Source organism: Alligator mississippiensis, chromosome 5, assembly GCF_030867095.1.
Source record: "Alligator mississippiensis isolate rAllMis1 chromosome 5, rAllMis1, whole genome shotgun sequence".
NCBI classification, from domain to species: Eukaryota; Metazoa; Chordata; order Crocodylia; family Alligatoridae; genus Alligator; species Alligator mississippiensis.
Window position 1 is genome coordinate 75,066,876 of NC_081828.1, and position 62,047 is coordinate 75,128,922.

Genomic DNA, 62,047 nt, shown 5'->3' on the forward strand with positions numbered 1-62,047 from the left:
TCTTTAGGTGACGGCTTCCATGAGGGCACTACCTGGCTCAGAGGGTGGGGAATGGGGTTAGGAGCCTTCTCTTCCAGGGAGAGTTGGCCCTTATCCAGCCTGGGGGAGATGGATGGACAAAGGCTGCTTAAGGGATGGGGGTAGGGCAGGGCCTGTCCCCTCTAGCCACATTGCTCCAGCTGGTCAGTTTCCTTTGGAGATGTCAGGCCAGGAGCCTTCTGACCCTGACCACAGTAGCCACAGCCCTTTTCCCAGTGAGGCCTCTTGAGTTTCCTGCCCTTCTACTGCCTGTTTTTCCAGCAGCACCAACAGCCTTGGTTGTCTGCTAGGTGGAGAGCACCAACCCCTGCAGGGAGCAGTGGTTCTTGTGTTTGCTGACCTGTCCGCACCCCCCAACCCAGGATCTCTCCCTACACCCTGCCTGGCCCCACTCCAGGGGCATTGTATTTAACTCCCTCTTCTCCTTGACTGGGCATGACCCCCCCCCCTTCCCCCAACAGCAGCGTAGAGCTGCCAAGTGTGTGCGTGTGCACATGTGTGCGTGTGCAAGGAGGTGTGTGAAGCCGCTTGGCAGACCACCCCTTTTTACTTGGTGTAACAGACTCTTTTCCACTGTGCCTGTTATTTCATGCCCTCTCTCTATGTTTAAAAAAAAGAAAGGAAAAAAACACTACAAAAATAATCAATTTATTAATAGAATTTAAATTAAAAAAATTTGGAATAAGCAAGGCTGAAGTCCCAATTCATTCCCAAAACAAAAGCCACAGCTGCGTCTGGGATGGGGTGTGTGAGCCAATTTGTATGGGAGCCCTTTGCTTGACCCTGAGATGGACCTGCTTCTGGGGTGAGGTGTGTTAGGGAATGGCTATACAAAGACCTCTCAACCAGCACTGAGATGCACCCTTTTCTGGTAGCTCCCACTGTCATCCCTTCCTACCCTCTCTTTGGATTGCCTATGTATTTCTACTTCCTCCCTTAATTTTTTTTCTGTCTTGAGAAAGTCAATGGCTGCAAGTCTTCCCTGTCCCATCTTAACTGTTAGACTTGACACACTGGGGGAGCCAGGGCTCCTGTGTTGTGTCTCAGTTTTGGGAGGGGAGTGGGATCAGTGTGGCTGGGAGTCGAGGCTCAGTAAGCTAAGCAGTAATGCGCACACAGCTGTCATTGCAGAGCCAGGCATGGCTCTCACCCTCATTCTCTGCAGATTATCCACCCAACAGTCCACATGAAAGCCCACCTTGCAGCCCCATCCCACTCTTGCTTAAGGCTTTGTGCATCATGCTTTATCAGCACGCAGGTGTAGTCAGAGGTGGACCCCTCGTGCTGTGTGTAGCACACCTTTGTTTTGGGTGGGCATGTATGTGCATGCACAGAGCCATTCCCTCATGCTACAACCATCGCGTGCTTACATGGGCGCAGTCCTCCCTGCCCCTGTAATGTACATATCCCAACATGAACACACGCTCCCTTACACTACAGCTACCCATGTGCTGCTGTTTCTGACAGAGGATGCACTACTGGCATTAGAAGGACATTCGAATCAAGACATGCTTAATCCTGAATTACACCCAGCCTCTCTACCTTGTGTTGCAAGTGGGTTCCATGTGTATATACAGCATATCCAGGAGCCATCAGCCACTGTATGGGGATCTGCATGTTTCTTGGATGATGGGTATGCACTTGGTGCTGGACAAACTCATATAAAAACATGACTGATGTCCCCTTCAGTAAAAGAAAAGTGGGGATTTGCTACCCCATGAAAAACGAAAGCTTAAGTGGGATAATGCAATACCTTTCATTGCAGGCAAAGCCACTGTGTATTACCTCCCACTTGCCATGGGCTAAGAGTGGAGGCAGGGGGCAGTGCTTCCTGGCCAAGCCCCAACCCACAACCACCTTCTATGCCTAAGGCCCCATGCTCCCTCTCCAGTGCCAGCAGGAAGAATTATTGCCTGTCAAGGGCAAGTATTATCCTAGCAGAGCAGACCATTCAGCAGCCAGCAGAAAAAGCTGTGGGAGTTGGAGCTAGACAAATCCTGAGGAAAGAGAGGCAATGATGTTGATGAGTCACCAGGGAAACCCACTGAGGGAAAGAAGCAGTGAATCACCCTGGGAACCAATCATGGGGAAGAGGTGGATTCTTCAAACCTTGCTGACTTTGCACCCATCTAGGAAAGGCTCAGCCAGGCACAAGACACTGGGCTCAGAGCATGGGATGTTGAATACTCAGGCCAGGGCCTCCATGAACCTGAAGCCTTTACCCCTCTCACCTCAGCAAAACCTCTCTCATCCCTAAGACAGTTGACTACACCCCACAGCATCCTCCTCACCTGCTTCAGTTGCTATGGATGTGTGGATCTTGCTAACCTGCAAGGGTTCAGAGGGCCCTTAGGTCACATGGTTACCCCATCAATGTCTGGCATTGCTGTTTGGGAAACAGGACAGACTTGCCCCCTACCCCATTGCTGACATGTTCTTCCCCTGCCCCACCATCGCATGTCTGGCCTTGGGGATGGCTGTTGCTCATGCAACTACAGCCCTCCAGGGATGGGGGAAAAAAGGAGATAGCAACTTGGTTTTAGGCCTGGCAGGTTTTAGGCCCAGATCTTCCTATCACTGACAACTGCATCCTGCAAACCTGGGCATAAACCCATCAGACCCTACCCAAAAGCTAGCTTTGTTTCCCTCCTGTTGTGAAGCTGCATCCGTTTGTTAGCAATCTTCTCCTGACGTTGCCTTCAGTTATCCATGGCCATCCCTCTTTTCTGTGCCAGTAGACTCCTGTATGTTAATCAGCTGTCCTCTGAGTATTTTGGCCCCATGTTGTATTTGCAGAACACCATTCAATACCTGCAATGCAATCCATGAGGGCTCTTGCACAGGACACAGACAAATGGAAGGGGGGGCATGAGGCAGGATAAGTGTGTCACCCTGGGGATCAGGAAACCTTCTTGAGGTGACTGATAAAGGGCCCTTGAGACAAAATTGTGTGTCATTATTGGAAGGGAGCTGCTGTTTCCAGGTCTTGTGGTTTGGGGAGAACAGCTACGGAGCTGGGTCCTCTGGCACATCCAGGCAGATATGCACCAAGAAAAGCACATTAAAAAATCTGATTTTTAAAATGGATTGGGTGATATGAAGAAAGTAGGGTGGCTTGTTGATTCTGGAGGTGCTGTGGCCAACCCCCCTGCCACGCTTCCTTGTTCTGCTGGCTGAGATTTGGGCTTGGTGATTTTTAGCACATTTTTCAGCAGAGAAGAGCAGTACTGTGGGGAAGGCCCCGCACTTCACTGGTGCTGCCACCTCCCCGCAGCGGGGAGCCTGCCCTGTGGCAGTAACAAGCCCTGCTGCTTTCCGCGCAGGACAGATCACAGCTGAGCCACGCGTCCCGCGGCCAAGAGCGGGTTCCCCCCCGTGCCAGGCAGGGACTGATTTACATGAGCGGCCGTGGCGGTCCGGGAGCCGGCGGGGCGGATAGGCCCCGGCACACGACAGCCTACAGGGCGGGTGCTGTTTCCCTGCCGCGCTGGGCCAGGCCTGGGCGGGCGCCCTTCGGAGGGCTATGGGTGCAGGGTGCCGGCGCGGACTAGCGGCTGGCGAACACGAGGACCGGGGCTGGAGCGGCTCCAGGCCCCAGCAACGGCCTATAGCGTAGTACGTCACCGCGGGGCGGTAGGCTGTCCCGCCCCCCGACCCGGAAGTGGTTTCTCTTGAGCCAGCCACCGCCCCTGCTCCGCGTTGCTTTCATTCTCCTCGCGCGAGGCGCGAGCGGGGGCGGAAGGGGCCGAGCGCTGCCGGGGAGGTTCCGGAAAGTGCCGAGGCTGCGCCGGGCCGGCTGGGAGCCGAGCGGGTTTCCGGGAGGAGCCGAAGCGGGGCCGGAAATCGCCGAGCGTTGCCCGAGGGCGCCCGAGCGGAGCCGGGGGCAGCCGAGCGCGCGGCGGAGGTTGCCGAGCCAGAGGGGAAGGCGCCGCCGCGGCCTGCAGGACGAGCTGGGCCAAGCGAGCGGAGCGGGCCGAGTCGGAGCACACCGCGCCGGGGCCGAGCGTAGCGGAGCACACTTGGGGCCGGGCCGGGCCGCCATGTCCGACTTCGACGAGTTCGAGCGGCAGCTCAACGAGAACAAGCAAGGTGCGGCCGCCGCGCAGGGCCGGGCCGGAACCCTGCTCCCCCTGGCCGCGGGCTGCCCCACTCCCTCGCGCTCCCAGCCCGAGGCCTCGTTACGCAGGATCCCCCTCCCCCGCTGCGCGGGGCCGCCCCCCGAGGCCGGGCCGGAGCGGGGCGCACGTGGCCGGGCCGCGGCAGCCGCTGGGGCGCGGGGCGGCTTTGTTTCCCACCCGTGCTGCGCGGTCCCGGGCACCGGGCCTGGCCGCGTGGAGCCCGCGCTCCGGCCCCGTTGCGCCTGCGGGCCCTGGGGCGGCCCCACGCGGCAGCGGCCGGACGGCGGGCTCGGCGCCTCGCGGCCCCGCGCTGTCAGCGCCGGGGAGCGGCGTGCGGCCCGACCCCTGCCGTGCCGCCACGCGGGGTGCGAAGCTGCCTGGCTCGCTAGGCCGCGGCCCTCAAGTTTTCCCCTGGGGAGGACAAGGCAGTAAAGATAAATGCTCACCCCTTGCCAGGTGAGGCTGGGAAGGCAGCAGGTGACCCGGGCTCCCTCCCAGCTCTGCGGGGGAGCGGAGTCATGTCCGTCTCCTCCCCTCCCCTCCCCAGTACTAGATCCCTGGGTGGGCTCTTAAAATCCTAGATAAAAGTGACTGGAAGGGATCTGCTGAGGCTGCCTTGTACCCCCCACCCCCCATGTGGCCTAGCCATTGCAGGGTGGGCGGCAGGGGCAACCTTTGTACCCAGGCACTACCTGTGGCGCATCCTGACCCGCTGAGCTATGTGCAGATCTGTGCTGAGGCAGGGCTGCTTGTAGGGGCTTCCTTCTACCACCGAGGACTGTATTGATCCAGAGCTGGGCTACTTTCTGTGCTAGAGGAGGTAGTGTTGTGTTGGAAGCCCCAGGCAGCCAGCTGCTTGTATCCAAGCCACGGGTCCTGCTGGGATGGGTTGTGTTGGGCATCTTTCCCCAGATCTCTCAGACCAGTTCTCAAGAAGCAGTGGCAGGACAGCCCTTGTGTAGCAGCACAGGCTGGGGGGCACAGCTGCCACACTGGGTCTCCCTCTGTCTGCCTGGGTAGAAGTGCAAGCATGAGAGGGAGCCAGGACTCCTGGGTCCTGTCCCTGGTTCTGAGTTGTGAAGTTTAGACTTCCCATGCCCCAGGACAGTGTTCATGCACACATCATGCTGCCTCCCGAGCATATGCAGTGTTGCTCTTGGTGGTGCAGATGGCTGTTGCCTGGCTGCCTCAGCACAGGAAGGACTTTACATGGTTACACCAGAGGAGTAGAGTAGGGGTGTGAGCAGCAACAGAGGATAGCAGCTGAGGGAGGGGCTGCCAGGGTGGGAGGCGAGATGAAGGTTTTGCCTTCAGGTGAAGGGAGGAGAAGGCTTTCCCAGTTGTGCCCTGGCACAGTTGGAGGGGTCTTGATTTCACCCCATCCCTCCTAGCCTGCTGTCCTAAACTAAGATTAGCAGCTGTAACACATGGAGGACCAGTTCCTAGCCTGCACTGCTCCTTCATGTGGAGTTCTACATACTGGGAGCTGGAGACCTTACCAGTGGTGTGGACCATAGTACACTAGGAGACATGGCCCCTCACAGGTTGTGCTATATATGTAGGTTGGCTTGAGGGCAGTGATTGTGTGTTGCTGTGTGGTCCCTAACTCCACTCCCTGTTCCGAAACCCCTGTGCTAACCCTACCTCTTTCCCCACAGAACGTGACAAAGAGAACCGCCACCGTAAGCGCAGTCATAGCCGCTCCCGGAGCCGTGACCGCAAGCGCCGCAGCCGCAGCAGAGACAGGCGCAACAGAGACCAACGCAGCGTCTCACGGGACCGTCGGCGACGCAGGTACATGTGGGTGGGGGCTGTATGGTCCCTTCCTGGGAGACCCCTCCCTGCCCTGGACAGGTCTCCCTCCTACACTAGCCTGCAGACCTCACCTATGGCTCATTTGGGCATAACTCGCTCCACCCTGAGGGGTTGCTGCATGCTGGGGCTGCCTTGGAAGAGCTGTGTCTCTGAGCAAGGCCTTATGGTTAAAGCAGAGGCTAGGGGCTAGGATTCCTGGGTCCTATCCCTTGCTATGTGAAAGGAGTATGACAAAAGATGTGGAAGTGTGTGTGTGGGTGGGGTAGGAGGGTGGGGGACCCATAGGGGCTAGTCTTGCTTGTGCTGCTTATAAAGCAAGTCCTTCCACCTCTGTGCTTCAATTTCCTTCCCTGTAAAACGGGGTTCTTTTGCCCTCTGGAGAGTCAGGTGATTGTGCCTTTGCTGCTGGTTTGCCCTAGGACCTGCTGTCAGTGGGCAGGGAGAGGATAAGCCACTTTACCTCTCTGCAAAGGTAGGAGGATGTGATTTAGCCAGTCTCTCCCTAGCCCCCAGGAATATAGGTGTTGGGCTCCTCACTGCAGCACCACTGAAACAGTCTGGGAGATGTTGGCACTGTCTCTGTGTGTTACTGGGCATGGGGCAGTACCTCCGTGCCATCCTTTTTAGTGTTGGTGGGGGATTCTGAGAACCAGCTCTTCCTTAATTCATCTGGAGGAATGAATTAGTGGGGGAAAGGGAAATGGAAATGGATCTTGGACCCCAGTTCAAAGGGACAGCTCAGATTGTTATCATAGAGCAGAGTGCATCTTCCAAAGTTGTGCCAAGCTGAGTCAAAACCTGGATCAGCCAGACTGGTCTGGTTAAAAGTCGCTTTGCTTGGTGATGAATTGAGTATTGCTGTTTTGGTGCCTACCTTGTCCCATTGGCCCATGGAGTCTCTCTGGGTAGACAGGGCCAGGGACCCAGATGTCAAAACTGAATCCCTAAAAACAGGGAAGCAGAGAAGGGCACAAACTGGATTTTTTTTTCCATTGCAGGTCGCCACTAAGCCTCTCGGGTCCCTTGAGGTAAATATTCTTAACCTCTTTGCTGGGGGAGGAATTGAGGTAGAGTGGGAGGGAGGTGAGGAGAGATTCACACTGGGAACAGAGGTTGGATACTCGCAGTCCTCTTCTGGTCTGAGTGCCCAGAACTATGCGGCCTTTGTCAGACATGCTGTGATAGTAAGAAAGGGTGGCTTGCAAGAACTTGTGGGTTAGCAGCAAAAACAAGCTGCAGTGTGGCCCCTGAACTGCATCCAAGCTGCAAGCCAAGTGCATGAACCTTGTAGTGCAGAGCCAGGTTTAGTAGCCCTGCCCTGATTTCACTTTGCATTCTCTTTTGGCAGCCGCTCCCCCAGGCATGAGAAGAAGAAGAAGATCCGCAAGTACTGGGATGTGCCACCACCTGGCTTCGAGCACATTACCCCCATGCAGTACAAAGCCATGCAAGGTACCTGTCCTGCCTTGGCACCATACAGTTCCTGTCTGCGTGCATCTGTCTGAGCAGGGAGGGGGCCCCATGCACTGCACAACCCTGGCCCCCAGCTCTAGGCATCCATGTGCTCTCCCTCCGTGCTATGTCCCTGCTCGCTGTCCCCTCTTGCCCAAGTCCCATCAGCATGGGGGGGGAATCGGCTTTTGAATGTGTGGATTGGTGTTTCTCTCTCCTTAGCCGCGGGTCAGATTCCAGCTACAGCTCTCCTCCCGACCATGACACCTGATGGACTGGCTGTGACCCCTACCCCGGTCCCGGTTGTTGGCAGCCAGATGACCAGGCAAGCCCGGCGCCTCTACGTGGGAAATATCCCCTTCGGCATCACTGAGGTACTGGCGGATTCAGCAGCGTGCTGCGTCTTTACGTCTCTCCGGCTCGTTCGCTCTCTGCCTGGGACCTGCTGAAGACTGCCAGATGATATAACCTTTCTCTCCAAAACAGGGCGCCCCGGCACCAACCTTGGGGAGCTGTCTCCAGGAGCACCAGGCAGGGCTATAGGCAGGTGGGGTGTGCAGGCTACTTGGGGATTTAATGTCTCCTTTGGAAGCAGTATCCAGGCCTCTCTCCTCCTGAAAGGGGAGCAGTGTTTAGCATCCCCTCAGGAATACCACTCGCTGATCAGAAATGTTGGGTGCAGCAGGGAGGGTTCTGCAGGCTGGTTGTGTCCAGGATGTAGCAAGGGCTTCAGGGTTGCTCTTCATTCTGGTGTTGAACACTGCTATGGTCTTGCAGCTGCCCTTATACCCCTGTACTGAGCTGGTCTGTGTATGAGCATCCTGGCTGTGTGGTGAATGTAAATGGGTTTCATTCTTTCTCCTGCGTAATGGGTGCTGTTTGGGTCTGGGTATTTCCTCTTTTTGCTCTTGGAATTGGTCATGATATCATTGATGTGTTAATTTCCCTGAAAAGTAAGACTTTGAAGCCCTTTGGCATTTGTTCTCCCAACTCCAAAAAGGACCAGGTGTCAGACAGGCCTTGGGGGAAGGCCAGTCCCTGCCCCTGCATAGCGTTAGTGAATGGAAGTTATCTCTCGTTCTTTTTTTTATTTGAATTTGACTCACTCAAACAAAAAAACAAGATCAAAGAGTTGTTTCCATTTCTTTTTAAAGTGAAAATTGTGGGGCTGAAATCCCTCGTAGCACAAAAGTTTGCTACCATCATTCAAGGCAAGTAGGCTGTTCCAGCTTTCCAACCTGCTCTTTGCTATCTATTTGAAATTCTGGACCAGGGTGCTAGGCTGTCCTACATCATGTCCTTTCCCCTTCTCTCTTTCTAGGAGGCCATGATGGATTTCTTCAATGCACAAATGCGCCTTGGAGGTCTGACCCAAGCACCAGGCAACCCTGTCCTGGCTGTACAGATCAACCAGGACAAGAACTTTGCATTCTTGGAGGTGAGTGAAGGAACACTGTCCTGAGGGTCAGGCTGCATCATAACCAGGGAAAACGTTCTGTGAGGTATGGAAAGAAAGGTGAGAGTGTGAGTGTGGCAGTGCTGGGTATGGGTATTGTGTCTGTTTGGGGCGGGGGGAGGGCTGCTCAGGCCTCTTGATAGAGATGGAGCCAAATGGGAAGGTGTCACAAGGATCCTTCAAAGAAGACCTGTCTTCCACTGAATTGCTAAGCAGAGTATTTTTCATGTATCTGAGAGAGGTCCTTTTGTCTCTTTGCCTGCTTGGTGGTTGAGCAGGAGGAGGGAGCGTGGATCCTGGGACCTGTTAGCTTCAAGCTTAGTGGGCAAAAGGGCAGACTCATTTAGTGGCCACCTAGCAACACAGCGGATTCTCTGTCCAGTGAAGGCTTTGTATCGAGGCTGGGGGGTATGGTCTGGGAGCTGTGGGTGGAGCTTAGAGCTGACAATAGGAGTAGTTCCTCTCTGGACTTAAACATTTCCAGAAGCGAATCTCAGGCTCTGGACTGGTGGGGTTAGCAGGGCATGGTGCTGTTGGCTCCAGATACATCATGGATAGGTTCCTTCTTCTTTTGAAGTGATTCACAGTGGTATCTGCTGCTGGTGGGGCATTGTAGGGGATGTGATTATAGTGGAGCACTCAGCTTGGAGAGGTAAATGGGGTCTGCAGTCCTGATGAGGTGTTGTTGAGAAATAGGTTTGCAAAACAGGGAGCTGGTTGCTGGTGTTTTGGGGAAGTGCTGGCTTGGGGCTGGAATCTGACCATCTCCCAGGGTGCTTGGCATTTGAGTGAAGTCTTTAGGGTAGGAATCAACAGCTTGTGGCCTGTGGGCCATATCCAACCAAGGAATAGACTGGATGTGGCCTGTGTCAGCCTGGCATGCTTGAGTCACAGCAGCAGAGGACATGTCCCCAGGATGCCTGCCTTTATCTGTACCAGTGATGCTCAAGGTTTTGGCCCTGTGGGCTGGATGAGTGGAGCGGGGCCAGATTTAGGTCCCATGTGCCTGAATAGGGCCCTGTGTGGGCTCAGCTGGCCTCTAGCTGCTGGGATTGGGTCTCAGGCCAGCCCCTGGGGTGGGGTCTACACTGTCAATGCTAGGCCCTGCACTCTGGGTTTGGGTTCTCTGCTGCCCTGTGCACTCAATCTAATGTAGACCCTGAGGCTCCTTACAGATGTGGAAATTTGGCAGCAGGGGTGTGGTGGCACCACTCCCCCACTGCCAGATTTTCAGACCTGTAGGGAGCCCTGTGAGCTGGATGGCGTAGTGCCAGGGGCTGGATCTGGCCTTCAGGCTGGGGTTTGAGCACCCCAATCTGTATTCTTTACAGCATCTGATGATTGCGAGGGTGTATGCCCCTGAAGGGGCCTGGGTTTCAAGCAGTAGCTTGCAGTAGCAAAAAGTTGACAGCGCCTCCTTCAGTGAGGAAAAGATGACACTTGAGGATCTGATATGGCCTGGCACCCTCTTGTTTGGATTAAAGTTCCTGTCCTTGTCCCTCACTGTTTTCTTGACTTCCTGTAGTTCCGATCAGTGGATGAAACCACTCAGGCCATGGCGTTCGACGGCATCATCTTCCAGGGCCAGTCACTGAAGATCCGTCGTCCCCACGACTACCAGCCTCTGCCTGGCATGTCGGAGAACCCCTCAGTCTACGTGCCTGGTGAGCATCTGGGGAGAGTGTATACCCCTATGATTGGGCACCCCTGCTTAGTATACACCCTGCCCCTGTGTGTGCCTTATAACTCCAGTGAGGGTTGGCTCTCTACGAGTGGCCTCAGTTCCACAGTTGCTAGCAGAGCTAGCTCCAGTCCATGCTGTGTTAGTCTGATATGGGCTGATGCTCACTTGGGACTTGGGGTGTTTCAATGGTCCCAGTGCTTTACCTCAGAGGTGGCTACACCTTGGCACAGAATGAGTGGTCTCTGTACAAGGAGTTGTCCTGTCTTGTACCGAGTGAGCATTCCTTGTTTATAGCTGGCTGTTGCACTGAGTGCAGCATTTCTGAGATGTTGCTTCTGTCCTGGGGCCTGTCCTCATTCATTTGTGGACAGGGAACACTGGGGACACCTGTACATCCCCCTGATCTCTATGACTAACCCAGTTGAGTGTCCTGGCTCCTGATGCTGGCCAGCTGACCCAGCACAGGAGTCTCCACTTCTTTGTATGGTACTGGACTCTGCTGCGTAGCCAGACACCCTTTCCTCTTGCTTTGCAAAGCTGCTTTGCTGGGTGATCCGACCTAGCTCGGACTGGTGCCCAATGAGAAAATGGAGGGAGTGTTTTCACCTCTGGGCCCATCTGCAGGGAGGCGGGTGCAGGGTCAGGGCAGTACAGCAAAGTCCAGGGGTTGCTGAAAGGGAAAGGAGCAGGCATCCTCTGGGTAGGGGTGACCCTTACTAGCCATGTCTGGCATTGTTGTGGCCCTCAGTGGCACAGCTGGACCCATGGTGGTTTCATGCTGCTGTTGGAATCTGGTGTGAGTTGGTTTCCAGAGTTCTTTCACTGAACACAAGGATTTCAGGATACAGCTGAGTCTCTCCCACCATTTTGGATTATGCAGCCCTGCAGCCCATCCTCCTACTGGTAGGGAGACCCTTCCCTCCCCACAAGAAGTTCTGTGCCAGGTTGCTTGGTGTATGCTGACTCTAGTGTGGGATATAGTACTGGCATGTAGGCATGTCACTGCACCTGACCTAGTTAGCTCTCCATTAGCATTGTGCTGACCCAGCTCAACTGTGGCACAGGAAGTGGCAGGTGTTGGCAGAGCAGCCTGGTCTAGAGGATATTTGGATAACGGAAGGGTTAACTCTATCTCCCCTTCCCTGAAAACGAACGTTTCTTCACTGCCTCTTGGCTGACAGCCGCAGAGGCAGCCTGAAGAAACAGCCACATCTGAGACCCCCATCAGGGCCAGGGGTTTCATGCTGCCCTTCTTTTTTTTGGGCGCTGCTACTCAGACTCACTCAGGCATCCCCGCGTCTGCTGGGGAGCTCTCACCCCTTTCTCTGCCTCTCCGCTCGCAGGCGTGGTGTCAACGGTGGTCCCAGACTCTGCTCACAAGCTGTTCATCGGAGGCTTGCCCAACTATCTTAATGATGATCAGGTATGCCCAGTGCCCCTCCAAACAGCTCCACTCTTGTTCTGCTGCCGTATTCACAACAGACATTCCATGGTTGAGACTTCTTCCCAGGGTTCTTTGCTGGGGTCTCCTTGTTGATCCATGAGCTATAGGGCTGGTGATGTGCTAATCCAAGACCTCAGGGTGGGCAGGGCTGTACAGGCAGTGGTTCTTGCCCTGGGGAGCCTCTGCTCACAATGAACTTGGGGGCAGTGAGGGAATTTATACCTTCCCCTGGTAGTAAGCTGCACCCAGTGTCACCTGGGTGTGCTTTTGGCCTGCCCACCTCTTGGCATTCTCTGGTACAGGCCAGCTCCTGTTCTTGTTAAAGAAGCTTTTTCCCTACCTGAGGCCTGCTCTAGCTTGGACTAACCCCTGCTGACCCCAGCTAGCTGTTCCTCACAGTCATAGCACCGTCCTGCCACTCCACAAGCAGCCTTGTCCTCTGTGCAATACAGCAGTGTGTGGGGCCCTCTCTCCCCATGGCCAGGCACCGGGTCCCTGAGCAGCATGGGGTATTATGCTGGATATGGCAGGGCTGTTGTGAAGTGGGGTCCTTCCATGTTGGATGCTGCCCAGGTCCTCGTGATCGTTGCCTCACTGAGGTTTCTTGAAAGGGGAAACTGAGGCATGGACCACAGATAGGTCAACAGCAGGGCTGGGGATTCACCACCTCAGCCTCATGGCAATCATTGTAGCCCTAGGTCCCCACTTCCTTGCTTGCTCCTGACCCCCGGCTTCCTCTCCATAGGTGAAGGAGCTGCTCACGTCCTTTGGGCCCCTGAAGGCTTTCAATCTGGTGAAGGATAGTGCCACCGGGCTGTCAAAGGGCTATGCTTTCTGCGAGTATGTGGACATCAACGTCACTGACCAGGTATGCTGGCCTGCCCCTGTCTCCCCTGATCCCCTCTCCTCGCAGCTCTGCCGCCCTCAGAGGGCCCGCCGTCTGTCCGTCCATCCATCTGTGGGGGTGTGTGTGTGGTGTTTTTTTTTTTCCCTCCCATCCTTGAGCAGGTGATTTTTTTTTTCCCCCCCCACCCCACCCCAACCCTTCCTAGGAGGCTCCTGTCTCTGTCTTTCTCTCTTCGTCTCTTTCTCTCTCTCTCCTTACAGCTCGGTGTGCCAGCCACCCGGGCTGTTCCTGCCCGTCCTCCCCCCCTAGGTTGTGTGTCCTCGCCGTGACTGCCTCTGCTCCCTGTGCCCCTGACCCATCCCCCATGTCTTCCCCCACCCTCCCCAGTCAGTCTGACCAGCTGAAAAATAAACCACGTGAAGCCACAGCTTCAGCTGTGCCTTGCCAGCCGGTAAGACCTTCCTTCCACCCTTCCTGGCCCTGAGCAGCACAGAGGATTTGCATCGGCGCTGGCTGCAGTTTGGCGCTGCCATGATGCCCCTTCTGCCTCCCCCCTCGCCCTCCCTCTGCTCCACTGCATTGGCGTCGGTTGTGGCCTGTAGCCATCTCTCAAGACTCTAGATAACGGTGTTTTCTCTTCTCCCGCTGTGCTTTTTGTTATAGCGGGAGGAGGAGGAAGAGAACTGTTCCCTCAGGGGCCCTCAGTGCGCTGCATTCCCAGCGATAGTTGTTCAAATGCAAGTATATATATATATATTTTTTTTTAATGTATTTTTTTGGATTTAAAAAATCCCACCTCTCCCCGCCCCCTTTTTAAAATGCCCCTTGCAAAAAAAAAACAAAAACTCCCCCACACAGCACTGCTGGGAGAGAAGGGGCCCACTGCAGAGAGGAATCCTTAGGTGCGCGTAACTTCATAACCCTTCTTTTCCCCCTCCCCCCTCCTCCCCTCCCCTTCGCCCCAATCTCGGAGGGCTTTTAAAGAGCTGGTGGTGCATGCTGGACCTTTGGTGCTTGACTGAGCTGCGAGAGGGGCGCGCGTGTGTGCGGCTGTCTGTCTTCCACCCCCCACTTCCTGTCCCAAGCCACCCTCACCCCGTTCTGCTGTCATGTTGGCCAAGGCAAACCTCTGCTGTATGGGGTGTGCAGCAAGGGTGGCCTGTGGTGTCGAGCCATTCTTTTCCTGGACTGGTGAGGCTGTGTTCGTGTCTGGCTGTGGTGCTCCCTTATGCCCGGGAGGGCGACCAGGACGACTCCTGGGATGCAGGTAACAACTGGTGCCCCAGTCTGGGGTTGTTTGCCCAGCTGGAGACCACCATGGTTTGGGCTGTCTCTGTTGCACCTGCCCTCTTGGGCTCTGAACACTGTTCCTCCCTGTTCAGGACAGGCTCCCCTGCCATCAGGCCCAATCTAGCCCAGCCCTGAGCTCTGAGGCAGTAGAGCTGTGTGTGTGTGTGTGTGTGTGTGTGTGTGTGTGTGTGTGTGTGTGTGTGTGTGTGTGTGTGTGTGTGTGTGTGTGTGTGTGTGTGTGTGTGTGTGTCTGTCTCCCTGGGGGATGTGGGGGATGACCCACTTAGGTGTGTGGGGCACCAGAGTTCATTTGCCCTCTGCTTTACAGGCCATCGCTGGACTAAATGGCATGCAGCTGGGCGACAAGAAGCTCTTGGTCCAGAGGGCCAGTGTGGGAGCTAAGAACGCCACGCTGGTGAGTGGGCTTTCCTGGGCACTTGAAGCCTGGACTTCTGAGATAAATCTTGGAGAGGGTAGTGGGTTCTGACATGAACAATGTATGTCCCCAGCAGCTGGGGGGGCATGGCTGCGCCGACAGGGAGGGGTGGTGAGCGCCTACAGGCGCTGTCGGCAGCAGCCAGCAGGGTTTGTGGACTGCCTGCAGATGCCAGTGCAGCCTTGTCCCACCAAGGGGTGGAGCACCACACTCCGGTACACGTACACCCGTGTGCACCCCCTACGCATCACCCCTGGGTTCTGGTGGGTTAGAATGTGTGTGTACAGGGGATGGAAGCTAGAACACCCAAGTTCAATCTGCTCTCTAGGTCTGAGACACATTGAGGATGGGTTGATGGTGAGGTGTCTGTAGTGCTCCCTGACCCTGGATCAGTGGTGTGGAGGTTCTTTTATTACTTGCCCCAGTGCATATTGCTGCCACCTGCTCTGTGAACACATGGGTTGCAGCATGCTAGTCCTACTGGATTGTCTTATACTGGAGGTGGTGAATCCCACGAACCTGTCAGATGTTCTCCTGAGCTGAGGTTGAGTGCCATACCAGGAGTGAGGGAGAGCTGGTGTCAGTCCTTCAGGCAGTGAGTTTGCTTTTGCATCTGAGAGAACAGGAAACTAAGTGACAGATCAGATTTACCAGGGGGCACAAAAGTGAGTTGTTTCTGAATTGCTGGTGCTCTTCTCTGCCTGGCTGGGGCTTCAGACACTGGCAGAAGCTAGGAACATGAGCCTCTGTCACAAGGACCAACTGGGTGGGCATTGGCAACAGGTGAGGAAGTGGAATCAGAAAGAAGGGTGGTTATGGCTTTGGGGGAGAGTGGGGAGGGAGGCTGGGCCTGCAGAGAGGAAGATGACTGGGCAAAGCATGCCAGGGACCAGCACCACAGTTCCTCTGGTCAGGGCTTTCTTGTGTGGGTGTTAGTGCTGGGCACCCTATAACCATCCTGCCATGTTCCTGCAGAGCACAATAAACCAGACCCCAGTGACGCTGCAGGTGCCTGGGCTGATGAGCTCGCAGGTGCAAATGGGTGGGCACCCCACTGAGGTGCTTTGCCTCATGAACATGGTGCTGCCTGAGGAGCTGTTGGATGATGAAGAGTATGAGGAGATTGTAGAGGACGTGCGTGACGAATGTAGCAAGTACGGCGTAGTCAAGTCCATTGAGATCCCCCGGCCTGTCGACGGTGTTGAGGTCCCCGGTTGTGGCAAGGTACGGCTGGCTGCAAGGGTCCAGGCCCCACTTTAAGTTGGGGGAAGGGAGTTGCAGATTCTGGTGGGATAACATGGGTGGATATGTCGGGTGCTGGAATGTCTAGCTTCTCTCCCAGCTCTGGCAAGACAGTGGGATCTGGAAGGTTGGAGTCAGGGGCTGGGAGCTGAGATTTCTGAGTAGTGCTGGTTGGAAAGTATGTATTTCTACAAAAACTTGTAGTTTCAGCCCAGACCCTTCCATGGACAGTCAGACTGGGCACTTCTGTTTCGGAATAGCCTGTCGCACCTTGTGTACTGTGTTCCACAGGGCTGGCTGTTTGCACATGCTACCTTTCCCACGATGCTGTTGCTCTTGCTGCCAGAGTGGGGAGGTGGGACCCTGTGGGAACTTTGGTTGTGGTGCCCCTTAGACTCAACGAGAAGTAGTGTTGGAATGGACCTCCAGAGGTCATTTAGTTCAACCCCCTGCCTCAGGCAGGATCCATCCCTATCCAATCCATCCTATATAAACCATAATCCAAACTTTTATAGAAGAGTACTGTCAATGCTGATCCAACATATACCTAACATCCTAACCTGCAACTAGTAAAGCAGGGGGACCATTGCAGCCAATGTTCTGCTTCTATGAAATGTTGTCAATATATGTTTAAGAGGTCTATGTAGGAGGTCACACCCCTGCTACAGAGGAAGTAAAAAACCCCCAGCAGTCCATACCAGTCTGATCCTTGTGAGATGCCATCTAAGCCTGGCCTCTGGTGGGGAGGGGGCTAAGAAACTGCAGAACCACTGCTCCCACAAGGCACACAGTCCTGTTCTTAAGGGAAGCATTCCCCCCCTGGCCTTGGATGCCTTTGCCTCAAGGCAGCCTTTTCAGTGACCTGCTGGCCTTCCTTGCTATGGGTCCATGAGGCAGCCATGGGCAGTGGTGGCCATTAACTCTTTGCACTCTCCCTTCCCTTGCAGATCTTTGTGGAGTTCACGTCTGTCTTTGACTGCCAGAAGGCCATGCAGGGCCTCACCGGTCGCAAGTTCGCCAACAGAGTGGTGGTCACAAAGTACTGTGACCCGGACTCCTACCACCGCCGTGACTTCTGGTAGCCCAGCGAGTGGGTGGGCGGGGGGCTCCGACGCTCCTTTAGCAGCGTAGCGTGTTTATATTTTATGGCCAAAACCATTTTTTTCAACTTTTTTTGGGGGGGGGGGGGGGTGTTTGTTTTTTTGTTTTTCCTTCTCCCCATCCCCTCAAAGAAGAGATATTTCTGCCCTGCCTTCTCCCAGGCTCCGTGGCCGCCCTTCTGCGATGGTTACTCTGTAGTAGAGATGGTGTCTCTCTTCCCTTCTTTCTCTGCTCTCTCTCTTTCTTTCTCTTTCTGTGGCGTTTTCATATTTGCTAAGGAAGAATGTCCTCATTTGAGTCCCCTCCGGCCTTTTTGTTGCATCTCTCTCCCTTCGGTGTGTGTACGGATTCTTGGTTTTTTTCCCCTCCCATTTATTCCCCTGCCCTCTCATCGTAATTAAACAGTTTTTCCAATCTCTTGGCATTGTTCCACAACTTCTTTGGTTCCGGCAAGGGGAGTGCTGTCAAATCTGTTGTATGCAGCTCTTATTGACATGATTTGTGGGGGGTGCTATTGTCTTGTGGTGAGGAGGGAAGGTCCTGGCAGAGGAGGTCTGCACCCCCTGGTCCCCTAGGGTCAGAGTCTCAGGTGGGAGCCACCCCATCAGTTGAGCCCATGGGGAGACTCTAATCCCTGGGCTCTGATTGGGACTAGGAACAGTAGAATCTAGAATGGAGTTCAGGTGAAAACAAAAGGTGCGGGGAAATGATGACCTCATGGGCTGGGCCCTCTGTCGTCTTGGCATTGCTCAGCAGACCAAAACACTTCCTGCTGTTAATACCCAATGGGAGGTGAGTGAGGGGGCTGAGCCCCAGGGGCTTTGAGACTCAAACTCTTGAATTGCTTAAGTGCCAACCCAGCTGCCAGTTGTTTTCAGAGGTGTGGCTGGTCACTAGACACCAGGAAGGATTTTTCCCCCTCCTGACCACTGCCTAGAAGTCAGTGGGGGTTTGCCTTCCTCCAAGGTTCTGGGATGTTGGTCCCAGCTCAGGCTGATTTAGAGGAGAGGCAGGGGGACTGTTGAATGAGCGTTGATGCTCTTCCTGAAAAGCAGAGGGACCTGGCTGGTGGGGGGTCTTTGTTTGTTTTTTACTTGCGGTCAGACCCACTGGCTCATGGAGTTGGGAAAGTGTCCTTCCCCTTGATAAGGTTGGTATGGGGTGGGGAGGGAGGGTGGGGGGAAGGGAGCAGGGGTTGCCTCCATCTAACATGGGGCTGTGCATGTGAGCATCTATTGACCAACTCCTGCCCTGTTGCTGCAGTGGCAGCTCCCCCTTCCCTGCTTCTACCTTCCACTGCTCTGTGCCCTGTTGCTGTGGGTTATGGTTTGCAGTGATGATCTTGGGCAGTCCTTCAGTTCACAGTGGCCAGTGACTGCAGGACCTGGACTGCAGGGCTGGTGACTACTGCCCCAGGGTGCTGCCCCCCCCAGTATTCCTTTGCCTCTACCCTTAGTCATTCCTGTGCCTGCTGGGCTGGAGGGAGCCATTACAAAGGCGGTGCTGCCCTGTAGCAGGACATGAGGCAGATATGAGTTGGGGACACATGAAGCTGTGCTGTTTACTCGTGGCAGTGGGGTTGCTGCCTTGGGGTCTGCAACAGAAAGCTCCAATCCTGATCGCAGAGCACTTGGTTGAAGGCTGGGGTGGCTCCCCCCTGGTTCCCTTGTGGCCTCTGCAGGGTGGTTGTGGAAACATGGGCTGCTTGTAGAGGTGGATTAACACACCCCACAATGTTTTATTTTCAGCGTGGTGTGCCCCTGCATCAAACGCAGCCTGTGCCCCAAAGAGCCATCCTGTTGGCTTGACCTAGCTTGCCCAACATTTCTTTAGTGTGGCTTCTGGCCTCTTTGTGTAATAGTTCGGGGTAGTCAACTGGGGGCATACCTACCCCCAGGGGTACTTGGGAAGGCCCTGGGGGGTATGCACGGGCAGGCAGGCAGGGCTGGAGCGCTGCCACCCATCACCCTGTGCCACTACCTTCCAGGAGCAGAGCCAGGGGGGGCGAGGGCAGCGGCGCCCTTCTGTAGGCTGCATAGGTGCTGGCCAGATGTGGGTGGGGAGAAAGCTCACACCCTGTGCTACCCCCCTCACCCTGCCTTCTGTGTCCTGCAGTCAGGGATACACTTATTAAAAACAGTTGGAAAAACACTGTATAGTTGAGTGAATCTGCTTTAGATAAAAGTGCCAAAAAGCCCCACTGAAGTGCCAGATATATACAGATACTGGCTTGAACTATCACACTTCCTTTTCCAGTAAAGTGTTTTTTTTTCCTGTTTTTCTCAAGTCCGTCAGTGCCCATTGAGGCCTCTGTTGTCCTCCATTTGAGAGCTGGGCCTTGGTAGATGCTGAGCTCTAGTCTCTTGTTCCCTAAGCCCTGATCTGCTGCAGGAGCCTTGTGCTATGTGTGGGGTATGCCCCTGTGTGTGGGCCCTGCATTGCAAGTGTTCCCCACCCCCTCAGGCTTTCTCTGCCTGGGGCCTGACAACCCAGTACTTCCTCCCAGACCTAAGTGAGCATGCATGTCCCATTCTGTGGCCAGAGCAGTAACTGCATGCTAGGGGCTGGCACGGTATGCAAGTGCCTGGCCTCCTAGGAAAGCCCTGAGTCTGTGGCCTGTGCTGCAGTGATACTGGGGAGCACAGTGGCTTCACCTGCTGTTGGGTAAGGAACTGAGCCGGTTGCAAGATGGCCAAATGCTTTCCCCAGGGAATCTTGTCTGTGGTGCTGCTAGGGCAAGGGCCTAGCCCTGCCCCCACTGTTCTGGTGTTCCCAGCTCCAGACCCCACATCTCCCAGTGAGGCTGTGGGAATGGAGATGAAGGTCTGGGCACTGCACTTCAATGAAGATGTGGAAAAACTTGAGAGTCCAGAGAAGAGCCACCCATATGGGCAGGGACCTGCAAGACAAGTCATATGAGGAGAGGCTGAGGGACTTGGGCCTCTTCAGCCTACAAAAGAAGGTGGAGAGGGGACTTGGTAGTGGCTTCCTGCTACATCAAGGGAGTACAGCAAGGGCTTGGTGAACAGCTGTTCACCAGGGCACCTCTGGGGAATAATGGATACAAATTTCTGGAAGGCTGCTTCAGGCTCAATTCCAGGAAAAACTCCTTCACAGGGTGTCCTAACTCGTATAAACTCCCTCCAGTGGTGGTACAGTCACCTATCCTAGAAATCTGGAAAAGGAGACTGGACAGTCACCTTGCTGGGATCACTTGACCCCAATTATCTTTTCCTGCCTAGTGCAGGGGGACTGGACCAGATGATCTACAAGGTTCTTTCCAGTTGCTAACAATCTATGAGTTCCCCTATGCTGTGTCAGCTGCCTGGCACATGCTGCCTCTTGATAAGATACCTGCTGTATTGTAGGTCTTCCCCCCCCCCCTCCTTCCAGCTGTGAAGGGAGCTGCTGTGGGGATCTAGGCTGGAGATACTTGCTAATATTAGTGCTGGGGGGTAGGATTGCCCTGATCAGGGTATCTAGCGCAACCTCCCCTCAGTCCTCTTTCAGCTGTGCCCCAGGATTGCTTAGCTGTGGCTGGCACAGGCCAGGCTTGGGCAGCAGGAAGCCCTGTCCCCTTCAGGCTGGAGTTTCACTTGAGCCTGCTATTGGCCAAACTGCTCCCTACCTGTCTAAGCACACCCTGCTAGGCCTGCCCCTGCTCCCCACGATGCCCTGCCAGGGGCCCTGGGCCTGGATCCCAGTACCACCCCATTGCCCGGGGCCTGGCCATGAGCTTCCCCTCGGAGCTTCCTCTACTGTGCAGCGCCTGTGAGGGCAGGTGGGGTCCCGTGGCGCCAGGTGCTGCCCCAACCTCAATGAGAGGCGAGCGAGACCCCGGAGGCCTGGATGCTAGGGAGTGTCACCCCGCAGCCGTGTTCAGGCAGCAGAAGCGATGCCCTCCCCACCCCCGCAACACCGCCAGGCCCTGCAAGCCTGGCGGAAAGGAAACCGAGCGTCCGGCGCCTGGAATCGAAACTCAAGTGGCGGCAGCCGAGAACAGGGGCGGGGCGGGGCGGGGCGGGGTGGCCGGGCGTATTAAGGCGGCGGCAGGAGGGGCGGGCATCCCCCCGTGGTGGAGTTGCGTGTTTCGTGGCTGTGGCCGCACGACAGGTTGTGGGGTGGGGTTCTCGCCCCGCCGGGGATCTGGCTGCGGCGGGCAGCCGGGACTCCTGGGCTCTGCCCCCGCTCGGGGGGTGGGATCCGCTACTTTGAGCGAGGGCAGCCCGGACGCCTGGGCTGTCTCCGTGGTCGCGTCCATCAGGCTGCGTGGCTCCCCGTGCCTCAGTTTCCCTCCATGTCCGCCCGGCTCTGCAGCAGCTTGCGGGAGCCCCATCGCTAGCTGGGCTGGTCTTGCCCCCTCTCTCGTGGGTCTGGCTGGGGGCTCAGGCACAGGTGGGGCTTTCATGGACTTTTGTCCTTTTTCTACAGCTTTCGCCATGGCACCAGGACAGCCGCAGAGGTGAGGGGCTGGGGTGGTGGGTGAGGTCAGGCGAGGTGAGGGGGGGTTGGTGTCTGTGGGGGGGCAGGGGTGAGGCGGGGAGCTCAGCAGCCATATGGGGAGGGAGATGGTGAAAGGGGCCCTGGTGTAGGTGAGAGGGGCTGCGGCTTGGCATTTCAAGTGGCAGGTGAGGGCACCTTCTGTGGGGTGAGAGTGAGGGGGGCTGGGGTGTGGGGCAGGGGTGAGGAGGGCACTTGTTAAGTGGGAGAGCTTGTTTTAATTCCCCCCCACCCCCACCCCCCTCCAGGCTTGCAATCTTTCCCAGCACTTGGCAAAGGCACTGTTACAGCTTGCCCAGAGGGGGAGGTCTAGATCCTCTAGTTCCCCTGTTCCTCCCAGATATCCATGAGGTCAGGGACCTAGTTGTGTCACAGCAATTGGTGGAAAGGGCTCATTGCAGCTCACCCTGGGCCCTAATAGTCTCTTCTACTGGGACAGACAGGCCAGCAAGGGCTGCTGGAGCAGGGGCAGTGGATAGTGAAATAAATGCGATCTGGGGCTGGGAGGGAGCAGCACACCTGGGCTAGATGGGCCTGTGGATATGACTGAGAAAGCAACGCACAGGGCAACCATCTCTTGCTCCCTGCAGGAGGGGCTTCCGGCAGCGGTCTCCACCCTTCCTCAAATACCTGCAGAGCATCCTGCGCAAGTACCCAGATGGGGGTCAGATCCTGAAGGTGAGTTATGGGACCAGGGAGAACCCTGTCCCTCCCTCCCTCCCCCCTTCAGCCACTGATCCCATTTGCCTCCTTGAACTGGGCAAAAACCCAGCCCAGCCCCCTCCTTTGCTGACCCAGGGCTAGTACCCAGGGGTCTGGGCCCTGTGGGGTGGTGCTGGGGCAGTTCTGATGTCTCTGTGCTTCTACAACAGGAGCTGGTGCAAAATGCAGATGATGCGCATGCCAGCAAGGTGGTGTTCCTGTACGATGAGCACAGCTATGGGACTTGCACCTTGGCTACCGAGGGGCTGAAACTAGCACAGGGTATGGTGGGGTACAGGCCAGGGGCTTGGAGAGGGGGGCAGGGGAGCCAAGGAAGAGGGTTGGAGTGGTAAGATTACAGAGGGGGCTGGCAGGGTTCTGTTGCAATGGAGTCCAGGGGTGGGTGGCTTTTGTCCTGTCTGTTGCTTGTGGCCCAGTCTATGGGAGTAGGGCTGGGGGCAGATCTTGTGAGGCCTTTGCTCCTAGCTAGGCTGGGAGGCTGGTTCAGGGGTGTGGCTTGTCATGCTTGCAGGGGCAGGGGAGTTTTTTGTTTGTTTGTTTTGTTTGTTTGTTTTGTTTTTTTTTCTTCTCATGGCAGTGCTGGGGACTAGTTGAGGGAGTGCCTTGTCTGTGCCATGGAGGGATCTTTGGGTCCCTGCACTCATGGCCTTGCCTCCCCAGGCCCTGCGCTACTGGCGTACAATGATGGGGTGTTCAGTGAAGAGGACTGGGATGGCATCCAGAACACGGGTGACAGCCACAAGCTGCGTGACCCCAGCACTGTGGGACGCTTTGGCCTGGGATTCAACTCTGTCTACCACATCACTGGTGAGGCTTGTTGCGCTACACTGCCAGGAGCAGTGGGGGCTGGGTTTGGGGTGGGATGATGTATACCTGGCAAGAGGGATGGTGACTTCCTGCTGCTGGAGAGGATGGGGGAAGGGCAGGGGGTGCAGACCTCTGGGCACAAGGGTTGGGGGAAGCTTTGGGTATGATCCTGTCACAGTCATGTAGGGTGGGGAGGTTTGGGGGAGAGTGAGCCTCCCTGCTGGTGGCTGGGGTTGTGTGTGTGGGGCAGGGGGTTGCTTCAAGGCAAGGATCAGGGAAGATGGAGGGTCAGGGGTTTCTAGTACAGTCTGGACCCCTTTTGGGGTGGGGGTGGCTTAGGAGGCTTCTGGAGTCTGGGTCGCTGCCAGGGAGAGTAAGGGGTCAGGTTTTTAGGCAGTCCTGGGCCCCTAGTAGGGCAATTTCTGAGGCTGTCATTACCAAATTGCCTGGCCCATCCCTACTTGCTGGCTCCTTTCCCCTCAGACCTGCCAGCTGTGTTGAGTGGCTCCTTGATGGGCATGCTAGACCCACAGCAGGCAGTACTGGAGGATGGCGGTATGCTGTTGGGGCTGGAGGATGCTGTGGAGCTGGCTGACCAGTTCCAGCCCTTCTGGAAGGCACTGGAGGTGCTAGGGCATGGCGAGGAGGCTGCCCCACCAGCCAAGTACTTCCCTGGTACCCTCTTTCGCTTCCCACTGCGCTGTGAGACCTCAGCCATCTCGGACAACCTATACAGCTCGGAGCGCATACGCCAGCTCTTCCAGGCCTTCCTTGCTGATGCCCCCATCTGTCTTCTTTTCCTTCGCCATGTGCGATGCGTGGCCCTCAAGATCGTGGCCAGTGATGGGACTGTCGTGGAGTTGTTGGAGGCTGTCGCTGCACCACACCCCCTCAATGGCCCCTCAAACAACCAGGATACTGCAGCTGCTGCTAAGCTGGTCTCCGTGGCCTGCCGCATGGCTGTGTCTCTGCATGGCACTGCCACTGGGAAGGAGCCTGGGCAGGACTGGTTGGTGGTCTCAGTGGCCACGAAGGCAGGTTCCTTCCCAGAGCTGGAGGAGCTGGCAGGCCAGCTGGGCAGTGCGGCAGAGATGGCGCTGGCCTATCCACTACGTGATGCCTGTATTGGACGCCTCTGCTGTTTCCTGCCCTTGCCGGCTACAGAGGAGAATGTCACACGGTTGCCACTTCATGTTAACGCTCCCTTCCACCTGACAGATGATCGGCGCCATGTTAAGTGGGCTGAGGAGGACCAGGAGCGGGATGGCTCAGCCCGTTGGAACCAGATGCTGGCTGAGGAGGTGCTGCCTCTGGCTTATCGCCACGCTGTGGCATCAGTGGCCCATTTCTCTGTTGACCCTTATGGTATCTGGCCAGACCCCAAGCTGAGCCAGCACCAGCAGCGCTATCAGAGCCTGGTGACTCGGATATGCCGAGAACTGACTGCCATGGAAGTGCTGGTGTCAGCTGACAGCTCTAGCTTGCGCAGGCTCCAGGCTGCTGATGCCATCTTCCTCCCAGAGCAGGAGGCTACAGGGCCTTTAGGGGAGGCCCTGGAGAGGGTCCTGTTGCAGGCATGTGAGCCTTTGGCCAGGATCCCACCCCATGTGCGCCGGGCACTGGTGGTCGGTGCTGAGGACAGTTCAGTTGTGAGGGAGGCCACGCGGGCCTATGTGCGGGGGGTCCTGAAGCATGTTGGCACCCCTCTGTCCCCTACTGACAAGCGGCTCTTGTTGGAGTATGTGGCAAGCGATAAGCAGTACCAGGAGCTGGAGGGGCTGCCGTTGCTGCCATGTGCTGATGGTGGATTCGTCCAGTTTGGTGATGATGGCAACTTGGTGTATGCTGACAGCCAGGCCTTCCCCAGGTGAGAGCCTGTCCCTTGGTGATCTCCCAGCCTGGGTTACAGCTGGGGACAGAAGGCCTTGGTTATGGCCAGGGTTACCTAATAGAGCCCTGGCCCCAGGTATACGGGTAGAGGCACTTGGTGGTTTTGCTATTGGCAGTGTGACTGAGCCCCACAAGCTTCGTTCACACCTGGACTAGACATTAACCCATGGAACAAGGGAGGGGGAGGTTCAGGTGCCAATGACCATAGGAGCCTGCAGCCTTTAGAGTGGAGGTCATAGGCCCTCTCTCACCCTGGTTCCCTAAGCCAGCCTTACCATATTCCTCTGCCTTGCTGTGTTCCAGAACTCTTCTGCCTGGACTGGCTCAGAGCTTTTTGCCCCAGGACCTGACAGCCACCCTGATGCAGCATTTACATTGGATCGCAGAAAAAAGTAAGAGAGTCCTGCTGGGACTGTCCCTACTATTCCCTGCCTGTCTGGATGAGGCAGACTCTGTCTTTTTTATGACAGTTCTTGTACTGTTACACAGTCCCCTGTAACATATCCCATCCTAGGAAGTGCTGTTTCTCAGTGCTGGGCAAGGGGCTCCTGGACAACTAGTCCCTGATGGACCCACCTCAGCATGAGGTCCCTGCATAACTAGTCCCTAATGCTGTTTCCACATCCCCTTCCCCATGAGCCTATATGCAAAGTGACTACATTCTCCTGGCCTTGGGGTGAGAGCATAGTCTGAGGTTGACTCTATTTTTGATATAGGGTGTCTTTCCCTTCTGCCCTTTCACAGAGCTTTTCAGAAATCTTGTACTTCTGGACCCGCGACTTGTTGTGCAGAGCCTGAAGGAATCCCTCCCTGCACACTGGTACAACCAAGATGGTTCCTCCTGTGTTACCTGGCACCCAGATCGTTCCCCCAGGCAGCCTCCCCGGCAGTGGCTCCAAGCCTTCTGGGGCTTCTTGGAGCACCATGTTCCCTTCCTGACACAACTGGAGGGCCACCCACTCATCCCTCTGAGCCCTGTGGGCCAGGGCGACTGCATCCGGCTAGCGCGGCTGACTCCAAAAAGTACACTTTTGTTCCAGAGCCGTGATGAACACAGCCTGCCGGTGGAGGTGGTCAAGGTGCTGGGCAGGCTGGGCTGCACGGTGATTCCCAGCTGGGATTTGGCATTCTGTCACCGCCAGTTGACAACCTACATCCTGGTGCCCACACCGGGCAATGTCCTCAGAGCCTTTGCCAACCTGGGTGTGGACAGCGTGGTAGACAGCATGGCCCTCCTCTCCTCAGACCAGGTCTGCACTCTCCGCCTTTTCCTCTCACAGGCACCAGCTTCTTCCCTCTCTCACCAGGAGGCTGAGGTTCTTGGCAGCCTGCCCATCTTCAAGATGCGCTCCCTCCAATCCCCACACCCTGCTGACCTGGTGCCGGCCAGGAACTACCCGGCTTTAGAGCGGAACACCATGCCAATGGTGCCTAAGGGCCTGGTGCTGCCAAAGCCAGTGCTGTATTGCCAGGATGAGGCAGACCGCCGACTGTTGCTGCAGACCCGGGGTGGCCTGCTGGGGGCAGCAGAGCTGGCACTGCAGGCGGTGCAGGCCATTGAGGCTGGTGCATATGCCAGATGGGCAAAGGACGCCAGACAGCTGCTGTTGTGGGTGCTACGGAACGGAGACTTACTCTGGAGGCAGAGTCCCAAGCTGCGGGTGCTGTGCCAGAATCTGGCATTCCTGAACTGCGGTGGGAGCTTGGCAAGGGCCAGTGACCTCTTCGACCCCACCAACAAAACCTTCCTGTCCCTGCTACCTCCCAAGCGGTTCCCACCCGCTGCCTTCCAAGAGCGGGCTGTGCTCAATTCCCTCCGTGCACTGGGGCTGAGGGTGAATGAAACGGGCATTGACCCCAGTGACATGCTAGAGGCTGCCCAGGCTGTGAGCACCCTCCAGAGGGCTGGGGAGTTGGAAAGTGCCAGGAAGAAATCTCAGGCACTGATCCAGCTGTGCAACCAGGCCCCAGTGCTGGATCGCTTCAGTTGGAAGGAGTTGCAGCAGTTGCAGAACCTGGCCTGGGTCCTTGCCACTGACCCAACCCAGCCCCAGGTGACCACGGTGTTCTTTCCCCCCAAGAAGCTGCGATCAGCTGTGTACGTTCACCTGGTGGGGCTGGCAATGGCACTGACGGATGCCTTTGGGCTGCAGGCAGAGGAGAGGCTGGGCCTGAGCCGACTGCCCCCATCGGATAAAGTAAAGGAGAACCTGATGTGCATGGTACGGGCCTTCCAGCCCAGGGATACCCAGACAGTTGTGTCCAAGCTGCATGGCATCTATCAGCACATGCAGCAATACTTGGATGACTTCTGGGTGGCACCAGTGGGTGCCACAGTGTGGAATGGTGTGGGCTTCTCCCTCCCAGAGGATGTGGTGTTGTCTTTCCCTGAAGGTCTGGACCTGAGCCACTTGATCCAGAGGGTCCCCCAGGACTTCTTGCCCTACCGCAGGCTCTTCCTGGCTTGGGGTGTCCCAGAGGCAGTAGCTGAGACAGATGTGAGCCAGGCCCTGTGCCAGTTGGCAGAGGAGATTGATGCCCGACTGAAGGGTAGTGGCACGGGTGCCGAGCTGAGGCTAGTGATTGCCATCCTGGACTGGCTGAAAAGCAGAGGATATCATGGCAATGGGGAACTGATGGTCCCAGTGCAGGGCCCACAGGGGGATGGCTTCACTCTGCGTCCGGCTTCCTCGGCCTTGTACTGTGACATTGACTGGGCTAGTCTGGGCAACCTGGGAGGGGAGGAGGCTGACCTGGCCATAGTGCATGAAGCGGTGTCCCCCACCACTGCCACTTTCCTGGGCGTGGAGCTGCTGAGCACACGGGTGCTGCAGCCAGAGCTGTTTGAGGCTTGGGGTCCCTCAGAACCCATCACCCTGCGCATCCGCAACATCCTGCGGGAGTACAGTGAGGAGGCTGACCTCTTCAAGGAATTGCTCCAGAATGCTGAGGATGCTGGGGCCCGAGCCTGCCGCTTCCTGCTAGATCTGCGGCAACCCAGAAATGGGGGCAGCACTGCCAGGCTACTGGACCCTGGCATGGCTGCCTGCCATGGTCCTGCTCTCTGGGCCTACAACAATGCCCTCTTCACCAAAGAGGACCTGGTCAACATCACCCGGGTGGGCAGTGCCTCCAAGGAGCGGCAGGAGGGCAAGATTGGCAAGTTCGGCCTTGGCTTCAACACCGTGTACCATGTGACTGATGTGCCATCAATCCTTAGTGGCTCTGTTCTCCTGATCTTTGACCCAAATGTCACCCACCTGCGCAAGCACATCCCCAACCCAGCCTGCCCTGGCATCCGCCTGGACCTGCACCAACGCCCCGTGGTGCTCAGCACCTTTGCCGAGCAGTTCCAGCCCTACTGGGGGGTGTTCGGGTGCCAGGTGCAGGAGCCCTTTGATTTCCCAGGGACACTGTTCCGCCTGCCTTTCCGGACTGAGGAAGAGGCCCGGGAGTCAAGGATATGCCAGGAGGCTTTCCGCATGGACCAGGTAGAGCAGCTCCAGTGCAGTTTCCAAGACTCATGCCACCTCCTGCTACTTTTCTTGAGGCGGGTGCAGGAGGTGTCACTGGGGCGTCTTCTTAATGGGGCCCCTTCACCAGAAGCTGCTCAGCCCCTGGCCTTGCTACAGAAGGAGGAGATCCAGAACTTCTGTGCCAAAGAGGTTTCTGGCAGCTGCATTATGGGCCCGGCCAGCATTGAGAAGCTTATGGTGCGATGGGAATTGGACTGCACTGACAGCCACTATCTGGTGCACACCTGTGTAGGCACAGGCGAGTCCTTGGCAATGTTCCAGCAGGGTGCAAGTGATGGCATCCAGCCTTCACCTCCTGCTGCTGGCGTGGCCCTGCCTCTTACCCCCTGTTCAGCAGGGAAGTGGGCTCCAGACCTGACCAACTTTGAAGGGCGTGTTTTCTGTTTTCTGCCCCTGCCCATTGTCTCTGGGCTCCCCCTGCACATCCATGGGACTTTTGCTGTCCAATCCAACCGCAAAGGTCTCTGGGACACTACAGCCAAGGGGGAATGGAATCATGTGCTGCTGCGTGATGCAGTGCTGGCTGCTTGGTTCCATGCCCTGGCTTTCCTTCGAGAGATGGACCAGGAGGGTGTGCTGAAGGGCTATGAGTATCACACCTTCTGGCCTGACACCAGCAAAGCCAGGTACCCATTCACCAAGACTGCCACTACCTTCTACCGCACCATGGCTGATGGTATGTCTAAGGAGGACCTGGTGCTGTTCTCCAATGGCCAGCGATGGTGCACATTGAAATCTGCCTGTTTCCTGGATACTGCCATTGTCTGCCATAAGCAGATGGGACAGATGGCTGCCAGAGTCTTTGCCAGGTTTCTGCCCAAACCCTTCCTGGCTGTGCCTCTGCCGGACTGGGTGAGGGCTGGGTTCCAAGCAAGTGGCCACAAGGATGCCATATTGGCCAATACATATGACTGGAGGAGGTTCTACCAGGAGATTGTTTTTGCCAACCTGGCTAGGCTGGAAACCTTTGAGCGCAATGACCTGGTTCTCCATGCCTTGGACATGAGCGACCCTGCATTGGATCAACTCCTGGTATCCATACCATGCATCCCCACCAGCCCCCAGGGGCAGCTGGAGCTGGTAGGAAAGCTGGTGCACCCAACAGGCAGGACTGCCCCACTCTATGATCCAGAAGATGGGCACTTCCCCATGGGACCCAGCTTCCTGATGCAGGACAGGCTGTCTCGGCTGGAGTGCCTGGGTATGGCCAGGGATTCTGTGCCCATGGAGGAGCTGATAGGGCGGGCACATACAGTGCAGGCCCTCTGGCAGCAAGATTGCCAGCTGGCCTGCCAGCGTTCCTGCCTCATCCTGGAACTCCTGCAGAGCCTCCTGAAGGAGACCTCTAACAACACTACCCAGGTGATCTTCCGCACCATCCCCTTTCTGCCAGCCACCCTGCCCAGTGCCCACCGTGACCTTCGCCCACCTGCTGACCTGTTCCTCCATAAGCACCGGAATTTGGTGGGTCTAATCCAGCCTATCCTGGCTAAGGAGGACCTGGGGGAAGACCTGAAGCTCTCCCTAGATGTGCAATCCTTCCTGGGGCTGAGCCGCAAGCCAACATCTGGTATGGTGCTGCAGCAGCTGAGGGAACTGTGCCAGGGCTCCAATGCCATGCCCAGGTCAGAGGTACAGATGATAGCACAGCAATGCTATGCCTACCTGGACAAACTGGTGGGGAAGCAGCCCGGAGTTGAGCAAGAAGTGGCTCAGGAGGGCCGTGCATTCCCTTTCATTTTTGTGGGGGAACAGTTTGTTCCAGCAAAGGTAGTGGCCCACATGCTGCCTTTTGATGCTTCCCCATACCTGCACAAGCTGCCCCAGGAGTACAAGGAGTTCAAGGTACTCTGGGAGTGCATTGGGTTGCAGGAGAACTTCTCTCTGGAGGACTACATCCTGGTGCTGCAGGAGCTGGCCAAGAAGAAAAGTGGGGAGCCCCTGTCAGAGGAGGAGAAGAAGCTGGTGCTGCGGGTGGTGAATTCAGGGCTGATGGAGACTGTGCCGGAAGGACAGGCAGTTAACACCTACCAAGCCCAGGGCATCTTCTTTCCAGACCAGAGCGGAGTTTTGCGTCCCCTCAGCAAGCTGCGCTTCGATGACACACCCTGGCTGCCCCGTGAAAAGGGGACTTTGCTGTGCCATGTTTCGATTGCCCGGGATGTGGCAATGCGTTGTGGCATCCCCACCACCAAGCACCGGGCGCTAGAGAGGGGAAAGATCATGGGGCTGGAGCTCACTCCATGGGTGTCAGAGTTTGGGGCCCGGGAAGACTTGAAAACACGTCTGCAGAACATCCTGTGGGAGTACTCCTCCACCCATGATGTGCTGAAGGAGCTGCTGCAGAATGCTGATGATGCTGGCGCCAGCCAGATCCACTTTGTCTGGGACCGACGTCACCACCCCACTGAACGCATCTTTTCTAAGGACTGGGCCCAGCTCCAGGGCCCTGCCTTGTGTGTCTACAATGACAAGCTGCTTCAGCAAGAGGACGTTGAGGGCATCCAGTGCCTAGGTTGCGGGGGCAAGGGAGGGCGCCAGGACATGACTGGCAAGTACGGGCTTGGCTTCAACACTGTCTACCATCTGACTGATTGCCCTGCCTTCCTGACGGGTGACAGTGCCCTTGGTGTCTTTGACCCCAATCTCTTCTATCTGCCAACAGCTACTGAGCAGTTTCCTGGTGCCATGTTTAGCATCAACAGTGACTTCAAGAAGACCTTCCCACATGTTTATGACACTTTCCTGCCCAGTTTTTTTGACCTGAGCCAGGGCGTGCTCTTCCGGCTGCCCCTGCGTACAGCGGAGGGGGCTGTCCGCTCACAGATTTGCCAGCAGGCTGTGCGTGAACGGGACATCCAGGATATGCTGGAGGAACTCAAGAAAGAGGCAGACAGCTTGGTCCTCTTCCTTAGCCACCTGCGCACGGTGATCTTCTCAGAGATCCCTGAGGATGGGGAGTTTCCACGGGAGTTGCTGCGGGTGGAGACGGAGATGAGGGACGAGTACATGGCCCAGAGGCAGGACTTTCAGGAGCAGCTAAGCCAGATGGCCACCCAGCGTTGCCAGCATGGAGAGGCCAAGCCACTGATGGTTGCCTACAATATGAAGGTCAGGAATAATGGTTCCACTCCCTGCACCCACTGGGTGGTGGTCAGGCAGGTTGGGGTGCAGGATGCAGCTGAGGAGTCTCCAGACATAGCGCGCCTGCCCCATGGTGCTGTGGCAGCTTGCCTGGATGTGGCCCTGCAAGGCAGCGCCTTCTGCACCTTACCATTGCCAGTGAAAACCGGCCTTCCTGTCCACATCAATGGGAACTTTGCTGTGGATTCGGCCCGCCGTGACTTGCACAAAGCCAATAACAGGAGCCCTGGAGAGGCCTGGAACGACTTCCTTCTGCGGTGCGTCCTAACTCCTCTCTACTGCGAGCTCCTGGAGCAGCTGCGGCAGACACTGGGGCAGGAGCCACTATATTTCAGCACACTCTTGGCCTGTTCACGCAAGCTGAAGAGCAGTTACCTGGCATACTTCCCCACTGTGACAGAGTGCGTTCCCCCATACTGGCAGCAACTTGTCCGACATGTCTACCACCGCATAGAGGAGAAGTGCCTGCCTCTCTTGCCAGTGTACCAAAGGGAGACTGCCTCCCTGCTCAAAATGGACCAGATCTGCATCAAGTGGACCACGCTTGGCCAGGGAGACTTAACCCAAAAGCCCTACTTCTTGTTGAAGGAGATGACCCAGAAAATGGACTGCATCCTCCAGAGCCTTGGTATGCGTCTGGTCCCAGCATTCCAGGGTCTCTGGCAGATCCATGACGAGTTTGCCAGAGCAGGTGTGAAGGTCCTGGCCTTGGAACCCTCTTCCCTGTGCCATTTCCTCAAGGCTCTACCCCTGAGTTTGCCCTGCCCACTTTCAGAGACCGTGCTGAAAGACAAGTTCCGCTGCTCTGTCCTGCTGGATTTTTGCATGGAACCGGTGGAATTGAACACCCCAGATAAGGACCTGGAGGGGCTGCCCCTTCTGGTGACCCAGGATGGCATGCTACGGCAGCTCTGTTCCCAGGAACCCGTGTTCTACAGCAAGGCCTACCGCCTCTTCCCCCAGCAGTGCCACCACTTCTTTGACTGTTCCATGACCTTCAGAATCCCATGCCTCAAGGATCAGGGCTTTCTGCAGGATTTCACCCTCCAGGAGGCTGCCCAGTTTGTTCAGGAGGTGGTGGGCCGCCCAGGCTGGGAGAGCCAGTTACAAGAAAACCAGACGTGGTTGCAAGAAGTCTGGAGCCTCTTTGACAACCTAGTCTATCAGGAGAACAGGGTGAAGGAAGAAGCTATGAAAAAAGCTTTTGAAAACTTGATGTCCCTTCTTAAGGACTTGGCTGTCCTCCCTGTTTGCCACACTCAGTCCAAGACAAAGCACTTAGTACCCTTGTCAGACCTCCCCTCCATCCTCTACCCAAGTAGAGATGAAATGTTTAAACTCCTGAGCAAGCTGGGCTTTGCCAACATGGATATCCACCTGCTGCCTCGAAGCATCACTGTGTTCTGCATCCAACCCCGCACACTGCAACCTGATGACCTGCCTGCATTACTGGGGCACCTGGCCACCAGAGCGGACCTTCGCTGGAACCAGCTGAACTCCTGTGAGACCAACAGCCTGCTGCAATTCTTCCTCAGGGACATGGAGAAGGTGGTGTGTAACCAGGCCCTGTTGGCCAAGTTCCGTTCCCTGCCCCTGTTCCAGACCCATCTGGGGAACCGAGTAGCTCTGACTCCATACTGTAATGTCTATGTCCTAGATACCAAAATTGCCAAGTCATCTGAGACCTTCAAGGAGCTCTACCAGGTGGATGAGCAGACTGTCTGGTTGCAGAACAATGAGATAAATCAGTGCCTCTCCCAGAGCTTGAAGCTCCCAGTGTTAAATGACCTGCGGCATTTTATTCAGCATCTCCTGCCGTGCCTGCCCTCTTTCTCTGAAAGACAGTTGCAGGACATCCTGAAGCTGCTGTTTGAGATCCAGAAGAGTTTCAATTGGGAGGAGCACCAGGATGAGAGAGAAATTATTTTCACGGCCTTCCAGCCTATCAGATTCATCCGGGACAGGGATGGGGTCCTGCGCCAAGCATCCTACTTCTACGACCAAGATTCAAAGTTGTTCAAGGACCTGGGGCTGGAGGCCAAGTTTGTGCCCAAGGTGTTCTTTAAGGTGATGGGGGTTAGCAAGCCAAAGGTGCATAACTTTCTGCTGGCTGTGGGCATGAAGAAGGAGCTCTCCAAGGAGGACTTTTTGAAGCTGGCCAGGCAGATTGAGCAGAAGGCAGTGCTGGATGGTGCCATGGCTGGGAGCCTGCCTGCTGAACGCAAGGCCCTGCTGTGCCACCTGCTGTCCTGGAAGAGTGATTCCTTGCAGGACAGCTTCCTTCAGCAGGTTTCCACCATCCGCTTCTTGATCTCGCAAGAGGTGCCAGCCTGCCTGAGCAGCTTCCACCCGCCCTTTGCCCCACCTACACAGCCAGTGGCTCTGAAGGGTGCAGTGCTGCACAGCAATGGTATCTCAAGCAAAGATACCATCACCCTGGCCTGGACTGCTGTCGTGATTTTGTCGCTCTCACCTGTAGAGGAGAAAAGCAAGGTCGTGTTGGAGCGGCTTGGGGTACTGTTCAAGCTACCAACCATGCTGGTTGCGACCAACCTGGCAAATGTCTGCCGCGCACAGTGCAAAACTGAAGAGGATAGGAAGATGCGGACGGAAGCCCTCACGTGCATGTATGCCTTCCTGCAGGATGACCTGGACAACTTTGATGCTGCCTGCTTGGCAGGGGTCCCTTCAATCCTGGTGAAAGGGGAAGCAGTGGCAGAGCCCAGCCAGGTGGTCATCTCTCTACGGGATGAGCAGGAGCTCTGCCCTTACCTCTTCACAACATCTCCGCAGTTGGGTTTCTACACCAAGCTTTTGCAGAAGCTGGGGGTGGAGCTGGAGCCCTCCCTTCACCACTATATCCGGACCCTCAGTCAGATCTACAGAGAGACAAAGGACAAGGAACGCCTGCAGCCCAACCTAACCAAGACGGTGCTGAGGGCAACTCAGCACCTATTCCAGCTGCTCCACATCTCACAGAAGCAGGCAGATTTCTCAGGGGTGGAGGAGCTACACCTGCCCTGCACTGATGGGAAACTGTACCCTTCCAATACCTTGGTCTACAACAACTGCACCTCCTGCCACTTCAGGAAAGTCCTGGAGCAGACCTTCCACTTCCTGGTGGACCTCTCCAAATGCCACCTGCCTGCCCAGGAGTACCAGCATGGGAAGCTGGTGCAACTACTGCCCCAGGCCTTGAGACCCAAGATGCTCTCGGAGATCACAAAGCAGCGCCTGGAGGAGAATTTGCTGAGACTGTGTCACTATGGTGACCATTGTGAGCATCAGAGGCACTTCCAAAGGCTCTTGGTCTCCCAGCATTTCCAGGAGGGTTTGATGTCTTTGTTGAGGTGGCAGAGCGAGGAGGAGGTGGGGAAGGAAGCCAGGCAGGATTGGCTTGGGGCCTTCTCAGGTGAGCAGCTGGAGGTGGTGTGCTGCAAGGAGATCTGGACGGTGCTGGTGCACCAGGCAAAGCTGGTGGAGGGCAGCCAGCATCAACGGGTGGTCTTTGTGTCCCGAGATGCTGAGGGGCAGCGCCACATCCATCTGCAGCACTGGGAGAAGGCAACAGACCGCCAGGTGGTAGAGGTTACAAACACCTTGGCCACAGAGGTGAACAGCATGCTTGGAGAAATGCTGCTCCCTAATTCCATGAACATCCTCAGAGAGATGCTGGCTTGCAAGAACCCAAGTGAAGTTGCTGAATTGTTGGAGGACAAAGGGGTCCCCCTGCAGCCCATCCCCTGCCCCAGTGCCTATGCCCTACCTCCACCAGGTGAGGAGATCCCTGAAGAATGGCATGATTGTCTGGACATGAGCATCCTTAACACCTTCTCCCCACACGACTATGTGGGCTACCTGTACCCAGCAGTGCCAGGGGAGCGCTACCTGTATGCTGTGGTGCTGGAGCTCCTGAAAGGTGGGCAGGTGCCCACCTACTGCATTGACCTGGGAGCTGGGCGCCATGAGGAGGTCACTGCCAATGACCTGTACCAGTTTAAGAGGAGTCAGCCAAAGCCCTGGTGCCCTAGTACAGCAGTGGTACCAGTGCTAGACCCAGAGGGGCAGAGCAAGGAGCGGGAGAAGTGGTACCAGAAGTCCCTGGCAGAAATAAAAAAGGAGGTGGATGCCTGTCTGGTGAATCTCTGGGCACTGCCTGATGCAGAACGGCACAAGGCCATCCGGCGCCTCTACCTACGCTACCACCCTGACATGAATGTGGAGCGGGAGGAGCTGGCCAATGAGGCGTGCAAGTACCTACAGGATCAGATCCAGCAGCTAGAAGAGAATGGGAACCTGCAACCTGCCAGTGGTACCAGCCCTAGTCCACATGGTTCCAGGGGCTCTCATGCCTTCTGGGGCACATGGGACAAGCAGGCTCACCGACACAGGCAGAGCCGCCAGCAATTCACAGAGCAGGCACGTGGCAACTTCCACTATGATTTCTGGTCACACCAGCAGACCAAGGTGTCCAGAAGCACCCAAGCTGGGGAGGCCATGCGCTGGTTCCGGCAGGCAGAGAGTGACTTACGAGCAGCCTGCCATGATGTGGGCCAACATGCCACTGAGTGGGTCTTCTACAAAGTCCACCGTGCTGTGGAGAAAGCTCTGGCTGCCGCCACATTCAGTCACGGAGAGCCCTTTGAGCCAGGGCACATGCTGGACACGTTGGCCCAGAAGGTGGCGGCCTATGCCCCTCAGCTGGAAGGTGTCCTGGGGCTGGTGGATAAGCTGGGAGACTATGGCGTGGACAGCAACACCACACAGTATCCCAGCTACCACCACCCACCCACCATTCCCAATGAGGCCTTCCCGGCTGCCAAGGAGCAAGAGGTGCTCAGGCTGGCACAGAGCCTGCTGGATGCGGTACAGGTCTATATGACCCGGCCATGAGACTGCCCCCAGGTGCCAAAGCCAGAGACTGTACCACAGGGACTAAAGCCTGCTTCTGGCTACAACTTTTTAGGGCTGAATAGGTCTCCCCAGGTTGGGGGAAAGGGAGACGGGCTACATGCTACAGCCCTGCTCCTCACTTCATTCTTAGTTGTCTGTATGGTTTTGGTTTTTGTTTTTTTCTGGGAAATAAATTTGCTGTTTTCAGTGTCATGGTGCCATGTTTGTTTGTGTCCCTCTGCACTGCTCAGACCCCTCACTTCTTACCATGGTGTATGCATATGTGTCAAGAGGGTCCAGGCTCAGAACAGCTTCCTTCCCTGGATTTAGCTGTCGGGCACTACTCAGCCATGCTATCACCCTTCCATAGCTAAGCTATGTCATCTCCGTGCCCCAGGCCAGGGCCCTTTCCGAAAAATCTGAAGGTACATCATGCCAGGGGGCAACTATGTAGCCTAACCCCCCTCCCCCCCCGCCCATCCAGAGTTGACATCAGACAGAACTTGTTACCTATGGGGGTAAGAGATGATACTCTTTCACCTTGGCAGGGCAGCACAACCCCCACCTCCCCTGTACCACCCTATCCATACCAACTTGTGACATAGAAAAGGGGAGGAAGACGGGTCCAGAGGTATTTCCACTGTGTCCCCTGCTTCTGGGAGACCTGACAATAGGAGGATGGCCTACTCGTGCTTGTGATAAGTTGCAGGGGGCCTGTAATGACTGACTCTTGGATAGAGGCCATCCCTTCAGTCCAGTTGAGACTTCCCTGTGCTCATGACAGGTACTGTTGGAAGTGTCTTAGCTCCTGCCACTCCCTTGCATAGTGCACAAAAGATCCTATTATGGGTCTCTAAGGGTGCTGGCCCTGATCTAGGCACATGCATGGGCACAGACTGGCTCAGCGTGTGGCAATGGCATATCTCTGTTGGGTGTGATTGGTTCTCATGCAGGGGCCACAATGTGCTGCATTTCAGACTGATTCACCTCCTGGGACAGGAGCACATTGCACAAAATCACCTGGAGAGAGATTGGTGGGCAAGCGGGGGTCCCAAGGTGGGGAGCTGTGTAGGGAAGCTTGGCTTTCCCCCTCTACTCATGGGCTGCCCAGGCCTTGTCCAGGACCAGTGCTGGATACTCTTGCAAGTAAGGCCTGGCCTAGGTGCCAGGCACCAGTCCTAGGGCACAGGGACTTAGCCACAGTGGGATTCTCCAGCACAGCTGACTGGCCCAGAACCTATCCCACTGCACAGAGAGGCACCTGGCTGGTCCCCAAAATTGTGTGCTGCAGCATGCCCACAGCACTTTCCAGACCCCAGGTAAAGGATCCAGAGCCCCAGAGCACTCCTCACTCCACTACCTACAGCATGAGCAGAGTGGGAGACGGTGCCAATGGCAGAAATGTCTCTCAGGTGTCTGATGCTGAACACAACCCAAACATTACACGGTCCTATCTCCACTCCACCCCCACTGAACTTAACCATGTAATACGCACGCCCTCCTCCCTTCCAGCAACAATCCAGTGTACAGTCCCATGGCAGGATAGAATTCAAGGTGGAACTATGCTCTTGCATGTCCCTTCCTGTTGCTCTTGTCCTCATTTCTGTAGTTTCCATCTGTTTCTTCTCCCTGCTGGTTTCCACCTCCAGACTATGTGGGGGAAGGTTTAATTCTTCATGCTACATATATGGCCTGGGGGTCTCCAGCTTTGCTCTTTTACTCCTGTGGCTGTAGGTTGTACCCCAGATTTCTTCTGTAGCTCTTCATTTGTTATTCTTTCAGGTCAAAATGCTCTGAATTTTCTTCTTGGGCAGTCCTTACGAAATATTTCTGATAACTACACAAATCTTTGGCACTGTCTTTGGGTACTTGGGCTTGGAGAGGAACATGCTTTTCCTACTGCTGCAATGTTCTTGCACTTTGTTTTTTAGGTTTGTCAGATTTGTCCTCCAAATGTTTCCAAGTGATGGAAAGGCTTTAATACATTTGATTGACTGACATCTTTATCTCTCTCATTGTCTCCGCTTGCTGTTATTGTACTGCCTGGATATGTACGTTCTTTGACATTCATGATCTCTTTTTCACTGTTGATAACAGTGAAACAATCTTTGTTCTCAGTATTTAAACACATTGACTTGGTCTTCTTTATGTTGATTCTGAGTCCAATCTTTCTGGAAGCTTCTGTGAACACCAATGGTGGTTTTTTGCATACCTCCCTTGCTGCTAGGCTGCAGGAAGATATTGGCACCATCTAAATCAGTGAAATGCCTCTTGTTTCTTGCTTTGTAACTTCTTTCACCAGCCAGAATGAACCAGAGGGGTAAGAGGATACATTTTATCTGTATTTCTAAATATTTACTCCTACTTTTCTAATACAGAACTGACTGAAATTCCCATATTTGGTACTTGTATGTCAGTTGATCTTCAGGCTTATATGATAACCAAAATATACTCTTCAAAATCTTATCTTTGAGATAGAAATTAAGATAAAATACAATGAACTATATTTTGTTCTGTTCGTTTACACAGCTCTTATTCCAGAATAGTGGTTAATAGTTTAAATTATACTCAAGATTTACAGGAGCACACTGCACAAAATCACCTGAAGGGAGATTGGTGGGCAAGTGGGGGGTGGAGTGGGGATGGAGACAGAAGGCTACATGCTGCTGCCCTGCTCACTCCATTCTTAGTTTTATCTGTTCTAATTTTATCTGTATTTCTAAAACTAACATTGAATTTGCTCTCTCTTGATTTCTTTGTATTCAGAATTGTCATGCAGAGTTTCAGCAACAGCCACCATTTTTGTGGAATTCCATAATGCTGTGAGATGTTCCATAGTGACTTGGTGAAGTTTTATCACACACCTTCCTCAAATCCACAGAGTAAAGACTGACCTGCTACCTTCAGCACTTCATTCTAAGGTCTAAAGAAAAAGACCTGATCAGTCCACAATATTCTCTTGCTAAATCCTGCCCCCTCTTGTCACAATGGACTTGGACTTCATTTGAGATGCTGCTGCTAAGAGCTTTGCCTGCAAATTGGCAAAAGGGTTACTTCTCTCCAGTCTTGCAAGTACCTGACTTCCCTTCCTAATGGTGATGCTGCGCCTCCAGATTACTGGCTTATTTTAGGAAGTTGAGAAGTTTCCATTTCACGAGCCTTCTACTGGACATTTCTGGGCAGAACCCATCCTCCTCAGGTGGTTTCCCATTTTTCAGAAATTCAGCTTTTCCATAGTACCTCTTTTATAATTTCAGCTGGTGAGCCATGCAGATTTTGATAACTTTCTTGGATATTTAACAAATCTCATCTATTGAAAATGATTTTGAAGTGACACTTCTGTCTTATGCTTCCTTTTTGTAATTGATTACCTGCCTCAACTTTCAATGGGAAGTATCACTGTTTACAGATGCTCAATCCCCCCTAAGTCTTCCAGTGACTTAACCTGTGAGTTTGGCAGCTGCAGTCACAAGCTTTCCAAAATATTGTCTTTCATTGCTTCTGGTGTTGGCTACAAATGTCCAACTCGGGATCCTTAAAATTCTGGTTTATTAGGCAGATTGAAACACTGTAATGAAGTCAAATCATAAACCTGGGGGCTGGTCCCCACACACGTGCGCACACACACAGTAGCGAGCTACAAGAGTCGGGTATACCTATCCCACAGGCTCTGGAGTCTGCCGTCGATGGCCAGTCAAGGCTTCTTCCAGCGTGGTGTTATCACCACGCTGGTCCTTCTGGCTGGACAGGTCGGGTGCTGGTCAAGTTGGAGATCAAGAGGGTGCCGCTGAGGGTCACTTTTCACTGCTTTTTATCTGTCCTTGGCAGACTTTGGTGACTCCCCAGCTTTCAGGTTTGTCCAATCCAGGGGTCGTTGACCCTTGTGGGACTTCCCCCTCGGTGGCTACTGGATGGCATCTGTCAGCCCCTGGGGTCATCCGCAAGTACGTGCAGGTTTGGGAGTCCATTGATGAATTTTGAATAGGGCTCTGGGAGCGGTCGATCTGGAGATATTCAGCCCAAAAGTTGGTCCCCGGTGTTAATTAATTCAGACCAGGGCTTCTAGCCCTTGAACAGTGAAGTATAGAGAATTCCCGGTTGCTACATTGTCTCCTATTGATTTCTTCTGTTGGTTGATCTGCAGTTTCCCTAGGTGTTAATTGATACTTGCTACTGTGTTACACGCATTCAGTCACTGATTCACTAGGTCTTTCAGGGGCCAGCCTGATACAGGAAAGCTGCAGTTTAATTCCTGCCCTTGTTAACATTGTTACAGTGTATAACTTACTTCTGAAACTAAACACATTTAGTTAAAAGGTGAGGAGTATAAAATATAAGCTACAAGAGTAATGCCATGGCACACAAATAGATAAAAATACCAAAATACAAGGGGAGATACGAAATACACACGTACAAACTTTAAAATACAATTCCTTATCTTATACTGAAAGAAAGAGGAAGGAAGAAAAGGTAGAAGAGAAACATCCAAAGAGGGGAGAGCAAACGCAGGCAAGAGGAAAAGGGGGCTTTCTGCTACACTGGTATAATTCTTTACCTTTTGTTCTTTCTTGGGCAAGCTTCTGCCAACATTCTTTTCTGTTGGTCTCATAGTTTCATAGTAGCTAGGGTCAGGAGGGACCTCAACAGATCATCTAGCCTGACCCCCTGCCACAGGCAGGAATGAATGCTGGGTTCACAAGACCCCAGACAGGTGATCGTCCAACCTCCTCTTGAATTTGTCCAGGGTAGGGGCGAGGACCGCTTCCCTGGGAAGTTGGTTCCAGATTTTGGCCACCCTAACTGTAAAATATTGCCTTCTGATCTCTAACCTAAACCTATTCTCCATCAGCTAATTACCATTGTTCCTCGTCACCCCAGGTGGTGCTGGGGAGGAAAGGGCTTTACCTATTTGCTGTTGCTCTCCCTTGATGAGCTTGTAGGCAGCCACCAGGTCCCCCCTCAGCCTCCTCTTGCAACAGGTTCAGGTCCTTCAGTCTCTCCTCGGCCTGTCCTGCTGCCCTCTCACCAAGTGGGTGGCACTCCTCTGAACCCTCTTCAGGCTGGCCACATCCCTTTTGAAGTGTGGCGCCCAGTACTGGACACAGTACTCCAACTGTGGCCTGACCAAAGTCGCATAGAGGGGGAGTATCACCTCTCTGGACCGGCTTGAGATGCATCTTTGGACACATGACAAGGTATGGCTGGCCTTGCTGGCTGCGGTCTGGCATTGGCGGACTCCTATAATGACTCCCTCTTGATTTCTTTTTTTCCTTCCTTCCATCATTTTCCAAGTAATCTTCAATATCCATTGTGTTTTTTCCTGGGTTTCCTCTTGTGTCCTTGCACATTTACCTTTACTTTCATTATTGTATTAAACCAAGAGATATCCAGATCTTCTTCATTCAGTCTGCTCCTGATATCTGCATAGAACCCCTGCTTGACAGTTTGATTTTTCCTCTTTCAACTCCTTTGGTTTTTCTGCAACTTTAACTTGCTTTCTGTGAAGGTCATTTGCATGTTGCTTCACTTGCATTGAGGGAAGATTTTTTTCACTCATGGTTAATCATGGTTGGACTCTGTGTACAACTCTGGTGGAATCCATGCCATTTGGTGCATGCTTTTGCACTAAAAACCAGTAACCCCATGACTTAAGTCACCTGCAGCAAGGTTCATATATGCTTTCTGTTCCTGTTTCTTGTGCTAACTCCATGTCTACACATCTTTCTGTAGTCAGCATGATCATATTTAGATCTAATGCTGCCATGGGTGATGACAGATACGTCCAGATGTCTTGTATTTCATTCACTGTGGACTGAAGATTCAGGTAGAACTCCTCTACTTTCCCTTGCCTCTTCGGTGGGCGCGGGCCAAATGACAATGGATTGTTTCCAAGCTTGAAATCAATTGAGGAGGGCCAAGGATGTCTTGGGGTACCTTTCACTGGACCCGTGGTTTGGGCAGTGCGGGGAGAGCCGTTGGACCAGGCGCTGCTCAGGGCCCACCCATGCAGCTGGGCCCATGAACACTTCTCCCGAACGACCCTGCCTCCGACGTTCCCTGCAGCACCCGGCAGCAGCAACCCTCCACCTGAAACCTAAACCTACTACCCCCCCGCATTTTTAGGTTGCCATGTTCGCAGGGTCAACGGGCCAAGCAGCCTATTCCGCCTCGATTGCCAACGGGGAGAACCGAGACTCCCGCGTCCTTAAGGCTCGGCGGATGCACTCGCGCCTGGCGTCTCAGCTCGGGGGTGGAGCTCTGCTGCCCCGCCCCGTCTCCATGGCAGCGGCCGGAAGGAACGGCGCGCGCAGGCTGACACGACGCGGCGCGGGGTGGGAGCTTGACAGGGCAGGGAGCGAGGGCGGAAGTGGGCCGGGCAGGCACCTTCCGCTTCCGGTGCGGAGTCCTCCTGTGGTTGCTTCCCCCTCCCCTTCCCTCCTTCCGTGGCGCCGAGGGGCCCCGGGGCTTCCGGGGCCATAGAGGGGGGCTAGAGTGGCCCCCAGCGAGAGGGGCCCGACCGCGACCCACCCGCCCGCCCGCGGAACGCCGCCGCCGTCTCGGGCATGTCCGCGCGGGGCCGCCGCCGCTGGCTCTGAGGCTGGAGCGGGCCGGGGCGGGCGGGGGAGACGCTCGAGACCCCCGGCCCCGCCCCGCCCCGCCTGCGGCAGCGGCAGCGGCAGCACCCAGGAGTCCGGGTGACTGGGCTCGGCCTGGCCCGGCAGACCGCGGCGGGGAGGTGAGTGCGGCCGCGGGGCGAGGGCCTGGCAGGGCGCAGCCTGCGCCGGAGTCCAAAGTCCTCCCGGGAGCGAGGCCAGGCCCTGCGCGGAGGGACAGAGTCCGCGGGTGGGGCCGTGGCTGCTGCTCCGACCCATCAGGCCCTTCCCTGCCCTGCGTGGGGAGCCCGGGCTGGGCGGTTGCGGGACCCTACTGGGTGCCAGGGAGCACCGGGCCGGCAGGGGAAAGGGAGGTGTTGTGACCCACCCCGGTGGCACTAACTGGCTGGGCAGCAGCAGCAGCCAGGGTGACCCCTGCCTCAGCTCTTCCCTCTCCCAGGCTCCCAAAAGCTGTCAAGTACCTGCTTCTGCTGCCCAGGGCCAGGCCCAGCTGGGGTGGCCCCACTCATGCTGGGGACTGGTGGGGGAGGGAGGGGACCTACTGCCTTGGGTCTAGCCTGTTATCCCTTCTCCCTTGGTGAGCAGGAGGGACTGGTCTGTGCTTCCTAGCAGGACCTTGCTGGCCCAGAGCTGCATCAGCTGTGTGTATGTGATGGGGAGGGGGACTCTGGCAGGTGGTGCTCGGGAGGAGATTGTAGCCCTGATGCTATCTGCAAGCCAGAGGTAGCCCGTGCCTCAGCCCCTGGGAGGGTCTGTCTTTCCTCCAGTTTATCTGTGAGCCTTCCCATATTCCTACTGGAGTCAGTTTCATGGTTCTACTCCTCCCAGGACCACTGACCAGAGCTTTGTCTGTTTCTGCCCCAGCAGAACTAAGTTGGGCAGGACAGGGGCCAGATTCTGCTCCTCAGAGTGGGGGCAGGGGGAGGAGGGGGGCACTGAGGCTCACCTTAGAGACACTGCTGTGGGTCCCTGTGCCTGCAGCAGTGGGGAGACACTTGAGGCTGTCTCCCTTTCCTGTCCTGGTTCCTCTGAGTGTGCAGGTGTCCCTGAGCAGAGCTCCTGTGCTTGTTACAGGTGCTGGAGACATGGCCTTGGGGCAAGGTGCCTGGGTTCCATTTCCCCCTTCACTGCCAACCTGCTGTAGGCAAGACCCTTCTTCAGTGAGACCCCTGTTTCCCTGCCTCACCTGCTGCCTGTCTGGTCTGCTTAGATACCTGCCTTTCTCAGGACCTGGGTAGTACCAGCTGGGATAGGGCCCTACTAATTCTTGGGTAGCTGGCCCTTTGGGTATGGCTGGCCCAGGAGAATGTGAGCTGGGACTCTGGGTGCATGGGTTCCTGCACGGGTCTGTGTGGTAAGAGTTGGGGATGAATGTATCTGGATGCTGAGGCCTGTGAGGAAATCCTGGCTTTAAGTTTGTCTCCTCTTTAACTCTGGCAGACGCTTCCTCAGCTCAGCTTCTGGCAATCTGGGCTTTCCTTGCCTTTACCTTCTCCATTATCTGCCCAAGGGGGTGGGAGGTTGGGAGCCAGGATGCTTGGGGTCTTTTTCCAGATCTGTTCACAAATCCTTTCTGCTTTCCTGGGCTTTGGTTTGCTGCTCTGTAGAACAGGGCTGATGACATTAATCCTGGGGGCTGGGGGGCTGGTGAGTGTTGCATTCTCTAGGCTCCTGATGTCTTGGGGTGTACTTGCCCAGATGATCCAGTGGGGTTGGGGGCTCTCCCAGGTGGCTCCCAGCCCCTCGCCCTAACTGCTTTCAACCTGGGCTTCCCAGCACTAGGAACATCCTGAGCTGGGGCTGTGAGTGGGGGCTGGCTGCCCCTCAGGGACTTTGGGTTGTCTCTTTTAGCTTAGGGCCATGATGGACACTAGAGGATGCTACTGGGGTCACTGGGGGGGGTCTTGCTATTTTCCTTATAGCACTTTGCCCAGCTCTGGTAGAGGGCACATTCAAGTGTCTTCCATGGAGTCCAAGCCTCTCATGCCTCACGTCTCAAGCTCCTGGTGCAGGACTAGCCCAAGGGGAAGGAAGTGGGGGCCTTCTGCATTTCTGAGGTGTGAGTCATGGGACAAGGAGCTGTGAGGCTTCCTTCCTTCCTGCAGCAGCACTGTGCTGGACTTGGCTCAGCACGGGCTCCTTTGCCTGGAGGATCCCTGTGGAGGATCCCCTTGCCTAGTGCTGAGATGCATCTGCCTTTGAGGTAGGGGTGTCCATGTAAAAGGGGGTACTCTTGTGGTTGGAGTGCCCACATGGAGCATTTGAGGCACTGTTTCTCAGAGTTTTGGTACCTGGGGAACTTTCATTTTCTGCATTTAAAACTGGCAGCACCGTTCACTTGCCAGTCTGTGGGCCTGGTCCTGCTGTGCAGGGCCTACATGGCTGGGGCCTCATCCTGTTTGTTTCCTGTGGCACACTTCTACCACTTTTACAGTACACTCTTTGGGACTCGCTGACTTGGGGGTCACTGTTCCCATTTCCCAAGGGTGAGGGTCTAAACTCGACTTTTCACTCCTCAGAGGGTGGTCCTGTGGGTCCTACCTGGCATCCTAGTTGCAGCAACTTTCCCTTACCCCCAGAAGGTGGCCCCTACTCATCTCTCAGGGGTCTGCACGTGCTGGGGACGGGTGGGACATGGGCACGTGTAGCCATCCTGGAGCCCTTGGCTGCCCTCCCCAGGGCAGCACCTGGCTGTTTGTGGCATAGTGGGGCTTGGTTCTCTACTGGGTCCATGTCCCATGCTGCCTGAAGGGCAACTGCATTCCACTTAGAAGTCCCAGAGGTGGGACTGTCCTTTGCTGATCCAGGGCTCAGCTTGGCCTGGGACCAGGGAACTAGCCTTGGATGAGGTGTGGGAACCTAGGCATTCTGGCTCCTTGCTGCTTCCCAGGATGCTGTGCTGTTGGTGTGCAGGTGTGGGCACTGTCCATGATGCCCCCCAATCTCTCTGTTGCAGATGTGGCCCTGACTGGTAGCCATGCCAGCCTGTTGACATGGAGCTGTGAGCTCCCCTTTAACACCGGCAGTTTCATTGCCACCCCAGCCCTCACCCCCAGCTCTACAGACACAAAGGCCTTCTCTGAAGCCCCTGCTGGACTGAGGGGCCCTGCCCCCACTTGCCTGTCTCCCAGTGCCAGACCCACCCTGCTGTCACCATGTCGACTTCGTCACTTCGGCGCCAGATGAAGAATATTGTGCACAACTACTCAGAGGCAGAGATCAAGGTGCGGGAGGCTACATCCAATGACCCATGGGGCCCGTCTAGCTCGCTCATGTCCGAGATAGCTGACCTCACCTACAACGTGGTTGCATTCTCTGAGATCATGAGCATGATCTGGAAACGCCTCAATGACCATGGCAAGAACTGGCGCCACGTCTACAAGGTAATGCCCTGCTGCAGCTTCAGCCACTGGAATCTGGGCATCTGGGATCCCTGCCATCCCCACATCTCCCCTCTCAGACTGGAAGAGAACCTGGGTGTCCTGGCTCCCAAACTGCTTGCTTTAAGCCAGCAGGCCTCCCCAAGCTGTGCATATCCCAAGTGTCCTGGCTCCCAGAACCCACTGTTGCTGTAACCCACCAGATCTCCTTCCCTGAGGTGAAGAAAAGCTCCTAGGTCCCTCTACTCTAGCCCTTTGGGCACTACCTGCCTTGCTACTTGCTGCCTTCAATGTGGCTTTTACAGTTATGTGATCACAGAATCATTAGATACATCTTACGAGGTTGAGTGCCCTGGCAGTGGGACCCTGTACCTGAGCACAGGTGGTGCTGGGGCCAGCTGAGTGTCATGGCTGGGTGATGGTTTTGGGCCACATAGCCCAGCCTGGTTTTGGGCCACATGGCTACAGCCTCCCTGTGGCCTGGTCCAGGGTTGCCTGTGTGGGGCAGGGACTCTGATTGCTGTTATGGGGACCTGGGAGAGTCACAGGGTACCTAGGCTATGGTGGTAGTGGGGTGAATGAAAGCTGCATATTGGGGTGGGCTGTTGGGGTGGGGTGGGCTGCAGCAGGCACGTAGTGGTGTGTGGCAGGCTGGGGTTGGCAGTAGTAGCATGGGATAGGCCATGGTGGACAAAGTGAAGCAGGCCATGACAGGTGCACTTCCCCTGTCCCCACCCCCCTGAGTTACTCCCCTCCTCCTCTACCCAGGCCATGACGCTAATGGAGTACCTGATCAAGACAGGCTCAGAGCGTGTGGCACAGCAGTGCAAGGAGAACATCTACGCTATCCAGACCCTGAAGGACTTCCAGTACGTTGACCGTGATGGCAAGGACCAGGGGGTCAACGTGCGTGAGAAAGCCAAGCAGCTGGTGGCTCTGCTCAAGGACGATGAGCGTCTCAAGGAGGAGCGTGCCCATGCCCTCAAGACTAAGGAGAAGCTGGCCCAGACGTCCACAGGTGAGAGGGGAGGGTTGGGGCTGACTGTTCCCACCTAACGTCACAAGCAGCCATCTGTCCTGCTTGGCCACATCTGTGGGGGGTGGTGTCCTGCAGTGTAAGAGGTACCTTGGGGAGGGCATGCTGGTACCCTGAAGGAGGGGCTGGGGCAGCAGCATCCCCAGTGCCTTGTGGGAAGAGCTGCTCTAGTGGCCGTGGTGCCTCTGGTCCTGGGATCTCACCTGGCATTGTCCGTATGTTGTCACTTCTGAGTGCAGTGTTACACCAGCCCCCAGTGTCCCACACAGTACTGGTACTGCCTGTGCACCCTACACTTCTGCTCCGTATTCTGCCCCCCACAACTGGACCTGGGGTATTTGACACAACAGTCACCAGAGGCAGCTGCATCTGTTTCCAGGGAGGGATCCCTGTATACCAAGACCCCAGTGTACCCCACTTTAAAATCAGCTACATCTCAGTGCTGGGAGATGAGACCCTGTATAAACAGCTCCCAACCTGTTGCACCCCAGCAATCACTGCATCTTAGTGCTAGGTGAGGGATCTGTTTTAAACCAGGCCCTGACATATCCCATCCCAGAAGTGGCTGCGTCTTGCCACTGGGCAAGCATTTTTCCTGGGAAAAGTCTCCTTTCCCTACTGCAGAAACAGCTGCATCTTAGCCTGCCTGCTGCTGCTGGGTGTGACTAAGTTGCCTTATGTCTGATGTGACTGGTGGGGTCAAGCTTTGTGTTGTGTGAATGAAGATTGCTTGGGTGGCGGGTTGGGAGTGAGCGGCATCAGTAGGCAGTGTGTTTAATCCTCCTCTTGCTGCTGCCTAGGGCATTTGGAGGGTCTCCCAGGTGCCAGGACACCCTGAGCCTTCACTCATGTATCTTGTGGATCTGAGCTCACTGGCTGTGCCCTGTCCCACCCTGGGGAGCAAGGAGACATGTTCCTTGGGATGGGGCAGCTGCAGGGTGCTGGACTGATCCTGCCTCACCTCAGAGCAGGAGGCCTTTCCTGGGCAGGTGGGTTGGAAGCTTGGTGGGGCCGTGTCAGCCACCGGTTGCCTTCTGCAGCACCAGCACTTCCTGCCCACCTTGCACAGCTGCTTTGTACTTTGCCTCCCCAGTTGGTCTAGGGTTCCCTGCCCTCCCCACACAGGAACCCCTGCCCTGAAGGAAGTCAATCCAAAAATCTTCCCTGCTCCTCCCCATTTCCTGCCAGAACCAGGAAGTGCTGCCAATGCAAAGTGCAGGCCCAGAGACAGACTTTGCCTTATGCCATGCCTCATTCCTAACCAGTGTCCCTATCCCTGCCCCTCCACATGACTCCCATGTGCTCCCACCCTGCCAATGCTTCTCACTTCTGCCCTGTATCTCTCTGCCCCCTCAGCCCTGGGGTCTGCTTTGTTAGCTCTAATCAGTAGCACTGAAGGAGTTAATGCATGGCTTTCTCCCCCTCCTGTCAGTGTGGGTGTCTTGCCTTCTCCCTACCCCAGCTGTGTTGCCAGCAACCTTTGACCTGTCTGGCAGGGCATGGGTGCCAAGGGGGTAGGGCCCTGTTGGAAGGGTGGAGGTAGGAACTGGGCCAGGCCCTTAGAGACAGGGAATGCAGTGTCCCCCTACTCTTGTAGCTCAGGCTCAGTGGGGGTTCTCAGCCTGGAGTTCTCAGCCTTCCTTCTGGGAAAGGTCTCCCAGCTTGACTAGATCTTGCTTCTGGGTGCAGCGGGAGTCCTGAATCATCATGGGGGCAGTTCCCCACAACCCCTTGCTCCCAGCAGGATCCAGCTCCCTACCCTTCCCCCAGAGTAGCAGGGAGCCAAGTAGAAGATCTCTCCTCTAGGTGCCCCATTTGGGCACGCAGAGCCTCCTTGCCTTAAAGCAGGCCCTACTGCAGTGCTCTGACCCTTGCTGAGAGACTCAGCAAGATTAGGAACATCCTCGTTGTCATGGGCTGTGCTAAGGAAGTCTGACAGCTGGTGCCAGGGTGTCTGGTAAGTGGTCCCTGCCAGCCCCCATATGCATCAGGGCAAAGGGAAGAGGGCATCATGGGACCAGCTACATCTGTGTGAGGGGCCTTAAAGCATGTGGCCAGCAGAGGGCACTGCCCAGCACATATTAGCATGGCCTTGCATGCACTAAGAATCACTCTCAGAGGATGAGTTGTTATATTTGGGAACCACTGGGGAGCAGGGAATGGGGCTCAGGGTGCTGTACAGTGGGGAGGGTCCTACTTTTGTAAGTGCTACTTCTCACCTCTCATCCCAGCCTGTGGAGTCCCCTGGGGTTTTATCATTTGGGTGAGAAAATGGAGCTGCTCACTCTTGATTCTGTAAAATAATCTGGTTGCTCATATGGTGAGGGGGCCTTTCATAAGAAATTCCCCCAGGTGGCCGCTGCATCTCTGTGCCGAGTAAGGGGTCCCTGTGTAACCAGCCCCTGTCCCGGCCCTACCTAGCAGTGGCCAAATGCACAGTTCCATCTGTGAGAGGTGTTCTGTCTAATGGTTTAACCCTTTCTGCTCTGCAGCCTCCTCAGCCTCAAGTGCCAGTGCCCCCACAGATGCAGAGCAGGCCTGGCCGCAGAGCAGCGGGGAGGAGGAGCTGCAGTTACAGCTGGCATTGGCCATGAGCAAGGAGGAGGCTGAGCAGGTAAGGCGGAGCCGCCCACATGGGGCTGTGGAAGAGGGCCCTGGTGGGGTATTGGGAAGGTTGAATTTCTGTGGCCTAGGCAGTGGGTCCCTATTACATGGAGCTGGCTGCCCTTTGCTGACCCAGTCCAGGCCCCAAGGGAGTTGCTCAGGGTGGGGCTGATTAAGATTTGATTCTTCTGCCCACTCCAGCCTGCAAAATTCCCACCTTTAAGATAACTTTTGTGTCACCCACCTGCTCAGCTCTTTGCCCCCACTGCCAACCAAACACTGCTGTCCTCATGCTTCTAGTGATGTCAGTTTGGCTTATAGAGTGGGGAGCAGACAGCTGACAGAATGGGCTCAGTAGTGCCATGTCAAGACTGATGCTTTCTGGAGTGGGAAGGCCCCACTCCTCCCACCCTGTGAGCCAGCTAGAGTCCCTGTCTTAGGTGGTAACAGCCCCAGAAGCAAAGTGCCTCTGCCACACCTCCTCTGGGGCTGGATAGCACCAGTGCTGTCTGGAGGAGGAAGACCCTGTCCCATCCCCACTCTGAGATGACCAATTTCCTTCAGAAGCACAAGCCATGTTTGAGGTGGCGTGGGGGTGGAAACAGTTCCCATGAGAAAAGGCCCTGTGGAGTGCTGCATGTCCCTGGTTGGTGGTGTCTTACCAATTCTGGGTGACAGGTCTCAAAGGCTTTTGGGGCAGAGAATGAGGATTGGGATGGTTGGGAGCACATTGGCCTGGAGTGGGGATAGGGCTGGCATTGTCATCTTGTCCCATGCTCAGAGTAGGGGAGCAGGGCCACCCCCCACCCCCTCCGGCACAGAAATGGGGCCTACTGGCTGGCAGGCTCCTGGCTTAGGGATGTCGGTACTTGAAGGGGCAAGGCTGATGCCCCCATCTCCTGCAGCGACCACCTGCCATTGAAGACTCCAGGAAGAACAGCCATGGCTCTGCCCCTTGATCCCCTGTCCTGCTCTTCCCCACCCCCACTGTGTGCTTCCACTGGCCAGTGCCCCTCCCTGATGCACGCAGCCCTCCTGTCCCTGCCCTCTATCTCCCAGCACCAGCTGCCCCACACCTGTTTGATGTCTTCCCTGTGTCCCCATGTGTGCACCTCGTCTTCTGAGTTTAAGGGGTGGGTAAGTTGTGTCCCTTGGGCCTCCCTGGTCTGCCTTCTGTGTGCTGCACTCCTGTGGACACCCCTCCAGGCGTGTCCCCTGCTGCACCTTCACCATCTGCTCTCTCTGCACCCAGCCCCCTGCCGCAGCTGAAGAGGACCTGCAGCTCCAGCTTGCCCTTAGCTTGAGCAAGGAGGAGCACGACAAGGTTAGAGCCCCCCACCATCTAACAGACCCCGACCCCCTCACTTCACACTGTGCTAACCCTCCGTCTGCTAGAGCAGAGCTAACCTGATCTTGAGCCCACCAGGAGGCACCTTCCTTTCCTCTGGAAATTCCCTGCTGGGGCTGGTTGGGGCTAGGCAGTTTCACCCTCCTCTACACCAGAGTCAGTTTCCTGCCTGGGGTGGCCTCGTCACTGACAGTGGGGGCAACCCTGTCTCTGGGTCTCCTTGTCCCCCATTTGAGTTGGTGGTGGCATCCTGCAGTTCCTGGTCTGACCTTATAGAATGTAGAAGCATAGAGAAGTAGGACTGGAAGAGAGTGACCTCTGGAGATCATCTAGCCAAGCCCCTTGCCAGAAGTAGGATCATCCCTGTCCAAACCATCCTGTACACATCCATTGTCTAACCTCTTAGCAAAACTACACAGTCAACCCTGATACAAGCACAAGACATAATACCATAATCTGCTACAGGTAAAGCAGAGGGACCATGTTGACCAATGTCATGCTGCCACAAAGATTGTTAAAGTACTGTCCAGAGACCCCAGGAAGGGAGCCATGCACCTCACTACAGAGGAAGGCAAAAAACCCCCACAGTCTGTACCAATCTGACCATGGAGTAAAATTCCTTCCTGACCCTAAATATGGTGATTTGTCTGACCCTGAGCAGAGGGGCCAGACCCTCTAGCCAGGAATATTCAGGATATAAGATAACCCTGGTGCTTTCACACAGTAGAGTCTCACTGGCTCTAATGGATTTTCTGATGCTTCCTGTCCCAAGTGATGCAGGGCTGTCAGCCCACCACCATCACACCTCTTGCTGGATTCTGGAGGAATTCCAGCCCTACTGGGGGGAAGTGGAGGGTAGGGAGGAGTTGGGATATCTGTGTTCTTAGCTCAGGATGGGGAGTGTGATCTGAGAAGTCAGCAGTAGGTAGCACGTAGCCCAGGGCTTGTATGGGAAATGGGGCCTGAATCCAGATGTCCCTTACTCTCCTGGGGCTCGGTCCCCTTGACCCCCTAAGCCCTCCCATCCTACTTCCTCCAGCCCAGACCTGCAGGCTTAGGCTGTTCAGCCTTCTTCCATTTCTGGACAGTGCAACCCACTGGGTCCAGTCCCTCCCCGCTTTCCTACCCAGCTAGGCTGATAGGCACTGGCTCTTGAGTTCCTTCCATGTGGTGCCCTTCTGCTCCTGCCCCCCTGGCCTACTGCATCAGCTTCCAGTGGTGGGGCGGGTGATGCCTAGCCTCAGCCTTGAGGAGCAATGGAAGGTTCTGTCCGGTTTGCTACACGCTGGGTCGTTTGGATCTTTGGTGGTGGCTGCATCCTAATCTACCTCCTGTTAATCATTGTTAACCCCTGGCTAATCTCTGTCTGTCTGCCTGGATTCTCTTGTGTCTCCTCCTCTGCTTTGGCATGGATGATTGCCACCTTGTGGCTGCCTCGCACAGGGAATGATGTTGTGGGGGGCAACCTGGTTGGGAGGCTGGATTTGGGGAGCAGGGATGGCTTATTTGCTCTGGAGTGGGCCAGGTTGGTCAGTTGGGGTGACTCTCACCATATCCAGGCATTACCCAAGTGCCATGGGCCAGTGTGGAGGGGGCCATGCACGGGGGAGGGGTCTGTCCAGCCATACGGGACCTTGTCTTCTAGTTGGATTGAGGTGGCCTGGGGAGAGGCTGATCCCTTTCCCAATGCCTCCACACCTGGCTCTGCCTGGGGGAGTATCATTTAAGTATGGGCTGTGTGGCTCTGTGCAGAGGGTTCCAGGGCCCTCCACCCTGAGCTAGCCATGTATTAGGGCCCCAGGGGCCACCTCTCTGTGGCCCAGCCTGGAATGGAGCTTCATGGGAAATTAGGGTCTTGAAGGGTGAGGGTAACCAGCCCACCACCAGGTCAGATTATAGGGGCCATGTGTGAGGTGCAGCCAGCATGTAGTGTACACCACCCCACTTCTGTGCTGTGCAAGGCCAAAAGAGCTGGTGGGAACCAGGACTCCTGGGTTCTATCCCTGTTCTGTGGGAGAGTGTTGAGATCTGGTGGGTTAGAGCAGAGGGGTGCAGGGAGTCAGGACATCTGGGTTCTATTCGCAAGTTGTTTCCAGAGCTGGGCTATTAACCCTGTGTTTGCCAGTCAGGGGCAGCATCACCTCCGTGTTCTGGGGGTCTCTTGAGGGCCCCGCTCTTCTCAGCGTGTCCAGGTGCCTGCATACAGGTCAGCAGGAGGTGAGTCCCCAGTGCACTGGGCCCGCCTTGCCCCATGGGCACCTATGCTGATGCCATCTTTTCTTCCCCATCCATCAGGAGGAGCGCATCCGGCGAGGAGATGACCTGCGCCTCCAGATGGCCATTGAGGAGAGCAAGAAGGAGACTGTGCCGGCCCGGAGTGAGGAGGTATCCCTGTGTTAGCACCCTGCCAGGGAAGGGGAGGGGTGCAGGTGGCATGAAATCACCTGGTTCATTGTGGGAGAAGGGCTATTCTGCTGCTTGGGCCCACATTGGGGCTGGGACAGGACCACTGGTGATGAGTAGGGGGTGCACGTCCACCCCCTGACTCTAGCGTTCCCTAGCATTGGGGGCAGGCGAGAGCATTGGTGCCCACCCAGCGAGGAGGGCACCTGAGAGTGCCAGCCAGAGAGTGCACCAGGAGAAGCAGTCCCCCCACGGGCGATCATGCTGACCTGCAAGTGTCAGTGACACACCACTGTCAGTTGCGGGTTGGTGGGATTGGCCGCAGGGGGCACCCTCCTCAGCCACTGACTGTCTGTGACTTGGGAGGCACCAGTTGCCCACAGGCAGGACTGCCATAGCTTGGGCATAAGCGCTTGGGAGGGTTGCACTTGGGGATTGGAGTCTCACTCAAAGGCTCCCCTTACACAGCTATCATCAATGTAGTGGGGGTGCCACGGGAAGGAGTAGGGGTCACAGCAGTGCAGCCAGTTTCCAGTGCCAGGCTTCGGGTAGGCCTTGGAGGAGGGGGTTAATGGTTGGTATTGGTGCCTGAGGATTCCTCCTCTCACCATGCGCTGTCTCTCTCCTTGCAGTCATCACTGATGGACCTGGCTGACGTCTTCACAGCTCCAGCCCCCCCAGCCATAGGGGACCCCTGGAACACCACAGCCCCTGCTGACCCTTGGGGCACTTCTGGGCCTGCCCCAGCTGGGCCCCCAGCTGGGCCCCCAGCCTCTGACCCATGGGGTGGGACCCCTAGTGGCCCACCTCCCAGCAGCGACCCATGGGGGGCAGCTGCCCCCATCCCTGCTGTGGGCTCTGCAGATCCCTGGGGAGGTGACCAAACCACCACTAACTCGGATCCCTGGAATTCTGAAGGTGTGTATCTTCCCTGCACTGGGGGTGCCTGTCCCCATGGTCTCTGGGCTTCTGCCGTCTGGTGTAGGACCATTGAGCCATGCCCACCTTCCAGCATGCTCTACCCCAGCCTGTGGTTAGACCACATCCCACTGACAGCCAGCCACTGTCCTGCTTCATGGGAGGTGGCTCTGAAGGCCTGTGGCATGTTATGGGTTGGTCACAGTGCCATCACCCTGTTCCCAGATGGGATGGAAACTCAGGCATAGAGTGAGAACAGGGCTGAGCTACCAAGTGAACCCAGGAGTCCTGCATCCCCCATCTGGTACTTTGCCCACTTGGTGCTGCTGAACCCCCAGCAAGTTCCCCACAGACCCATGGGAACTGGCATCTGCATTCCCATCTTCAGCTCAAGCCGTGGATGTGGCAGCCCCCTTTGCAAGAGTGCCCTGCCCTAGTGGCACCTCTCGGCTAGGAACAGGTATCAGGAGGGAGTTGGGGGTCACTGATGGGTCCTGGTGTGGGAGGAATCCCTGGGTGGCCCTGTCTGAACCTGGGCTCCAGCCCCAAACAGGAGTGATCAGTTGTTACTGTCTCTGCGTGCATGCACTCTCATGCACCTTGCCTGTTTCTTGTGTGCAGTGGTGCCCCTCACTGTGTTGCTTCCCTCTCCAGGAGGGGGTGCTGCTGGGAGCGGAGCAGCTCCCACCAATGACCCATGGGCATCAGTCCCAGCTCCCACCCCCACTGCCCAGGTGAAGCCCCCACAGGACCCTTGGGCCCCAGCACAGACCTTCTCTGACCCTTGGGGAGGCTCTCCATCAAAGCCCAGCACCAATGGCACTGCAGGTATGTGGGCAGGGGTAGCAAGGGGGTAGGACATCTGGGTTCTTTCGCAACTTGGGGAAAGGAGTGGGGATGGTGGGTTATAGTAAGGGGGTGGTACAGGCAGCCAGGATGCCTGGGTACTTTCCTTACTGGACAGTAGCGAGGAAGGCCAATGGAGTCTGCTTAGAGCAGGATGGGGGGCTGGGATCAAGGACACCTGGGTTCTGTCCTAATTCGGGGAAAGCAGTGGGTCAAGCTGGGATAGGGACACGTGCCTTCCTCCCTTCCACTCCCTGCTAACGTGGTGCCTCCCTTGCAGCTGGTGGAGGCTTTGAGCAGTTCGGCAGCCCTGGTGAGACTGATGAGTTCTCTGACTTCGACAGTCTACGTACAACGCTACCCAAATCTGGGAGCAGCACAGGTAGGCAAGGCAAACCTCTCCTTGGGTGTGAGTTACCCCTGCCTTCCTGCACCCATAAGCACCCAGCTGGGTATGGGGGCACTGGGGATCCTTGCTAACTGCCCCACGTATGCCACTGGCCCCAGGTTATCTCCAGGATCAAGGCCAGTGCCCCCCTGTGGCTGTCATCCCTTGGCTTAACTTTTTGCTGTCCAGGTGCTGGGATCTGGCAGGGGGGCAGTTTGGGGGTATCCTCTACACCCCTTTCTCTGTCTGACCCTATGCGTCTCCCAGGAGAACTGGACCTGTTGGCAGGGGAGGTGCCAGTGTCACGTGTAGCTGGCACCAAGAGCCCCAGCACCTTCGACATGGCGGCTGTCGGGGGGTCACTGGCTGAGGTCTCCAAATCCACACGCAAGACCCCCGAGTCCTTCCTGGGACCCAATGCTGCCCTTGTCGACCTGGACTCACTTGTCTCTGCCAAGCCCCCTGCTGCCTCGACCGCCAAGACCTCCAACCCCTTCTTGCCCACCGGTGAGCATGGACAACCAGGATGCCTGGGTGGAGAGGAGTGTCCTCTGGTGGGTCAGAGCCAGGGAGGGAGTTGAGCCACAGCACTTGGGGCTTTCTCCCAGCTCTGGGAGGTTAATGGGGTCTGGTACGTTAGAGCAGGTAGGGGTTGGAGGTCAGGAGTCCTGGTTTGCTACTAGTTGTTGCCTGGTTCCCTGTTGTTTTGCCAGCTCTGGGGATGCCTATGGAAAAGATCTGTCTGGCACTGGACAGGGGTGGGGCCATCTCTCACCCTTTCCCCTTTCCTCAGGGGCAGCTCCAGTGGCGTCAGCAACAGCAGCAGGACCTGTGGCAGGCGCCTCAACCACCAACCCATTCCAGCAGCCTCAGGCGGCTTCCCTCACTCTCAGCCAGCTGCGCGTCAGCCCTGTAATGGCACTGGGGCAGCCTGGGCCAACTGCTGCCCCCTTTGCTGCTCCCATGGTCTCTGTCTCCCCTATGGCTCCTGGTGTGCCCCTCACCTCTGTCTCCCCTATGGTGGGAATGCAGCCCTTGGCACCTGTGCCCACACCTATGGGGCTGCCTCCCATGATGGCCCCACCACCTGTGGGATCTGGCACCACCTCAGCCCAGAGCCTGGCCAACACTAACCCCTTTCTGCTATAAGGGGATAGGCTGCTGACCCCTCCCCAGACAGGGCTGACCCTGGGCAGGGTATTATAGCCCCCCCATCTCCCTCCCATTGTTTCAGCCTCCCAGGGCCTCTGTCTCCTCCCCCTAGCCCTGGGGTATTAACAGGAGGGTCTGTGGGAGTGAATTACCCCTACCCCAGGGCTCTGCTTAACTGCTCCGTTCATGAGGTGGGAATGTTAAGCCCTGCCTTTCTATTTTCAGCCCTGGATTGGGGCAGGGCTTGAGCTTGGTCCTGTGTGGCTGCTCTGGGGGAGGGGGTGGGAGCTCTCTGGCCTGTGGGTCTTCAACCCTGCCTCCACCTTAAATTTCTGCCTTTAACCTGCCCGCTGTACCCTCTACCTTCATGAATTTTGGGTGCTGCCCCTTTAAATTATCATTGCTCCTTAGCTCTGAGACTCAAATCACACTAATGCCCCTGCAGCTTGGGCCCTTCAGGGGGCAGCTGCGGCCCCAGTGCACACACTAGGCGGCCCCTGCCTCCTCCCTGCCCCTGGAAGTCTTGATGCCTGGAAGGGGAGGACACTGTGCTGCCGCCCAGGGGGCTGCAGGACTGCCCAGGGGCAGGATCCCCCTTTCTCACGGGCAGCACTGGGACCTGCTTGGAGACCTAGGGCCAACTCCAGCCTGTGGGGCTGGCTGGAGAAGAAGGAACGAAGTCGGGTGAGCTACCCCCGCCCCCCCCAGGCCCGGCAGCTGTGGGGCTGGGCTGGGCTGCGGCTGCTCGTGTCTGCGCCCCGGGGGCGGATCTTGATCTCCTTCTCCTGGACCAAAGGCAGCCCTGCCGGGCCGGCTTCCCCTGCATGCTGTCCTCGCCCCGGCCCCGAGGTGGAAGTGGCTCGTGTGTGTGTTGCTGTGACGCTTGGACCCGGGCCCCCCCCCCCCCCCGCCCGGCAGCCCCGTGGGGGGCGCAGCAGCCGGCCACAGACCGCTCGCAGCCCCGTGTACGCGGAACATGCTCAAGTGATTCATAATAAATAATAAACGGAGTCTCCTGCGGCCGCTGCGCCGGGGGGTGGGGGCTGCGGAACTTTTAATGCGGCGCCTCCTCCTGGTTGGGGGCCTCTGCCTCTGCCTCCTCTTCTGGCTCCTCGTACGGCTCCGCCTCCTTGTCAGACTCCGGCTGCGGCTTCTTCCTGGCGCGCAGGAAGGCCCTGCGGGGAGCGGCGCTGGCACCCGGTCCCGAGCCCGGTCCTGATCCCGCCCCGCGCCCTTCGCCCCTCGCACTCACCAGGCGGCAGCCGCGAGGGCCAGGGCGGCGCCCAGGGTGCCCAGCACGGCGCCCACGATCACTGCCGCGCCTGCGGGGTACAGCGCGTTAGGGCGCTGCGCGGGGCGGGGCGCGGCGCGGCGCGGCGCGGCGCGGCGCGGCGGGACACGCACGTACTGGAGCAGACGCGGCGGTCTCCGCAGCGCGCGCGGAGCAGGCGGCAGCCGCTGCACTCGGCCAGCTCGAAGGGCTCGGTCCGGCCTGCGGGAGGCGTCCGTGAGCCGCGAAGCCCACTCCCTGCCGCCTCCGGCCCAGCTGCCTCTCCTCTGCCCGGCCCCAGCGCCCCGCGGGAGGCGGGAGCGGGGCTGGGCTGGTGGGGATGGGCGCCTCGAAGGGCCGGCCGGACTCACTGCAGGATGATCCGCAAACTGCCGGGGAGACGGATAGACACACGGGCAGCACGGGTCAGCAGCCCTGAAGAGGCCCGAGCTGTGCTGGGGGCCACAAGGACCCCAGGCGTCTTGGCCCCTAGTCCCGGCTCCAGCCACCACAGCTGGGGGCCTGGGGCGGTGTCAGTACGGGGGTCCCTGGGGGTGGTTGTCGCTCAGGGCTCAGAATCAGGGTCCCCCAGGGTTAGTGTCAGGGTCTGGGGGTGGACACGGGCAGCAGGGCCCAGCAGTCAGGGTGGTGGTCCCAGGGGTTGAGGTGGCAGGGGTGGAGATGGGGACAAGGCTTAGCCACTCAGGTCCCCAGGGCAGGATGGAGGGGCTGGGCTCAGTACCTTGCTGCAGGACGGCAGCAGTAGCAGCTTTCAGGCGCAGGGTGAAATTGTGCCTCTCCAGCTCTGCCTCCTTCAGCAGCCGCTCTGGATCTGTGGGTACAGCTGGGTGAGGGCTGCCTTCACCACCCTCACTGCTCTGTGTGGGCATGTGTGCTTAGTTCCTCTACCTAATTGCAGGGGCCTGGGTGCTGTACCCACTCTGGGATAAAGGAGCCCTTTCGACAAGTCTGGCTGCCCAGTCTGGGGATGGGATTTGCTGCCCTCAACCAGCTCCAAGTAGCCCCCAGGGCTGTGGGGGCTGGTTGTGCTCTGTCTCACATCTGCTGTGATGCCCTTCTGCTGCTCTGGCCTGGTCATCGTTGCAGTGAGCCTGGGGTGGCATGGATCTCCTTGAGTGGGTACCACTGGACTTGCTTCGCATGGCATTGGGATGTGCAGCCCTCCTTGCCTCTGCCTTCCCCTAGGCGGTCTGTGGTGGCACCACTGTGGGGCAGCATCCCTGCTCTCCCGTGTAGGGCTGGCCAGAGCATAGGGCACAGCCCTGACTTCAGCTGCACCAGGACCCTTTGGCTCTTGGCCTGTGTCCCCACGCAGATTTTCTGTCAGATCCCAAATTTCCTCCCAGTCCCCCCCATGTTGGCAGTGGCAGTAGAGGGGTGCCACAGCTGTGAGAGCCCATGCCAGCCCAGGGGCCTGCACTGTCCATTTGCACAAGCTCTGACAGAGGGATGCCATTCTACCATGAAGGGTTGAATGGGCAACTTAAAGGGTGCTGAAGCCACTGAAATGGCTCATCTGTGTCATCCTTTGGGACAAGAGGCTCCCCATGGAGGAGGACGCCAGCTAGTGCCTCCTGCAGGACTACCCCTAACCCCTGCTTGTGGCACGCACCATGGCGGTATCGTGTGAAGATCCGGTCGAGGTGATAAAAAAGCTTCCCTGCTTCTCGCTCCATGCGCTCTTGCTCTGCATGGAAGGAGAGAGGTGGAGAGAAATGCAGCCAGACACAAGGGAGACCCTGCTCCTGCCCTGTCCAGCTATTCAGCCTGAAAATGGCCTTGGGTCCCCCACCCTTCACAGGTAACTGTCTCAGCAGAGGACACTTGTAGGATGAAGAGTCGGGTGAGGGGCTCAGGGGAGCCTGGTGAGGCAGGGAGAAAAAGCCTTAAAGAAGGGTTTTTTTTGTCTAACCCCTGATTCCTCACCCATGACTTGGATGCCAGGGTTCTCTCTGTCCAGGAAGAGTTCATGCAACTTCTTGTCCAGTCGTGTGGCGCCCTCCAGTAGGCTGTCCCCCAACAGGAGCCGCACATCATAGTCAAAGTAGAGGGGGGTGTCTGGCCAGCAGCCCAAGCAGGGGGTAGCGCCTGGGGCCAGCAGGACCAGCACCAGCACCACCTCCACTAGCATCCTGCTAGAAACCCCTGTGAACCTCGTTTCTAGTCTTTTGTGAGCTCACTTCCTGTTCTTCCTCTAATTCCTTCTATATCCATTGTCGATTTTAGACATCACTTCCTGGTGTTCCTCAGTTCTCTGTTGCCGTCCTATAGCTGGCATCATGTCTTATTCTGCTTTTGAGCTCAAGAGCCTCATTTTGCAGTTCTGGCTGTGCTTGCCCCCGCACCTTGTACCTGCACACATCCGTAACCCTAGAAAGTCCTGGGACTGTCTGGTCAACCTCTTCCTGCCTCTGGCCAAGCTCTCCATCTCGCAGATGAGGAAGGACGTGCCAGCCAGAGGGAACCCAAGCAATTGTGGGCTGTCTTCTTTGCCCATCTCTGACCAGAGTTTCACAAGATAGCATCCACAGCCTCTTTAGATACGTTTGAGGGGCAGTGGGAACCAGCCAGAGTTCTCTGCTTGGCACCTAGGTATTCACTTTTGATCCCCTTCTTGTATCCTGTTTCATCATGATTTGCCCTGTGAATTAGTTTCTGCAAATTTAATGGCCATCCTTTAGCCACTGAGGGAAGTTTGTAGTTGCTGATGGGCCTAGGTCCCATGGCCAATAGGCCTGTTGTCTTCCTGTCCAGTCCCTCCTTGACATCATTTTTTTCTGCTTTAAGGAGGCTATATGTGACGAACTTGCAGAAGACATGATACTGAATGACAGTCAGCATGGCTTTGTCATGGGCAGGTCTTGTCTGACCAAGCTCATTTCTTTCTATGATCAGGTGACTCATCACCTGGACGAGAGAACAGTGGTTGACATCATATACCTCGACTTCCAGAAAGCCTTTGACCTGGTATCCCACGAGGTACTGATCAGAAAACTGGGACCGTTGAGTGGGTGCGAAACTGGTTGCAGGGTAGGATACAGAGCGTCCAAATGAATGGATCGATGTCATCCTGGTGAGATGTGGGCAGCAGCGTACCCCAGGGGTCAGTACTGGCCCAGTGCTGTTCAATATCTTCATCAACAACCTGGATGAGGGGGTGAAAAACCCACTGGCCAAGTTTGCAGACAATACCAAGATATGGGGTTGTGCAGACACAACCATGGATAGGCTGCAGATACAAGCAGACCTAGACGGGCTGGTATGTTGGGCAGAGCAGAACCAGATGAGGTTCAATATAGAGAAATGCAAAGTGCTGCATCTGGGAAAGAAGAACCCCCGGCACACCTACAGCTGGGCATCACTAACCTGACCAGCACTATAAATGAAAGGGATCTGGGGGTAACAATAGACCCCAGCATGAATATGAGCTGGCAGTGTGACACAGTAGCCATTAGGGCCAATAAAACTCTGGCATGCATCAATCGATGCATCTCCAGTAAATCCAAAGAAGTGATTCTCCCACTTTACTCAACATTGGTGCAGCCACAGCTGGAGTATTGTGTCCAGTTCTGGGTGCCGCACTTCAAGAAGGATGTGCTAAAGCTCGAGAGGGTCCAGAGAAGGACCACCCACATGATCAGGGACTTGCA

General features: G+C 56.2%; 4 protein-coding genes across 15 annotated transcripts in view; all 4 read left to right on the top strand.

The window, feature by feature from the left end:
• Positions 1-724, top strand: part of CCDC106 (coiled-coil domain containing 106) — a 5,925-nt gene extending 5,201 nt beyond the window's left edge. For all 7 annotated transcript variants that reach the window (XM_059728484.1, XM_019500896.2, XM_059728487.1 and 4 more), the window contains one exon: positions 1-724. This exon is cut by the window's left edge and continues 258 nt beyond it. The gene's annotated coding sequence lies outside the window, so the exon portion shown is untranslated.
• A 3,087-nt stretch (positions 725-3,811) lies between these two features.
• U2AF2 (U2 small nuclear RNA auxiliary factor 2) lies at positions 3,812-17,342 on the top strand. Of its 3 annotated transcripts, none has more exons than XM_019500890.2 (12): positions 3,812-4,128; positions 5,816-5,951; positions 6,971-7,000; positions 7,321-7,424; positions 7,647-7,798; positions 8,746-8,862; positions 10,406-10,544; positions 11,842-11,987; positions 12,754-12,876; positions 14,474-14,560; positions 15,557-15,805; positions 16,771-17,342. In XM_019500890.2, exons 1-12 carry the CDS (start codon positions 4,080-4,082, stop codon positions 16,903-16,905), a joined length of 1,467 nt encoding a protein of 488 aa, XP_019356435.1. In that variant the 5' UTR covers positions 3,812-4,079; the 3' UTR covers positions 16,906-17,342. The 3 variants fall into 3 exon arrangements, with proteins under 3 accessions (XP_019356435.1, XP_014459614.1, XP_006266583.1); XM_014604128.3 differs by having other exon boundaries at positions 3,814-4,128; positions 11,875-11,987; XM_006266521.4 differs by having other exon boundaries at positions 3,822-4,128; positions 11,908-11,987.
• Positions 17,343-20,980: 3,638 nt separating this feature from the next.
• Positions 20,981-36,630, top strand: LOC106737114 (sacsin). The gene is made up of 8 exons (XM_019500906.2): positions 20,981-21,037; positions 21,356-21,386; positions 22,015-22,102; positions 22,297-22,408; positions 22,808-22,954; positions 23,438-24,821; positions 25,148-25,236; positions 25,589-36,630. Exons 2-8 carry the CDS (start codon positions 21,364-21,366, stop codon positions 36,415-36,417), a joined length of 12,672 nt encoding a protein of 4,223 aa, XP_019356451.2. The 5' UTR covers positions 20,981-21,037; positions 21,356-21,363; the 3' UTR covers positions 36,418-36,630.
• A 6,178-nt stretch (positions 36,631-42,808) lies between these two features.
• EPN1 (epsin 1) lies at positions 42,809-58,117 on the top strand. 4 transcript variants are annotated; one of them, XM_019488033.2, is made up of 13 exons: positions 42,809-43,153; positions 45,988-46,414; positions 47,180-47,429; positions 49,940-50,061; positions 51,304-51,375; positions 53,525-53,605; positions 53,695-53,784; positions 54,435-54,720; positions 55,109-55,180; positions 55,375-55,548; positions 55,847-55,948; positions 56,222-56,461; positions 56,748-58,117. In XM_019488033.2, the coding sequence occupies exons 2-13, from the start codon at positions 46,187-46,189 to the stop codon at positions 57,101-57,103; spliced, it is 2,073 nt and encodes a 690-aa protein (XP_019343578.1). In that variant the 5' UTR covers positions 42,809-43,153; positions 45,988-46,186; the 3' UTR covers positions 57,104-58,117. The 4 variants fall into 4 exon arrangements, with proteins under 4 accessions (XP_019343578.1, XP_019343580.1, XP_014459608.1 ...); XM_014604122.3 differs by lacking the exon at positions 55,109-55,180 and having other exon boundaries at positions 42,810-43,153; XM_019488034.2 differs by lacking the exon at positions 53,525-53,605 and having other exon boundaries at positions 42,810-43,153.
• Positions 58,118-62,047: the final 3,930 nt, after the last annotated feature.

Excerpts from the sequence above, each read along its gene's own strand:
- U2AF2 (XM_019500890.2), top strand. The coding sequence starts at position 4,080 with ATGTCCGACTTCGACGAGTTCGAGCGGCAGCTCAACGAGAACAAGCAA. Across the intron at positions 5,952-6,970 it reads CGGGACCGTCGGCGACGCAG|GTCGCCACTAAGCCTCTCGG; the intron begins GTACATGTGGGT and ends TTTCCATTGCAG. Across the intron at positions 10,545-11,841 it reads CCCCTCAGTCTACGTGCCTG|ACTCACTCAGGCATCCCCGC; the intron begins GTGAGCATCTGG and ends GCTGCTACTCAG.
- LOC106737114 (XM_019500906.2), top strand. The coding sequence starts at position 21,364 with ATGGCACCAGGACAGCCGCAGAG. Across the intron at positions 22,409-22,807 it reads GGGGCTGAAACTAGCACAGG|GCCCTGCGCTACTGGCGTAC; the intron begins GTATGGTGGGGT and ends TTGCCTCCCCAG. Across the intron at positions 22,955-23,437 it reads CTCTGTCTACCACATCACTG|ACCTGCCAGCTGTGTTGAGT; the intron begins GTGAGGCTTGTT and ends CTTTCCCCTCAG.
- EPN1 (XM_019488033.2), top strand. The coding sequence starts at position 46,187 with ATGTCGACTTCGTCACTTCGGCGCCAGATGAAGAATATTGTGCACAAC. Across the intron at positions 55,549-55,846 it reads CAGCACCAATGGCACTGCAG|CTGGTGGAGGCTTTGAGCAG; the intron begins GTATGTGGGCAG and ends CCTCCCTTGCAG. Across the intron at positions 55,949-56,221 it reads CAAATCTGGGAGCAGCACAG|GAGAACTGGACCTGTTGGCA; the intron begins GTAGGCAAGGCA and ends TGCGTCTCCCAG.